The sequence below is a fragment of the Platalea leucorodia genome (assembly GCF_965183815.1).
Source record: "Platalea leucorodia genome assembly, chromosome: 18".
NCBI classification, from domain to species: domain Eukaryota; kingdom Metazoa; phylum Chordata; class Aves; order Pelecaniformes; family Threskiornithidae; genus Platalea; species Platalea leucorodia.
In genome coordinates, this window is record NC_138840.1 from 8,973,101 (window position 1) to 9,042,926 (window position 69,826).

The 69,826-nt window shown below is 57.3% G+C and overlaps 1 protein-coding gene across 1 annotated transcript; it reads right to left on the reverse strand.

Moving 5' to 3' along the window:
• Nucleotides 1–7,879: 7,879 nt before the first annotated feature.
• Nucleotides 7,880–45,659, reverse strand: RUNX3 (RUNX family transcription factor 3). The gene is made up of 5 exons (XM_082329870.1): nucleotides 45,375–45,659; nucleotides 44,301–44,457; nucleotides 39,641–39,745; nucleotides 21,107–21,271; nucleotides 7,880–8,531 (listed from the first exon to the last, which is right to left on the reverse strand). The coding sequence occupies exons 1-5, from the start codon at nucleotides 45,633–45,635 to the stop codon at nucleotides 8,008–8,010; spliced, it is 1,212 nt and encodes a 403-aa protein (XP_082185996.1). The 5' UTR covers nucleotides 45,636–45,659; the 3' UTR covers nucleotides 7,880–8,007.
• Between the last annotated feature and the right edge of the window lie 24,167 nt (nucleotides 45,660–69,826).

Here is a 69,826-nt window from a genome sequence, read left to right on the forward strand (position 1 = left end):
CAGGCAGCACTGTGCCGTGGGCAGGAGTTTCGGGCAGCACCCCGGTGCTTTCAGCGCTCTCCGCCTGACCGCTTTGCTGGCCCCGATGCCATCCCAGGGTCGGTTTGGTTGCTCACCCAAGAAACCGGTGGGATTTCCAGCCCTGTGCTCCCTGGAGCGCAGGGTCGGGCTGGAGGCGAGCAGCACGCTGTCTGCCAGCAGCCCGGGGTACATTAAAAATGTTTAAAAGCAGCACCCGTTTAAGCACCCCGCCTGAACCGCAGCGGGACGCGGGGCTGGGGCAGCAGTGGGGTGATGCTGCTGACCCGCTCCCAAGGCCGGATCCTGCCCCGCAGGGGCAGAGCATCCCCGGGGCAGCGGCACATCCCCGGGGGGATCCGGCCGGCTGGAGGTGCCCGAGCGGGGCTGGCGGGAGGTGGCGGGTGCCGCTGGGTGCTGCTGGGCGCCGCCGGGCACGCGTCCCCCCGCCACGCGGACATGCCCCGTCACGCGTGTGCGCCCTGCCCACGCAGGCAGGTGCACGCCCGGGGGTGCTCACCTGGGGGGCGCGCCGAAACGGCACCGCGCGCGCACACACACACGCTCCCGCCGGGACGCAGCCTCCTCTCCCCTGCCCGCCTCGGCTGCCCTAATTAAAGCCCGCTATCGCCCCATCTAACGCGATTCCAAGGTTAATGAGTCCTCGCTCTCCATCCTCCCCTGCCCCGGCCCTTTGAAGTCGAGCTGCTTTCATTGCCCGGTGTCTGACGGCAGCAGGAGGTGCTCGGTGCAGCGAGCCGGGATCCCAGCACCGTGTCCCTAACATCATTTTTAGCCTCTGTGGGTTAAGCCAAGAATAAAAGCTCACAGGGCATGAGCCTATTTTAATTTAAACTCTTCTGATCTCCTGGCCCAGCCCAACCTCTGCACAAGAAAACACCTTCCCTCATCTCAGCCTGCCGCTGTCAGGGAATTAACAGTTACACAGGTGACTTGGTTTGCATGGCTTAGATGAAAAATAGTATATGTTATTAAGTTACAGGCCTCGTGCAGAATGGCACATAGGTGCTTCGGGGGGACTTCGAGGTGTGGCTGCTGTTCTTGGTGCAGCCAGCACCGGCGGGCGGGTGCGGGTGCCATCAGGATGCGTGCCCTGGTGACATGGCCCCGCGGGGCGGGAGGGAGTCGAGGAGGCTGATGGGGATCCAGGGAACTGGGTTTAAATCTGGCACTGGGAAAGACTCCTGAGCTGGGCAAAAGTATTTGGGTGCTTAATTCCCACTGGCTTTTTTGCTTTTGGCTTTGCTTTTTTGCCCCAAGTGCAGCCTCAATCCCGAACTGGCTTTAGGGAGAGATTTCCATGGTGGAAATTTAGGGAGAGCTTTCCAAGGGATGGTGTTGTAGAAGTGCCCCAGACCTGCTAAAAATGAACCCAGACTGCTCCAGCTGGACCATTCCCCACCCGGGAGAGCCACGGTGCACCCCGGGGAGGGGATTGGCCCTCGGAGCCCCGGCTGCCCCGCGATCCGGTGTCCAAAGCCCCGCCGTGCCGCGGGGACGGCGCTTGCACGCAGCCGTGCCTCAGCCTGATTCCCTGCAGGTGGCCGGGAGCAAGCAGGCGCCGGGGCAAACGGGCGTCCTGGCACGGGCTGAGCAGCGAGGATTTGTTGTTGGAGTCCTATTTGTGGGCAAACAAAGACTGCCTTTTTTTTTTTTTGAATCAGAGAGTCTCCTCTGCAATACATGGAAGGATTTGGGGGTGATTTGGGGGTGGTTCAGGGCTGGACGGTGGCGTTGGGACTGGCCGAAGCCGGGGAGAAAGAGGTCAGCAGAGGAGCTACAGCGGACCTGAAAAACGAAACATCCTGACTGCAGCTGAACAAAACGGCTCTTGGGACCCCGGAACAATGTTTTTATTGGGTGGTTTTTGTATCGCACCAAACTTGAGAAATCGGAGTGATCAGGAATGAAGGATTGGGTTTTTTCGGGTTTTACAGTTTGGGCACTGATGCAGCCCTCCACCCCCCTCGCTCTTCTCCCAGCTCCCGTCCTCGCCAAGCCTCTTGCCAGCCAGCACCGAAGAGCGAGCCCGCCGGGGCTCCTTGCCAGCGGGTCCTGGCGTGGCTGCGGATTTGCCCTTTACGGGCCCTGGTTTAACAGCTCCTGCCTTCTCCAAGCGGGTGGGAACGGCACCGGTCGCCTCCCAGGGATGCTGAGCACCGGGGCTGGCCCGGCGCGGTGGGAAGGGGCAGAGCCCCGGCGAGGCCGGGCGAAGGGGGTGAGTTTTGAAGAGCCTGTGAGAAGCGAAAGGGCTCATTTTTGTGCCTGTCTGGGAACTGAATGGAGAGGAAAAAAAACCCCACCAACCCATATATAAAAATATATATATATAAATATATATCTCCCCCAAGGCGCGAGGTCCCGCTGAGTAAGTAGATGTGAATGACGTGTAACCTAACACTTTCCCAGACACCCTAATGAATTTTCCATGTTTTCCACCATTTAGCTTCTAAATAGGCAGTATTCAAAAAAAAACAACCCCCAACCTCAACAAACCACCCATCCTTTCCAGCAGGACGGCCCTGCAGCAGGATTAACCCCCCGTGGATGCGCACGGAGGTGATGCCGAAGCGGGAGGCGGTGGCTCCGTCTGACGCGGGTCCGGGCGATGGGCATCGGCGGGGGTTGTTGTTTGCAGGTTCGGGGGTCCCCGGGGGTGCGGGAAGGGTGCTGGGCACCTCACGGGGCCATTTGGCCCCGCTGTTTCAGAGGAACAGGATTGTGCCTTAATGCTGCCGATTGCTCATTTGGGCAGGGTTCGTTCAGGGCCTGCCGAGGGAAAGGGATGGCGTGGGCAAGGCGGGACCCCGCGGCAGCAAGGCAGGCTCCTTCCCCATGTCCTGCGAAGCCTAGAAACGTTTTTGCAAGTTAAAAGTTTATTTACTAAAAGACAGGCAGTTTGGAGACAACATAGTCATTAAAACAGAGGCTGGGGTTGAGAGTTTGGTCTGGAAAGAGAATATAATAGGATTTTTGCTGAGACTTTTGTTAGCTTTGTTCTCCAAGGAAATACTCTTCATTTTTTTCTAGGAGATTTTTTAGCCCAAACTCCACTCAATTTAATATCTGAATGATCAAAAAAAGTCATCCAAGGTCCAGTGCTTTTTTTTTCCTTTCAGTTTTCTTTTGCAAAAGAAAAAGCAACCGTTTCTGCTCTGGCTGCCCCACCGTATCGCTTGCTGCCCTGTTTTTCGGAGTCCCCCGGAGCAGCCGGAGCCCCTGGGTGCCCGGCTCTGCTCTCCGGCAGCCTGGGCCGGCAGCTGCAGCCGCTCTCGGCTCTCGAAGGGCCCCTGGGAGAGGCCGATGCACCCCACGGCCCACGCTGCCGTACTGCGCTCCAGCTTTCCCATTTAATTCGTTAAATTAGTGCAAAGCCTGTGCACAAGCAAGATGCAGCCCCAGCAGCCGCAGCACGCTGCGCCCTGTGCTTGGTAGGTGGCCTGTATAAAAATAACGCCCATATAAAAATAACGCCCATACAAAAATAACGCCCATCTGGCCCCGAGGTGTCGGGGACATTCCCCACCACCGGCTCGCTGAGCTGCCTGGGCCTCCCAGCTCTGTTTCAGCTGCTGCCGTGCCCTCCCCGCACCGGCCTGGTCCAGCACCGCCTCGAACGGCAGCGCCTGAGCCCGCCACAGCCTCGCCCCCGACGGCATCGCCCCGTCGGCACCAGCACCAAAACCACTTTGCAGAGGGGCTGCGCCCCTCGAAAGCTCCTTTCTGCGGGTGACGCAGCGCACGTCGGTACAACAAAGCCCTTTTTATTTGTCCTCTTTTTCTTTTCCCTTTCCTTCTTCTCTCTTTTCATTGCAGCTTTAAACGAGGCTGCGCGTAAAGCGTGGATCAATTTGGGATGGAAAGTTCCTGGAAATAATAGCTACACCTCGGGGTGTTTCCTCTCCCAGCAGCTGTGAAGAAAAGGCGGGTATGTCTAGGGTTTGACTTGAAACATATTTCCGCTGGCCAGGGCTGCGGAGCCGGCTTCTCACCCGTATTAGCATCTATTGTGGTTTTGTTCGGGCTTTTCCTTTTTTTTTTTCTCTCTTTCTTTTTTTCTCTTTCCGTGCAAACGCCACTATGGGTTACGCTTACAGAGATGCTGCAAAGGAGAGGCAGAACATCGGCTCCAGCCCGTCCGCCCCGAGCCCTGCTCGACGGGAAGGCGCTGGCATCGCCCCGGCACGCCGCGGCCGTTGCCTTTGCCGGGCTGATGAATAACGCTTGCGTTGAGTGGCTTGGCTCCTCGGGAGCCCCCAGCCTACAGCGCATTGGCATCAGACGCTATTGTAGGCTGGGATTTTTTTTATTTTTGCTTTTCAGCTGTCATTTGGGTTCTGGAGGCGAGTGGTGAGTGCTAAGGGGTTTGGGCTCGGACCGCCTGGGAATTCGGGTCCTGTTTAGGATTTGTGCCGGAGCTTTTGTGTCTCGGGAAGCGGCGCGGCGATGACAGGCGGCGGTCGGGGCGTGCGATGCCTGGCCGGGGACGCAGGCGTCACCTGCCAGGTCCAGCTTGGCTCGGCCTGAGTGGCCCAGCCCCACCTCGGGGAAGCCCAGAGGGGTTTTCTCAGGGCTCGCAGCCCGGGGTCGTCCCCCCGCCATCGCCTCCCCGCATCCCTGGGAGGGCACCTGCCCGCCCTCCTCCCCGGACACCCTCGCCGCGCCTGCTCGGGCCAAACTGCGGTCAAGGGCAGCCGCGACCCCCCCGACACCGGCTCCAGGCACCGGGGGGCCTGGGGAGGTGCCAAAATTGGACCCCGGAGAAGGAGCAGCGCGAAGAACCCTCCTCCGTGCTGGGGCACCGATCTGCTCCCCCGGCGAGAAGTGAGCAGGCAGAAGGCACCGGGGAGACTTGTAACCGTACATTTATTATTCCACATGGGAAGTCATCAAAATGCTTACACGGAGGCCTGACGACATAATCACGTACATTGGACAAGAACATCGGCGCCGATAACAGAAAAGCAGAGCTGACCGCTTTGCTACGGCTTCGTACCAGCGCGGTTTCCACCCGCTCACGAAGGATTTCCACCCGACTCCCGTCTCACCGAAGCCAGCGCAGCAGCGACGTCTCCAGCGAGAGCTTCTTCCAATGACTTCGCCAGGAGCAGACCCTCCTCTTCCTCCCCCTCCCTCCCCGCCTCCCCCCTCCCCGGTGCCAAGTGCTACAGGTTAAAAAGACGGGCTACATATTAAATATAGGGCATTACCTTCAAGTAGGGCCGGTATATTACACAAACCACCACATCATTTGGTATCGCTAGCATTTTTTTGTTTTTTAATGTCCATCGTAAGACACCATTAAAAAAACCAACAACTTTCGCCTTCTTTATCTGCAAAGAAAGATCTTCGTTCTCATCTCCTTAGTTGTTTTTTGTTATTTTACCCTGCACATACAAGTATTAGAAGCATTATTAAGAATTGGATCCTTCAACACATTTAAGAATTATATTATTATAACAAATAAGACCAAAAATTAGATTTTATAGTTAAATATTCTGTGAGCCAGACAAAGGGGTTTTACTGTACAAGCAATTGTGCATTTTTTTAAAAAAGCAAATTATAGTGCAAAGCAAAAAACATTGGCCTGTCTTGTGACCATTTGCATACAATAGAGGTGCATATATTTACACCTTCACATGACAATATGTCATAAAAATTACATTGTTGCCATTCTTTTTATTATTTTCTTTTTTAAATTCACTACGAACAGTCTTAAATTAACCTACTACTACGAATGCCTTGTCGTCTTTGTGCTTTCAATCAGTGGCGCGATTGGATGATTAACATAAATGCATCAAAACACAGGCTGCCGTGGTCCAGTTTCTGCAGCTGGCAAGCACCGGAGAGGTGCTCGCCGTCGCTGAGGCAAGTAAAGGTTGCAGTTTTGCTGGGGTAGAGCTTTTTTTTAATCATTGTTTAAAAGAGTTGTTCTTCTCGTTGCTTATTTAACTCGTGAGTGGTCATCGCAGCTTTCCAACGAAGCCAGGATGGCTTGCTCCAGTCTTGACGTGGTAGTGCAATTACAGCGCTCCGTACCTCAACCGAGTGCTGACAAGCTGCCAACTGAGATTTGGGGATAGGCGCGTCACGGTGTCACTCGGATGGGGGGCTGGGAGGGCAGCTGGGGGGTTTCCATTTTCTTATGCTCATGCGAAAAAAAAAAAGGTTTGGTTACCGGTGGCACTGGGGGCTGGAGACGGTCCCCGTCCCCTTGCCACAGGGCAGGCTCCGAAGGGCAGCGGGTACCGCAGTTACGTGCTCCCCGGAGCCTGCCCTCGCACCCTCAGCCCTGTCGGCGTGAGGAATCCCGAATCCAGCCCGAATTCCCACGCCAGCAGAAAGCACGGCCGGCTTGCGGGAGGCGGCGTAACCCTGCAGCGTGCGTCCCAGCCAGCCCACTAACCCGGCCCTGGGGGAGCCCCTGCCACCTCTCCGGCTGCCTGCCACCTCCCGTCGCCGTCCCGTTCGGGTTTCAAATCCTTTGGTATCAGCTACGAGGGTGCGTGGTGCCCAGGAGAGCTGGTGCCTCCAAATGCCACGTGATGCCACCAGCTACCGACAGGCCGGCGGCACCTTTAGTGCCCCTTCTTCACCTTACTCATCTACAGCAAGACACCCGTGCTCTGGGTCACTGGGGGGAAGGAACGGAGGGTGACGGGATGGAAAATGCTAATAACGTTGCTTCGCAATTTTCCCACCACCAAGGGACTGGGCAGAAATTGCTCCTTTCTCCAAATCTCAGTTAGAGCTTTCAGTATGAACTGACAAGTGTAAGTCGTTTCCTAATAAAAAAAGTCATCGTGTGTCGATCCGCTCTGGGTGAAAACATGGGAAAGAATCATAAGAGAAATATGATGCTTTGCCACCAGCTGCATGTGTTGCCACTCAGAGAGGAGGAAAGGAAGACCCAGAGCCCGGTGGCAGGGTCACGCCAAAGGCTCCCGAGTCCCTTTTGCAGCTAAGGCGCTTGGAAGTGCATCTCATACATCTTGGATTGTCCTGAACGCCGCCTTCGCTTCAGCCACCATCACTGAGATTTGCTAAGAGGAGCAAAGAACTGAATGGTGAGGTCAGGACAAAAGAGCAAACAAAACAAAACACGTCTCGTAAAAAGTACATCTCATATGTAAACATACAGGAAAGAGGGGTCTGTCAGGCGCGGGATCAACCACGTTACTGTTTTAAAAATGACGACAATGATAAAAATGAACAATACAGCCTCTGCCGTCACCAACAAATAATAATAATCACATCACAGCTCTCGTTCACATGGCTGATGCCGGCCAGTCCGCGAGGAGCGCGCAGCCCCCACGCGTGCCCAAGTCCCCGCGGTTGTGCTGTAAACCAGACTCTCACGTGCCGCGTGTGGCTCCGGCGGCGTCCCGGAGCTCTTTGGTCGTCAGGGGCCCTACACTGGCGGGGAGGGAAGGAGAGGAGACAACGGAGGGGGGGTGTTTCTTTTTTTTTTTTTCCTTTTTTTTTTTTTTCAGTTCAGTCTTCCTGCACTGGCAGAGATGGCTTGGACGGCTCCCTGGTCTTTTCTCTTCTCTGAAACATTCTGCAGAAGAAGGGTGAGCTTTTTGTAACTTTTGAATGCTTTGTGTGGGGAAGAGGGTGCGAGTGAGATGACTGAGAAGTGTTCTGCAAGAAACAAACATCTGGTGCCACACGTCCTTTTTTTTTTTTTCCTATGTACAATCCACATACTTAAAACATACGAAAGGAACCACTTCGAGTGACAAATTCAAGCCTCGTGGACGTTCATCTTGAAATGTAACGTAGGTCGTGGTCCATCTTCGCTTGATGTTTGCCCATGCTTGCATGCAGAGGATCCTGGTTTGCTTTTGGTTTGGGAGACTTTGGTTTACCTTTTCCCTAGGCATCATTTTGCTCTATTCACTACCAAAGGAGTAACGTAACGGTGGCTGATTAAGTCAAAGCTATCGGTGCCCAGTTGAGGTCCTCCTAGTAGGGTCTCCAGACCGACTCATCCATCCTGCCAGTAGTTGTCATGGTCGTCGGCGAGTTACTGTGGCTCCCGTCCGCGTCCACCCCGTCGTTCTGATTGCCCAGGTTGGGATTCATTAAGTTGTTCCCCGCTGAGGCACTTGTACAAGAAGAGAGCATCCGGGTGGGGGAGCGCTCGCCGCCCGCCACCATGGAGAACTGGTAGGAGCCCGAGGACGTGCCGTAGTACAAATGGTAGGGAGAGGGGTTGGCCTGGAAGGGTCCACTTTGGTTTTGCGTGGAGCCGGGGTAGGGGGGCGGCAGGTAAGTGTGGTGGAAACGCGTCGTGGTGGGCATGCTGGTCATGCTGATGCCCCCGATGCCCGTGGCGGAGGGCGTCGCGGTGTAAGGGAAGGCAGCGGACATGGCGCCGGGGTAATGCATCCGTGGGTCGGAGAACCTGGTCTCGGTGAGAGCCGGCAGCGTTGGGAAGGAGCGATCGAACTGCCGGGGGTCAGAGAAGGGGCTCAGATCGGACGTGCCTGTTGGGGTACAAGAAGAAAGTGGGCGGTTAGAGCACTATCCTTGAGGCTTGGAGAGTCTGTCCTATAGCCCGGGCCATCCCCTGCCCAAGGAATTAAAGTCAGAGGGAAAAGCATCGCTTGGATCTGCCAGGGAAGAGAGCTGGGGAACTTAAATACAAAAATCCTAAACCCATTTGTTTAAGTTGTTCTCATTTCCTGTCCTAAAATTTGTTGTTTCCTATCCAAGAAGGGACACAACCAAGCTGACTTCTCTAGGGGTCTATTCATCTCTAGCAGATTAAAAAAACCCACCCCATAAACACAGAAAAAAGATGTTTAGCCATTACATCAGCCGTGTAGTAAATAAATGGATGCAGGCCCCAGACGGCCGGTCCCTGAGATAGTTGGTGGTGTATACACAGACCCAGGGAGACAGAGAGGAAAAGCTGGAGCCCAGAGCAGCCTGCTAAGCCTTCTTGTGGGTGGCCTGTTCGTGCTGATACCATCAGGGGATGGAGCTGATAAACACACAGCTGAAAACTCCCAAGCTAGGAGCCACAATATCCCTCTGCTTGATTTCTCTGTGTATTTTTCTCCTTCCAAGAGGATAAAGAGAGTGAGAAATTTAGGCTTTCTGCTGCTGGGGGAAGGGAGACTTGAGTCAGCATGGTGGGGACATTACCCAGCTCCCTCGGGTGCCGGAGCCCCCCATGCCTTTTCTTGGGGGGTATAAACCCAAAGGGGGTCGTAGCCAGCCAGCCGGGAGAGGGACCTCTGCCCGGTGCTGCCGGGTCCCATCCTCCTGTGGGAAGCCCAGGTTAGAGCGGGGAATCCAGGCCAGCAGATCCTTTGAGGACCTCAAGGCTTTTCTGTGGCTACCTCAGCTGTCCGGAGGCTGGTGGCATTTCCTTACGGAGCCCAGCACACCTCTGGCCTTGGCGCACCTGCGACAGGGAGAAACAAGGTTTGCTCGCCAAGGAGAGACGCGAAACCCCTGTCCTCGAGACCACAGCGGCCCACGCTGAGCTGCGACACTGGTTATGCAGGAGGACATGGCTAGAAACGCTGCGATTGTGCCTTTCTCAGCCTTTTGACACCCCTCATGAGACGACAATCTCTAGGAAGAGCAGTTCTAGCCCAAAGTGCTTGGCTGGTGCACCGAGCTCAAAGCCTTGGCCAGCTGGAGGTGGCTCTTCATCCCTGCCCTTTGCTCCCACGGCCCCTGTTCCTCCCTTGTTAAAAGCCGGGGCACCGCGCCTTTCTGCTTTGGTACTGGGTGTCACCTGGCCTCCGTGACTTTCTTTGTCACATCGGCTGGATTTTGGATCGACTCAGAGCAAGCAAATGCGTGAAATGAGTGTGATAAACATGCTTGTTGGTTTTAGATAGGCATATGTATACAGACACACACATTCATATGATTGTATATTTGCTATGCATGCATAGGGATGTGTGCCTTATATATATTCAATTACGATGAAGCATTTTTAACTTCTCAGGGCTGGTGTTCCAGGCCCAGCAGCATTTCCCCAGGGAAAAAACCACTCGAGCTAATCCCTTCCAGCTAACGAGTGGCAAGGGCATGCTCTGGAGGAGCACACAGGGAGGGGATTTGAGCTGAACCCTCGTTCTCATCCCAGGTGAGTCCTTCAGCCATCGGCTGGAAGAAGGGGAGGAGAGGTTCCTCCCTCCCCTCCAGCCATTTTGCGGGCGATCGGCAGTGCCTGCCTTCCCACGCAGGCTCCACGAAGGAGAAAGGCGGGGGAGCACCTGGTTTGTGAACGTGGCTGCGGCTTTGGTGTGAGATAAGAGAGGAGCAGCTCAAAGCTGTCACGAACCGCACCGCTCTGCACACACCCGGGGCTGGATGCAGCCGAGCCGAGCATGGCAGCGGCTGCCCGGCCGCAGGGCCGACCCTCTCGCACGCTACGTGGAGGGGTAGCGTGCTTGGGCTGGCTAGAAAAGCACAATGCTGCGAAAAATGCTCACAACTGGCCAAACCAACCTGATTCCACATCTCAGCCTGCCAGCAGGATGCTCTGTCCCATCCCAAAGCCGTGCTACTGCAAAAGCAGCACCAAAACCGCTGCCAGGCACTGTGAGCTGAGGTTTGGAGACCAGCTCTGCAAGAAGCAGCTTGACCAGAGCCCGTAGCTTTAGCAATCCAGCAGCATCACAGGATAAGGTAGGACCACGGGACAAAAATCCTGGCTGAACTTGGACTGGAGAGAAAAAGTGCTGTTTTCTGAATGCTTCCTCCTTACACGCACACAGCCCTGCCACTGCGGTCCAAGTAGCTGGGCTGCTTTGCCATACACCGAGAGAAAGCGGTCTCTAAATCCCCCCCAGCCCCCCGAAAACCCAGACTGCTGCTCGCTACCTTCCCCAGAGCAGATGACAATCTCCAGCGATCAGACCACGCTCCTTCGTTAGCCTTCACATGCCTATAAATAATATTCCATAAAATGCAAATCGAAATAAAACGTAAGTGCTCAGGGCACATTTCCCTCTTCCTCTATAACACACTCAAAGGGTTTTTTTTAAAAGGCTATGGTTTATTGGCCTGAACTTGCAACGTTTGGCAATGGGTCCTTGCTACTAATTTAGACGCAAGCATGTCAGCGTGTTAATTACAGGCTGTGCGTGCGACGAGCAAAGCACAGCGATACCGCCGGCTCGAGAGACACTCCAGCTACTGCCTGCAACACACCGGCGGGCAGCGGGCGAGCTCTCCAGGCGCCAGGCTTTGAACCCCCGGGTCTCCGACAGCGCTCCGCAGGGCTGGGCCCCCGCAGCCTCAGCGTGTGGGGCTGCGAATCCCTTACGACGCAAATCCCTTACGATGCGAATCCCTTACAACGCGAATCCCTTACAACGCGAGCCCCTCGGCGGTGCCGGCCCCGGCCCCGGCCAGCGAAATCCGCAGCCCCGCGGAGCCAGCGGGGCATCCAAGCAACCATGACCGACGCGCTTTCATCTTCGCTGGGCCTTGGGCTTAAAGTCTGGCCTAAAATAAAGCCCCAGCTTTCCCCGACCAGTCTGAGGCTACAGAAAAAAAAAACAAACCGACACAACCCCAGAAAAGAAAACCCACTTGTGTATTTTGTCTCTGTGTTATCTGGGGGCGGTTCGGCCTCCCCAGGCTGTGGCAACCAGACACCGGGCTGCCCCGCTGCATCATGTCGGCCTCTCTTTTCCCGTGGCCCCCAGCAGCCCCCGGGGAGACGAAGCCCCTCCATCCCCGCTCCCCGCACGGGGCCGAGGCGGCCGCCGCCGGGCTGAGGCACGGAGCTGCCTGCCCGGGTGCGGTTCCCGCCGGGGCCTCCTCCTTAACCACCGCCGCGTTGTCCACGGCCCGGCCCGCCGCGGGGCTCGGCGGCGACCCCGGCTCCCCGCAGGGCCCAGGGCAGCGGCCCCGGAGGCGCCTCCGCGGCCGCCGGCTGAGGGGAAGCCCGGGCCGGGGCCCGTCCCGCCACCGGCAGCGGGCGAGGGCCGGCGGGCCCGCGGCGGGAGGAGGCCGCTAGAGGGAGCCGCGGCCTCGCTGCCGCCCGCGCTCGGCGGGGGGAGCCGCCAGGCGGGGACCGGCTCCCGGCGCGGCGGCAGCGGGCCCGGGCCGCCAGCGCGGCGGGGAGCCCTGCGCCGTCCCAGCGCCCTCCCGGCGGGGTCCCTCCTCAGCGCCATCACCGCAGGGCTGCCCCTCCATCTCGGTCCTCACCTCAGGGCTGCCCCTCCATCTCACCTTCACCTCAGGGCTGCCCCTCCATCTCGGTCCTCGCCTCCGGGCTGCCCCTCCATCCAACCTTCACCTCAGGGCTGCCCCTCCATCTCATCTTCACCGCAGGGCTGCCCCTCCATCTCGGTCCTCACCTCAGGGCTGCCCCTCCATCTCACCTTCACCTCAGGGCTGCCCCTCCATCTCGGTCCTCGCCTCAGGGCTGCCCCTCCATCCAACCTTCACCTCAGGGCTGCCCCTCCATCCAACCTTCACCTCAGGCCTGCCCCTCCATCTCACCTTCACCTCAGGGCTGCCCCTCCATCTCGGTCCTCGCCTCAGGGCTGCCCCTCCATCCAACCTTCACCTCAGGGCTGCCCCTCCATCTCGGTCCTCACCTCAGGGCTGCCCCTCCATCCAACCTTCACTGCAGGGCTGCCTCTCCATCCTATCTCCCTCACCACAGGGCTGCCCCGCTATCTTAGCCCTCATCTCACGACTTCCCCTCCATCTCATCTTCACCTCAGGGCTGCCCCTCCACCTCAGGGATCCATGCGAGCTGGAGCCACACAGCCCCAGGGCCGCCAGCCCGTCCGGGGGCATCGGCCCTCCTGCCCTGCGTCCGAGGAGATCCCCGCTGAAATAGCCCCGGCAAGGTCCAAATAAAACATCGCCGTTAATACCCTCCATAACCACCTAACTCAGCAGCAAAGCAGCCCTCCGTCACGCTCAGCCAGCCATCAAACGGCAACCCGGAGCAAGCAACGTGCTAAGCAAATGCCAGGGAAATCGGAGCAGGTGAAGCTGCACCCTCAGGCCCCGTGCTGCCTTCGCAACCCCAGCCGAGAGCGGGCTTTAAAAATCCCATCTCGTGTCGCCCAGCACAGAGCCCAGCGCATCTCACACACATCTGCCTGGGAGGATTTACTACGGTTTGCCTCGCTTACTCGCCGTCCAGCCCCCATTCGCTTTTTTGGACCCTGGCAATCTGAGCTTGAGTATTTCAGTTGTCCAGTTGCCAATCAAAATATTTGAAGGAAATGTTTATTTTCTTCTCGAAATCACACCAGCTGCTGCACTAACTGAATAAGCCCATTTAGCTGTAAGAATTTAACCATTGTAAGAGTGAATTGAGTCCCCCAACTACTCCAAAATCTGACCCAATCTATCAGCGGAAATGTCAATGTTTTGGATGGGAGTTTGGGGAAGTGTGGAATGCGTATTAAATAAAAGCCATGTAAAGGTCAAAGCCCTGATTAGTAATGCCACTGTCTCCTCATTAGGGCTGTGCTGCCCAGGGGACCGCGGAGGCCGGGACACACCCTGTTATTTAATTGTGCAGCTGCAATTTGCACCTTTTGAGGACCCCCAAGTCCCCCCGCATGCGGAGCCGGATAGAAACAGGCTTTCAAAGCCGCTCAGCCCCTTTCCAGATAAAACAACCGCGCTCAAGTGACACAGCAGCTTTCTTTTCGCCTCGGAGACAACATGGGTCTTTTCTTGGGTGGATGGCAAGGAGATAAACGCAAAGAGCTGCCTTTGAGCGCCCGCGCGGCGGTGGGCGCTAAACCTCGGCTGGTTCGCGGCAGAGCCGGGCAGGGCGGCGAGGGCTGGTCGCACGCATGGAGGTGGGGAGGCTGGTTCGTGAGGCTGCCGACCACAGAGGTTTCTCTGGGTGTGTTCAGCCGCCTCCCTTGAGACCATGCCGCGTTTGGGAGCTGCCTTGGATGGAGTGAAACTGGTCCCTGCGCCCTTGCTGGGTCAGGACTGGTGGATCTGCTCCGAGTTCCCTGGAAGCCTTCGTGGAGCCGAGGCAATGGATCCTGCAAGAGGTTTTTAAGGACTAACGGCACTGATGTGCAGCCATCCCAGTGAAGCAGTGGGGGCTTCCACTGCCTCCTAACCCAGGAAAATATCTATTCCGCCTGGAGAGAGGAAAGGGCAGCAAAAGCAACGCCAGGCCCTCTGCAGCGCTGCAGCATGGAAAGAGCTTTGAGGGCCAGCTAAACAACAAGCTCACCCAGGGCATGTGCGCAGAGCACTGGGGCTCGACGTACGGCAGCAGCAGGAGATCATCAGATCATCCGGGGCCGCGCAGTGACGTACGGAACCGGAGCGACTCCACAGCACCCAAGATATCCCTCCCTGGTCCCCCTTTTAGAGATGTGGGGAACATGCAGAGGCTTACTGAATAAAGCCAGCAATAAACCTGCGTGTACATTACACAACACACACAAATACACCAAGTGTGTGGTACACACGGAGAGAATAAGGGAAATTTAAAGGGAACTTGATAGCGTGGAACTCTCCAAGTGTATAGAGTGTATAAATATCTTCAGCTTGGCCATATATCACCGATTTATTTATATGCATATATGTGCCTTGCAAAATTGTCATGAAAAATCTAGCCCCGGGGAAAAAAAAAACTCCTTTCCTGTCTTACGCGATGACGATTGACGACAACGTAAACACTAATGATACTTTATGCTTCTGTATATAATACGCATGCATGTGCGAGATGGAGCGTGGACAGAAATTCTCTCTCTGTATGTACCTTTGGCTAGTTTTTCTCCACTAGTTTCTGCGATGCTTGGACCTCCAAGTTGTCCTTCAGCATTTTCCTGACCTCTCTTCCTCTCTGCTTCCTTCCCCCGATCATGACGGCTCCATCTGGGAGCACGGAGAGGCAGGTGGCCAAAGATGGGGAGAACCTGCTCGGTACGGGAAGGTGCACGGGATGCATGTGATCTCTGAAGACCCAGCTCATCTCTAGAGAAGGCGCCGTTCTCCTCCCCACCCACGCCTGCAGGCACGCTCTCACACCTCTGTCACATATGTGAACAAGTTCACTTGTTTCCAAGTCAGAGCCAACTAAAAAAGAAAATGGCCCTTTCCTCCCACCCCACGAAAAATAGAGCAAAATTTATTTTGGGGGAGGAGGGGAGGTGTTGAAAAAAAATGAGGGTGTGAACAGCATCCGTTGTTACACGCCCATGGAGCAATTGTTCTGTATCTGATATAACCAGCTCACGAACTGGGTGCAAGTACTTCCTCTGCAGAGTTTGAAAAAAAAAAAACCCAAACCCCAAACCAAAACACAACAACACACACGTCGCTTATCACAGTATCACCAGGCACCACCTCAAGGCTGCCGAGCACGTCTGCTGCTCAGTTTTCTAATTCTCTCCAAATACCGTGTGCTGCCGTGCAGGCACGCACTCAGCCCCCAACCCTACCCCGGTGAGCATCGCAAACCTGAACTCCGCTCTCCTGGGTCCTCTCCCAGCGCTTTCAGCCCCCAGATATGCTGGGCGATGGCCTCCCGGTCTATGCAGGCGGGCAGGGCAGGCAGGCAGGGAAATTCCCAGGTATTCCCAGCTCAGTGAACCACGCACCACATCTTACCCTCCTCTGCAAACCCTTCAAGGTCCATCGGGATGCTCCCAGCCATTCGTTGGACCCATCCTGCCCTTCTGGGGAAGACCCTGCTTCTAACCTCCAGCCCGGATGTATTCAGGGCCGCTTCAGCCCCATCGCCTGTGCCAGCACTGTCCTTCATAGCTTACATTAGCTCCTCTCCCTCCCTATGTTTACCCCCTGGATGTATTTATACAGCGCAATCAGCTCGCTCCCAGCCTGCCTTTTGCTAGACTAAACACGCCGGGCTCTCCCAGCGTCCCCTCCCGCACAGCCTCCCTCTTCCCTCGCCATCCCCAGCGCCCTCGGCTGCCCGCAGCCCCCGCCCGGCACCGCATCAGGCTCAATCCCCGCCGCTCCGTCCCGCAGCGCTAATGACCGAGCTAACGGTGCTAACTGGAGCGGGTGGGTGGGCTGGAAGGGAAATGCTGCCTTGATTGCAGGCACTCCCTCTGGCCTGCCTGCGCTTTGCTCTTTACCTGTATTCAAAGGGTATTAAAAAAAATTAACAAGCCCTGACTACATAAAAGGAAGTTGCTGAATTTACAACCCAGCCTGCAGCTAGACCACCTTGCCTGCCGAGCAGGTTTGGACCAGGCCAAGTCTGCCATGGGAAACCCACTGCGGAGCGGCAGGCTGATCGGGGAGGCTGATGGGGCGATAGGAGACAGGGCTCCAGCCCTGCTCTGCCGCTCCTGCGCTGCGCCGCGGCCACGCAGCCCGGCAATGCGGGCAGTGCCCTCCTGCAGTGGGACCCCGGGCGGGAGCCTCCCCGTCGGCGCTCTGAACCTGGCATTGAGAATCCCAGCACAGTGAGAATCCCGCGTCAAAGGCAGGATGGCATCCCTGGAGCCTGAGGCAAATCCAGCCAGGCTCGTTGCAAGCTCGTCTGCTATTTCGCTCATCTGCTCTTTGGTAGGAACGGCAGCGCTTCGGCACCCTGAGCAGTGGCTGGGAGACGGAGGCGGCTGCACATCAGCGGCAAAAGCAGCGGTCGCGGGTGCTTGGACTCTCTCGCGGGGGATGCTCCCGGCCAGCACTGGCCTGCGGTTCAGCTTTGACTGTCACACGCCAAATTCATTTAAGGGACATCCACCGCGCAGCGGGCAGATGTAATTGAGGGGAGCAGCAAAGCAGTTTAAAGATAGGCACAGAAGCCTGCGGAGCCTGAAAGCAGGCAGGAAACCCATCTTAAGCGTGTTCCTTCCTTTGAGGCTGAAGCTGAATCCCACAATATGTTTTCTTCCCACTAATGCTTGCCTAGCTTCCTTTGGAAACAATTTCGTCTCTGCCCATGCTAGAATGTTTTTATCCATTAAGAAACGGATATTTTAAAGAAACCATAAGTCGATCTGGACAGGGATTAGGAAGCAGCAATTCAGTGTATTTGCTGGGCCCATAATTCAGGACTTAACCTCAGAGCAGCCACGTTGCATTTCGGAAACAATAGGGCACTCGCTGCCTATGCCAAGAGGCTTCTTAAAAGTAATGTAATACTTTAAAAATGTATATTTAAAAAGAAAAAGAGAGAGAGATTTTACTTTAAATGCATATGGTGAAGCATTCTGCTGATGGCTGGCCTATGTTAAAAACGTTGCACTGGCTTTAAGTAATGAATTGGAAATCGAGCTGGTTAAAGCTGAGCAGTTTCCCCGTCAGGAGATCTGAAAGCTCTTCACCAGCAAAGACAACGTCTCCCAGACCGTTCAGCAGACACTGAGGCTGGGAGAGGCCAGGATGGAGTTTGCAAAAGGATCCAGCGTTTACTGTTCTCCCTGTGAAGTCAAGGGGATTTGATTTCGCTGGAGCAATATGAAGAGTGTGCAAGGGGATGCTAAGTGCATTCATCAGAACAGCTTGCTCTGTTGCTGAGTAGATCAAATTTAAAATCACTTTGCAATTGTCCTCGTGTACACAAGGCCCCTACATGTTGCCGGACAATGCACACAATTGCTTTTGAGTGGTTGAAGATGTTTCCACCACAAAGCTAGAACACAGGAGCCGGCTGCGTGGGCGGTCCTCCTCTGTTGCAATGGGAATAAAATGGTTCAGCATGAACCACTGCTGAAACACGGGCAAGGGCAAAGCGTCACGCGGAGAACTGGGGGCTGCTGGGACCATCCCCGTTCTCCCCAGGAGGACGTGCGTCTGTCACCATCCCACCTCCCCGGAGCAAGGGGGCCCCGAGAAGCAGCCGAAGGCGGGCAGAGGCAAGTTCCTTTAACATCTTGCTTCACTTTTGAGAGCTACTTCGTTTTTTTTTAAGCTAGAAGACAAAACTCGAAATGAAGCAAGCACGCAAGGCTCTGGCTTCGCGTGCCCCGTAATAAGGAACCATTTCAAGCCATCCTAATGACAGCTTGGTGTCTCGCTGTGGAGACGGGAGAGCCGGGATTTCAAAACCTCAGATTTTCCAGACCTCACTGGAGAAGTATTGGGCCAAATCCTCAACGGAGGCAAACGGCTCTGCTCTGCTGAGGCCAGGAAAGCAGCACTGGCTGACGCTAGGTGAAGGTCTGCCTGTCCTACCTGCCCGGCTACCGGGTCAGATTCTCATCACAGCTACACTGGGGTGAACCCAGAATTACCCTATTTTCCCCCCAAAGTAGTGGAAATGGGAATGAAATCTGGTGCATGAAGGGCTGCAAAAGTCTGTCCCGCTGGCAGACAGGCATGGGAAGGGATTGATTCTCTGCCCATCTGCACGGGGTAAGGCCAGACTGAAGCCACTGAAATACGCTGACACTGGGCAGTGGGAAACCAGCACGAGAGCAGGATCTGACCCGCTCGGCCACGGTGCTGAGCACGCTCTCCTCCCATGTTTCCTGGCATGCCCTTCAGAAACGATCGGTTTTCTCTTACCGGGAGGTTTTTGGTTTGAGACCATTTAACCTCAGGATGATCGTTTTACGTGGGGGCTATTTATAACCTCCAGGGGCTGCTTTACTGAAAGTCTTCTGCAAATGGCTGAGGGCCAGATTCCTCCCCCGTTTACACCAGCGTCCTTGCTGTGATCTCCACCGCGGCCGCAGCCTTCGCTCCCAAGGAGGAAAGGCTGGAGTGGGCCAGAGCAAACACACCTCCAAAGGACCTCCATTCCTCCCAAAGATAACCGCTGTCTCCTACGCGCCCGCCTGCGTCAAAGCCCAAACTCCACGTGCTGCGTTGGGGGATCCGAGGTGCCTGAATCCCCCCTCGGTGGCCGAGGCTGTTTCTGAGCATCTCAGCTCCCCAGCCTGGTTTTGCCAGAAGCGGATTAGGAAGCGCTTGTGCAAACTGCTTGGTCAGCAGAACCGGGAGGCCAACCACCTCCGGCACACGAGCGGAGGGCTGCCGGGCGTAGGTGCTCGCAGAGGGAAAACCTGCCTCCCCCGGCCCCCTTTAATCCCTGCACAGAGTTGCAAAGATGCTAAAAGGCTGGGCAGCACCCAGGTAAAGGCCAGCAGGGGCCGGATGGACTCCAGCCTGCCCCCTTCGTCCCGCCTAACCAATATCTCGTTATGCTTTTTGCTAATCGCCTTCTCGTGTGTGTTACCTAAGAACGTGCCAAGTCGCGAGAATTACAGGCCTGTTAACTCCTGTATTATTCTTGGCACAGGCCAGGCTCCACTTGCTTGGGTAAAAATTATGATCTTTGTGAATAAGCTGTGTGTGTGAGAGAGAAAGAGGGGTTTTTTTACTATTATTATGATTGGTTATACTCAGCGTTGTGTCAAAAGGACGGGGCTGAGATTAAAATTACTGAGCTGATTCTGCTCCCAGTTACGCGGGTAAGAACCCACAGTAATTTTAAGACAGTTCCTCCAACTTGGGAACAAGGGAGCCAAGAGCAGAGCGCGCACGAACTGCCTTTTGCAGCATTCCTGATACTTTGGATCCACTCCGCAGGAATGATTTTAGATGGCTAATTTTGTGTGTCTCCACTCCTGCTGTCACTTGACATTTGGGAATTTGGCACGGACGGCAGCTTGTGGCCAGTTTCATTTTTTTCTTGTTGAATTTGTGTCATCACCTGATTCTTTGCTCCAAACGACGCTCTTTGGGTTTCTGGCACTACAGGGGACTGTGCTAATTTAAAATACGCATCTTTTTTTCTTCCCCCAAGAATCTCTTTCTTTATTAAGCAGCCAATGGGACGAGCCTATAAAACTCTTTCTCTCTCTCCCTCTTGCTTTTTTTAACAAAAATCAAATGATAATCCTACACAAAATGCCCGGGTTCTTCTCATAAACCGTGCTAATATCAATGAAAATTCCAAGCATAAAGATTTGCATTTCAATGAGAAATAAATTAAATTTTCACTGTAATTTTGGGTTGGGAGGAGCGGGGCAGCTTTTACAGTTCGGGTAACGTTTTCAAACATGTTTTTGCGCCCGAGACACCCTCTTTGCCAATGACACTGAGGTTTTCAAACGTCTGCGTCACTTCTGAAAATGCAACACAAAGGCTTTTGGAACTTTTCATATGATGCCTTCCAAGAAGGGCCACTTTTCACCAAAACTCAAAATGCAAACAGCTTAAGTACTATCCCTTAAATGCTCGTTAGCATTTCTGCTGATTTTCAAAGGAAGATACCACCGAGATTAAAAATGCATGGAAAAGGAGCACGTCTCCGGTGTGGACAGGAGAACGGTCCCTCTCCATACGTCCTGGTGGCGCCTGGCTGCGCTGAGAAGCGCAGAAAGCCGGGAGCAGCAAAGCAGCTGGGTACTTTCCAATGCAATGCTTAGTCTGGGGCTGAAATTCAGGTGCACGGGAACGAGCAGACTGACCTCTCTTGGGTAACTCCGGTGGCAATTCCTACCTCTTTCCTGGCAAGAAGCTACGATGCAGATTCACAGGGAACGCCCCGGGGCTCAGCTACGCCGATGGCAAATATGGGAAGAGCAAAGCCTCTGTGTGTGTGTGTGTGTGTGTGTGCGCACGCGTGCGCCCATGCAGGTGTGCATACGTGTGGGGAATTATGCTGGAGCTGGGTGATGGATCACCAGACTTGGCATAAACACAATGCAACAAGATAAGAAACCATTTGGATTAGCATGTAAAGTATAATACACCCTTTCTAGTTGATGCTAAACCGTCTACGCGGGTGCCTTCATGTCAAAGAAGCTACTGGAGTCAAAGTATGTTGCTCTGATCTCCCTCGCTTTCCTGCTGAAACTCAGTTTTTCCTAAGACCCCGTATCTGATGGCACACAGAGTGAAATCGCCTGGGTTTATGACTTGGCAGCTGTCTGCTGATTTAATGGGTGCAAAAAGGCTTCCAGGGTCAAGAACCCAACCAAACCCCTCCCTGGCTTGTCCCCCGGCAGGGCTCCGTACCCAGGGGAGAGCTGGACTCCAGCCCTGAGACCCCATCCAGCGGGAGGCTCGCTCAGCCGGGACGGCTCCGCTCCCTGCCCAGCCGTGTCGGGAGCACGAGGGTTGGGGGTGCGACGCCAGGCTGGGGCACCCACCCAGTTACCTTGTATTGGAGTCTGAGCCTGGGACCCAAAGTGGCTTGGGGTGCTGAGGGATCCGCGGGGGTTGGGTGTTGTTGGGGTGACTCTCATGGACTGGCGCAGCCGTTCCAGCTCCCCGTAGCGGTCGGTGAAGGGTTTGGCTTGGTCTTCTAGCTTTTGTCTGTGCCCTGGAACATGATAAGAGAGTCTGATATCTAATCAGTTACCCTTTGGCTAGAGCGCCCTGGTTAAACACAAAGTCAGCGCAGCCTCCATCTTCGCGGTTTGCTGTTATTCGCACGGGGAGTGCGTGGCGGCCCCGGCGGAGATCGGCTCCCCGGGGGCTTTGCATGGCACACGCACGCGGGAAGAGCTCGCGGTTCAGACAGACGAAGCCTGCTGAAGAGGGGACACAGACTGACCCATGCGGGAGCCCCAGATCGCCCGGCAAGTCAGCGTTCATCAAGGAGCGGGACGTGGGTGCCAGGGTCAGGATGCCCTGTGCCGTGCCCGAGCGACCAGCCTGTACCAGCCCTCACTCGCTCCCAACAAGGAGGGGAGACACGTGCAAGGCAGGAGAAACCCCATCTCCTGGCAGGGTGGTGACTGAGGAACCAGCAAAGGAAACATTGAATTTTAAGTATTTTCTACCGAGTTTGCTCGGTGCACAAAGAATAAACTCTCGCCTTACTCCAGCCCCCTCCCCAGCTCTGCCCACCCAGCGGGGCCGGAGCCAAGCAGGGCTGGAGAGGGTGCAGGAGGAGGGAAGGGAGCAGCCTGCCACGGCACCGCACCTTGGCCATCTCACTTTGCTGCTTTCTGTTCCTCTTTTCCTACCCGTAAAATGGGGAGACTATTCACCTACCTGCCCCAGGCAGGGCAGCAACTAATGAGCGTTTGTAAAGCACTCCCAGCTCCTTAGGTAGCAGCTGCTGGAACAGGGCAATAATTATTAAATTTATGCTAATTGTCCCGAGGCAAGAGGCGCATGAAATACACTTGATACATAACTTTCGCATTTTACTATATTAATCATCGCCGAACAGCTTCACTCTCTCTGGGCCGGATTCCAGTCTCAGTTACACCCGCACAAAGCTGGAGGGACTCCAGAGAAGCCGAAGCTACTTCAGTTTTACATCAGTGCCGGGTTCAGACCTCGGATTCTCCTCGCTCTTTACCTGCCGCAGCAGACGGCCATGCAGCAGCCCCAGCTCTCTGCACCTGTCAGGCAAGGACCTTCCCCAGGTGGCAAACGCCTTACCCCAGCGTAATCGGGAGCAGAGCTCGGGGGCACTGGAGGTGTGCAGGCACGCCGGGGAGGTAGGAGAGGAGCTGGGAAGAAACCCTTCTGCAGCTCTTCTGAGAGCTGAGCCTTATCAGATCCAGCCCTATGGCCAACATCCACCAAGCCAAGCTCAGTTCTCGGTGGCTTTTAAGAAAAGCGATGCACTTGCAACGTGAAAAACGCAGCCACCTCTTGTTCGCACCCCCCTTCCCTCCCCCCTTCACATCTGCGTGGCGTGAGCTCGGTGTCAATTTATAGCCAAGTCACAGAAAGTCCCCAGACTTCCCCCTCTTTAAATCTGATGTCTGATATCTTCTGATCTTGCATTTGCTTGGCTCGTCGCGCTCAGGCTGCACTTGCCAGGCTGTCTGCAGAGACGCCGGACGGCTTGGACGGGAGGGGAGAGCATCGACTCCGGAGGGGACCTCGCGCTCCCAGCTGAGCTCCCTGCCACGGCAGCGCTCCGCGGGGGTCCCGACAGCAAACCGCCCCAGCCACAGTTTTTGAGGGGCTTTCACCCTCCTCTGGGAGCTCCGCATCCAGGCCAGCCCCACCGCCCCCCCCCGCTATAATCCCAGGTTCCCGCCTGTGTAAAAGTCCAAACTGCACAAAAATGTGCTGACGCCAGAGAGCGAAACTCGGTAAGGACGAACTCCCAGCAGAAAGCAAAACCCAGCGGTATTTTGAAAATGTATTTTCCCTGCTGTGTGAAGTAAACCAAGGAAACCTCAAATCAACACCATAAACGATCTCTTCTAATCTCTGTCCGTCCCTAGACCTCGGGCATCTCTGCGTTATCTGAGGGCCTTCGGGGACGTGAGCAGCATCCGTCACACGGTATTGGTGCTTGCCCCAAGGGGCAAAGCGTGTGCAGTGAGGTGTCTTGTTTTGGTCCACATTTTATTATATCAGTATACATTTGAGCACAGAAGAAGAAAAATAGGTTTACGTTTTTCCCTTCAGCAGTTTTCTCAGGCAGCGCTTAGCAGAGAAGCCAAAAGAACTTCAAAGATCAAAAGTTCCACAGAAATTTAATGGAAATTAAATTCTCTGCCTCTATCTCAGCTGAAACCCTATCCTGCGGTAGTATCTGGCATGTGACGGAGAAAATCCTGAAAAATAAATCAAGTGACCTCTATGCTGATAATGTGTTTGAAGATTATTCAGCCGTACGACTTAAGCGAGGGCTTCATGTGGCTGCATCATGCTGCGCTGTGGTCGCCCCGGTCCCCATGCTGTCTGAGCGCGGGCACCGCCCCGTGGGGTTTTTAAGCCTCAAGTAAATAGCAGTGCTGTACTTACACCCTCTAAAAGGGGCTGGTTTGTGGGGAGACCCAGCGATTACCAGCGCAACCCCCAAAAGCCTAAAACTGTCCCGATAAAAAGAAAGTAGAAAACGTGAGGCAAGTATAAGGCAAGGCAAACACAGGGGCTCATTTAGGAGTGAAAGCCCAGAGCTGCGGTGGGATCAGGACCCTTCCCGGCTCTCCTAGACCCTCTCCGGTTCGTATCCCACCCCGTCGACACGGGTGGGACCGGGCAGCACTAAACTGTAGGAAACAAGGCAGTGCACGAGTTAAACCCCGCAGCTGGGGCCGCCAGCCCTGCTGGGTGCAGGCTGTCTCCCCAGGACTTCCTGCCACTTGTCACTTAGAGCTGGGGACGTCAGACTTTGTCACGCAAGAGAGAATCGCTATTAATGGGTTTCTTTCATCAGAACAACCTGAGCTTTTTAATTTCTGCAGCGGTTGGCTTCATTAAAAGCCCTTCCCCATCTACCCACAGCTGTCATGGAGAGGAAACCAATGCCGTCAAGCGAACAATAGCTCATACCTTAGAGAAGAGGAAGGTGGTTTCTAGCTTAACCCAAGGGCTGACTCAAAGCCTCCTGAAGCCAGTGGGTGGATTTTCAATCGACTTCAAACAGCTCCAGACCTCATCCCAAGAAATCTGTCTGAGAAGTCTTAATCACCCCGACCTGTGAATTTTTGGGGCACGAAACCTGCTGTTGGGTTGGAGGTTTTGCACGGCGTTTCCAGCTGTGCTAGCACTGGCTTGCAGGTCAATATTTATGGAAACAACAGTCCTTAGTACTAGAAAATGATGGCAGCTACTGACCTTAGGCACTTCTTGTCAACAGCGCGAGGGTTTTAACGCTGGATCGGGTTTCCGAATCAGTTAACTCCAATATTGAACATGACATGATGTAAACATTGACAGATCACCTACGATCCTGATGTAATAACAAGATCTGTATCAGCATATCAAACAAACGATCCCATTGAACACTTCCCAGCTGGAAGAGCCGATGTGAATTTGACACTTTAGGCCAGTAATAAGAAGCATACTGGAAGTTTTGGGTGTTTTCTTGGAATGCAGACAGCGAAACAGTGTGTGCCGCACTGGAGCTCAGGCCCTCAAAGCTATGATTTAACGACATGCTTTCTGCATTAAAACATTTCAAAGACCAAACAGACGCTGCTCTTCCTTCTAGGAGTGTGCAACCTGACGTGGCTTCCAAAGCTGGGACCTGGAGGGGGTTTCCAGGCTGGGGGGGTGTCCATGGTGTTCACCAAAAGCAGCTTATTTCCACAGATTACTGAGATGCAGAATATAAAGTTGATCAAAGGTAGAAAGGGGCTCCAGGAATTTCATGGCTTGAGTGATACCAAAATCTCAGAGCTGGCAGATTTGACTTGAACAAACACCCTCCGGGGTGCCTGGGGGTCACGGTCCCCTGATTTAGCTGTGTTTAGATGCATATGGGGTTGCTGTCGGGAGAGGCAAGGAGCTGCACAGCCGGCTCTCTGCCCTCGGCGGGTTGGAGTTTGGGTGTCACGTCCATCCCCGTCCCCCGCCGTAGCCTCATGCTACCAACGGCCGGGAGAGCAGATGGTGGGAAGTGGCTTGGCCCTCCCCAGGCGCCTTGCTGCGAAACACTGGCGGCAAGCTGGAGCGAAGGAAACGCGCAGCGTTTCAGCTCGGAGGGGGGATGTTCATTAACACACGCATTTGCAGATCATTTCCTTAGCTCCACTGAGGAGGAGACATGAACCAGGAGACGGTAGTGTGGGCTGGGGCAGCAGCTCGAGCCGAGCCGTCAGTGGCCGCAGAGGCCCCCGCTCGTCCACCACGAAAGCAAGGCTCCAAGCATCCCACCGGCAAGCTCCCCCCATCCTTCACCCAAGGCTCTGCTCAAATACGACCAGCCAAACTCCACGGCTTAGCCGAGAAGGAGCTCACCAGGAGCAGCCTGTGCAGCCATGCCGCACACAGCCCAGTGGCTTAGTCTCTACACGTCCGTGAGAATGGACCACAAAAAAGCGATCAGCAGTGGATAAAACTCCGGCTCAATGCGCAAAACACCTTTCAAATCCCTCTTATAGCCCTCAAAATAGGTACTTCAGAGAGACACGCCAATCCTCTACAGAGGGTTGAATTTTTTCCCAGTCTGAGTCTCGGCTAGACTATCAAGTCCCAGCATGTGCTCCAGAAACAAGCCACATGTGAAACGCCTGTGTTATGGGAACAGCAGGCCTGTCCCTTACAGCAGATGTTGGGGTGGTTTCATCTTTGCACACCTATAACGCAAGACGTGAACGCCCCTCAGGTCTTCCCTGGAAACCCACCTGCGGCTCGAGACTCGCCATGGGAAATTCCTGGCCAAGAAGAATTTGGTGGAGCCCCATGGCCAGCGAAGGAGGGAGGGGAGGACAGCGTGGAGACGGGAACCAGGCTGCCCGCGGTGCCGGCAGCTGGACGGGACTCAAACATGACGTCTCCACGGAGGAGGATGGAGATCTCCGCTGAGCTCCGGTGAGCAGCAGCAGCCGGCAAGTGCCAGCGCTGCTTCAGCCCACTTCTAAAGCTGAAGCCCAGAAGTTCACAGGAGGGAGCGGGAGGAAAATGTTAGAAGGAACTGTCTCTTCTGCTGCCGAACAAAGTCAAGCACAGATAACTCATTATTCACATGTTTGAAGTTGGCCTGCTTACGCCATTTGGAAAGAGAATCAGTCACGGCGAGGCTTTGCTTTGGTTTCCTCTGGCTTTCGTGAGACACTACCGCTACTGTCTTTCTCCAGCTTGGAGAGAAAGGGGAGTGTGTCGCAATGCGCCTCGGCTCGCATGTCCTGGCAGAGGATTTACACCGACTTGAACAACGAAAGGAAAATAATATTTAAGGGGGTGGGGGAGAGAATTAAAAAAAAAAAAAAAAAAGGGGCTGCTAATTTATAAAGCTTTTTTAGCTGGTGGTGGTCTGAGATGAATTGGCTGCCTCTAAAAGGATGAAAATAAATATCCCTCTTTTTGAAGGAAATAGGCTGGCTCCCGGCCAGCTGGCAGGAAGCACAGAGATATGTTGCATTTACAGTAGGTTTTTTACTGTCTGAAGCTCCAGCAGCGGGAGAGATGCTCGTTTTAGGCAGCCTGGTATTGATTAGCTGGCTTCGCAAGCCCCTCATCTCCTCTCACTTACGGCTTAGTCCCTCGGCTTTGCCTCTGCCTCCCTCCCTGCCCGCCCTGCGACGGGAGGCCTTCCAAGCAGGGCAGCTTCTGATAAATCCTGTCGTGGCCTTTTATTACACTGGGAGACCCCAAAACTAAGCCCTCTGGAAGGAAAACAAAGCAGGGCATTAATTCAGATATTCAAAGAGAAATCTAGGGTAGCACTTCCCAAAGCTCCTGAGATGCGAGAGCCGTGGCCCACGTTCAAATCAAAAGGAACATCACACCCAAATTTCCACGCAACTTCAGCACAAACCCCTGAAGGACACGGGCTTCCCGTTCCCAGGGTTTCAGCAGGGAGACTGAGCCTTTCTGGATTTGCGAAAGTATTTAAAGCACTTTACAGCGCAGGTAAAGCTGGGGGCATTCTCAGCAGCAGACTGGGTAAAATCCCTCGGGTTTAAGCATTTAGCCCACTCGTGCCTTGCTGAAAATGCCCGCAAGTGCTTTCCCGCATCCTCCATCCTTAAAGACCTCTGAAAATCTGGCTCTGAGACTGCAGAGTGAATTAGGTGGTTTTTAAAAGTTTTGATTTGCAGATCTGAGAATTTCACCCTGTGTGTCACAAACTATCAGATCGGTGCACATCCGCGGGAAATACAGCACCTTTCGTAACAGGGTGCAAACCCACCAGCCTCGCTGACTTCTCTGCAGTTGCTCCCATTTCCAGGAAGGCAAAATTCATTTATGGGCTGCGATCCAGTTCTCAGGGAATTAGGCAAAACCCCCGATTCAAAACTTTCCAAGCTGGGCACTTGGGAGGAAGCAGACAGATCTCAAGTACATCCAGCTGGTATTGCCTCAGCCACGTCTGAGATCAGATTTTCAGCTGCATATATTAGCTGTCACTGCGTAGATCAGTGGAACGATGCCAGTTTACAGTGAGTTAATGCCTGCTATCTAGCAACTTGAAATGGGACCTGCGTGGTACCAGTATAGCTGGTTTTTCCCAGTTAATAACCTGTTCCATTAGGGCAAGCACATCAAATTCCTTTGGGTGACACTGGTTAAGGATTCTCTGCCCAGGATGGGGAGGACCATCTGCCGGGTTCAGACCTGTGCAAGGAATGTGCCGTGGTACAGCTAAGGGATACGAGATGCATCTGGCGCTGTGGGGCCGCGCGGCAGCCGACTGCACGCAGCAGCGTTTTGCCAGCCGGTCCCGTGCTCTCGGTAACACGGCGCAACCCAGATCAGACCCAAACTTTCCCAAGGTTTGAGGATGCTGAGCGCTGGGTTTCCCCTTTGCCCTAGGACAGAGCTGGAGCCGAGCCCTGACATTTGAATGTTAATATCCCCCGATCCCAGCACTGAGCTCCAAGCTCCGTCTCCAGAGACCGGCTGGTATGTCGGGTAATTACAGCTCCCGCCGCGCTTTGCCAGCACGCACAGCGCAACGCTGTAAGCAAGAGCCCCAGAGCAACGCTACCTGCACGGCACCCTTAATCCTCTCTGCAACGCTGCTCCTCCAAAGCCGAGCTGTGCACGGGCTGTGAGCAGGCAGGGGAGCTGCACCGGGCCCGTGGCTGCCTGCTCCCGCGTGTGGTTTTGGGATGTGCTCGGCTGGGAAGCCCCACGCGGGGAGGCACGGCGGCACGGGGCTTGGCCGCTCAGCGTTTCCCGCTGCCGTCATCCTCGGTGCAGGGGCTCGGAGGCTGAGATGGGCACCGGGGCCACTCACCACTTGCTGGGTCCCTCTTCTTCCTTCCCCTCTCTCCCCCCCTCTCCCACTACAGTGCGTAAATTCACTGGAAAGAGTAAGATAAAATAATGCAAAATCATGTCTAAGCACCTTCCGCTGCAGGATATGATTTATCTCTGGCTGATTGCAGAACAGGTGACTGGTCGCCAGCAGCGGAAGAGAAGGGTCTTAGGAACTAAATTTCATCTCGCTCTGAGTCAAATCCCCTTCCTCCCTCCGCCACATCATTAAAGTGATTGGTTGCGCTGATAAGCCCTTTCGAGAGGGAGAAACGAGACGTGTCCTGCCCTGACATCTGATGTGATCTTGCGGTTTTGTTTGATAGTTCTGGTCCTTTAGCTGTTGTCTTCCCTGAAATGAAACTTGCCTTTTAGCATTGACTTTTTTTTTTTCCCTCTTTTCCAGTCCCTGACCCTTCGCACTGTCCTCCTGAGCTCGCAATCCCACCCGAGGGAAGCGGGGCCGTGTTGCATTAATAACCCTGCAACATGCAGTCCCAGCTACAGCTCAATAAATCCTCACCGACAACAACCTCCACATACGTGCAGTGCTCCTGCGTCACCTGCTGCCCAGCGGGTCATTAGATCCACTTTACAAACGGGTAAACTGAGGCACGGGGCGAAGCACTGCCCCTTTGCGAAGGAGCGAAGCTCACCAACAGCCTCGCTGCAACGCTCCCGAATACCCCGGTTTAGTGGCGACGTGGCCGTCACCTGCACCCCGCCCCAGCCCGCTCGTCCCTTTGCACAGCTCCCTTCGGGCCGCGCCGCTGGACCCCGCAGGAATGTCTTTGGCTCCTTGTACAGCACCTGGCGCAACTCGCCCCCGCGCACGGCATCGGAACACCGCCGACGTCCTTCTGCCAGAAGCCGTCAATGAAACGCCATTCTCCAAACATCCCCATCCACCAGAGGCTCCTTCTGCTCCGGTTTAATCTTCTCCAAATACACCATCAATGCCCACTTCTCCAAATGCCCACTTCTCCAGTTCTGATTTATTTCCAAAGCAAGGGCAGGTACGCCTCTTCTACCCCAGCTGAGAATCGTGCCCTGGGGTTTTCACAAAGTTTTCAAAAGCAGGAGGCGTTGCAACCAATTTCAACAAAGATTTCTTTGTACAATGCGCACAAAAATAATTTCCCTGTTCCGACTCCCAATACTGCTTTGCTTAGAAAACATTGGTCATTTTTAAGTGAAATGATTTTGAAGTTATTATGCACGAGGTGATTATAAAAGGAGAAGTGGAATTTACTATATGTGGCAAATAAAATAATTAGAGGAGTGAATTTACTGGAGCCCATGTAATTTTGGTTGCTCGATTAATACTTCTTTAGAGGCCGGGATTACAGCCTCGAGCTGTAGCACCAAAGGCCCAGGCGATGCAAACCCATTGCTTTGAGCGCGGCTGGGCAACCCTTGTCCCCGCTCGGCTCTGCAAGCCCCCGGGCGTCCCTCGGGATGTCCCCGTGCCCTGCCGAGGGCTGAGCGGGTCCCACGTGGGGCCGGGGGTCTCGCACAGCCTGACCCACCGAAACCCACTGCCGGGCTGCTCCTCTCCCCCAGGGATTTTTATCCAGCCCGCCCAGAGCTGAGCCCCGACTCCCCGTTGCCTCGTCTCTGCAGGATCGGACCCCGAAGGGGTTAACTGGATAGCAATGCCTATAAGAAATTAAAGGAGGAGGTAGTTTAACATAATTGCTTGCGATGCATGTATCAACAGCGGTCCCGAACTGCCTCTGCAAGAAAACAATGCCCTGGACGGTCTCGGCAGATACCAAAGGGTGCAAATCTCCCCTCTGGGATCAAAACACATTAGCGATGGGAATACAAACAGAGAAACCCTCCTGCGCAGCAAGTACCGATCTGCAAGGGCTCCTGCGTGAACTCGGGAGCCGGCGTCTCCTCATCCCTCCCCAAGCCGGGGGCCGGCTGCTGCCCCACCGCCCGCGGGCCTCCTCCGTGCTCCCAGAGATGCGGGTTCAACCGCATCCTTTGCCTCCCGCCCGGCCGCTCGCTGCCAAGGCCCCAGGTAACGGGGCCTTAGGGAGATCTGTAAGGGCTCCGGCAGCGGGAGGGCGAGAGCGGGCGGCACGCAGTGCCCCACGCGAGCTGCTGCTGGGGTGAGCAGTGATGGCACCCGTGCCACGCCGTCCTCCCAGCCCCTCGCCCCAGCTGGCGTTTGCTTTTCATTTGCCTCCATCCAAAGAGCAAACGGGACAGGGAAGGGTGGGATGGAGCCGGACGCCCTCCACGCAGGAGGCATGGGGTGGTCTGGGCTCTCGGGCACCGTCCATGCAAGTGCCCCATCCCAGGCACCAGCCCCAACAGCAGCCAGGGGACAGCAGAGAAAACACCAATAAAACTAGCAGATTAAAATACGTTTCATTCCCACCGAGGATTTCTCATGCCTGCCTTGTTTCAGGACACCCCAAAAAGCCTACAGCCCATCCAAAGCCCTTTCGCTCCCCCGGGTAGGACCCTCTGCGGGGCTGGATCAGTGCGGGGAGAAGCAGAGACCAGAGACCCGCCAGCTCTGCACAGGCTCCGTCCTCCAAAACCGGAGGCGGGAGCACGGCCGGGATTAGCCTGATGCCCCCGGCCAGCATCACCCGCTCCGTGCCCAGGGGCCACCGCAGGGAGCACCGTGGCGGGTCCCCTGCCAGCGACAGCGATGCCAGAGCTCCCGGGCGGCCGTACGGAGCCCGCAGCATTGCTGCAAACGTTCATCTCGGACGGCTGCAGCACGTCCAGAGCTGAGAGTTCATAGGGAAGCGGGAAAGTGTCACTCAGGATTTCCTCCTCTTCCTCCCCAGGGAAGGGGACAGGTCTCAAGAAGTGGGAAATCCGCATATTTTAAGCACCGCGTTTTAAATTAGAACAGATTATAGCAACTTTACATTGACAAATAACTGTCCAGGAAGTGGTGAGGTCATTTATTTATTTAAATGATCTTGTTGGTTTGATTGATTGAGTAGTCTTTTTTTTTTTCCGTATTTTTCCTTTTTCTTCACCATTTCTCTTTTTTTTTCCCCCCAATTCCCGGACAAACTGGGAAATGTCTGTGTATTTATATCTAGCTAAGGACAAGTAGGGGAATAAAACAAAAGACCCTAATAATACCCAAAACTATCACCCCACGGGAGCACATCAGCAATGAGCCTGCTTTTAATTATGGAAACATCTCAAGTTCAAGTTCTGCGCATCCCCACGAGGAAGCCTTTTTGCCAAGATAAAGATCTGCAATCGTACAATACTGGCACGACGCAGCCCCCGTCCTGGGTCTCCATTCGAGCTTCTGAGACGCGCAAGACCCTGTAATAATTTATTATCTCTTCTCCAAGCACTCGCCAAGCCCGTATCGAATCTCCGAGGGTAAAAGGCGCAGCAAACACGGGGCGTCACCGCCCTGGGCACGCTGCAGACCGTGGGGTCCCAAAACTGCCCGTCGCGATACGGCAATAGGGGAGCATTTTGCCCTCGCTCCTCTTTGGCTCCCATCCCGCAACCCCGTCCAACTGCCCCTCTTCCTCATCCACAGCTATTTCAGGCTGTCCCTCGCTGACCTCTGCCACTCTGTAGATCCCAGTTTCCCTGTGTCCCAGGAATGGGAAAGCTACAGATTTTATTTCACCATCCAGAGTCACGGAGCTGGCATCCCGGTGGGCCACGCTGCATCGCCCCAAGCCTCCCCGCAGCGCACCCGGCCCTGCCAGGTCCCTGTCTCTTCTCAAAGTTGCTTTGAATCATAAGAACACCATGAGAAAAACCTTTTTTTCCCCGTGTGGAGGAAGGACGGTGTGGATTTACACAAATCCCCCCGCTCCAAGTGACAAAGCATCCCGAGACCGGCTGGCCAAAATCCCCACCGGGCTGGGGGGCAAGCGACAGCTTTGCCGTGGGGCTCCCGGCATCGGCCCCGCTCCCCGAGAGCGGCTCTGCCTTCCCCAAAGTGCCGGCAACGTCCCCTCCACGAAGCACCGTGTCCGGCGGGGCCGGGATGGGTGAATTTAGGGACCATTGAGGTTAATTGCGCAAGCCCCATGCAGCCACTTTTCTCGAAGGAAATGGGAACATTTCTGCTTCATCTCTCTCTCCCTTTTTCCCCCAAAATGGTGTGAATGAGGGAAGCCCTAAAGAGATGCTCGTTGTTACAAGCAATTACCAAGGAGCCCAAAATCCTGCCAGAAACCATCAATGCTTTTAAAGACATTACAACCCAAAAGTTAGCAAGGAAATAACCAACTCTGCAATATATTAAACACATAATTTTGTACTTTTGATGGCATTTAAGCCATTAAGCCATGAAAATTCAATACTGCTAAAGGAGTCAAGTTTGCACAGGGCTGCTGTACCCCAGGAAAAACAAACAGGAGCCTGGAAGCGCCACGGGGAAGCTCCCACCGCCGAAACCCCCAAATCCGAGCCCTGCTGCCAGCGAGCGCGGAGGGGCTGACTCAGCTCTTCGGCCTCACCCAGCCACGGCACGGCCCCGGCTCTGGGCAAGCCGCCTTCGCCTCCGAACAACCCATCCCCGCCGCGCTCGGGGGCTGCGGGGCAGCGGCGCTGGTCTGGGGGTCGAGCCCAGCGCCGCGCAGAGAGGGCGGCGGGGGGGGACCGGCTCCACGCATGCAACCGTCCAAATTAAAGCACTGAAGCTCCCTAACGCAGCCCAAGGTGAACGCAAATCCCAAGGTGAATGCAAATCCCGGGTATTCGGCCTCCCACCCCCCTGCCCAAAATCTGCGGGTCAAACTGGGCGGGATGGGAGGCTCGAATTAGGGCAGCACCATCTCCTAGGGGATGCCTAGCGATTTCTAGTTGTTAGCATCACGTTGGGGCCTCTACAGAGGTTATTCTGATTAACAGGGTGGAATATTGCACCTCCTTTCCCTTCCCTGAGTAAAACAGGTTTCAGTTTTGCTATTTCTGGTGGTAAATCTCAGACTCATCTGCAGCCACGAGGGATGGGAAAAGCGGCAGGGGGATCGCTTGCCTTGCTAGCACGGCCCTGCGCATCCTTTGTCTCCCTAGCCTCAAACTAGAGCATCCCTAGGAATAAAAGGAAAAAAAAGAAGTCCACAGCACAGACTCCTCTGAACTCAAGAAAAATGGATTCAGATGCACCTTAAATTAAAAAAAAAAAATAGTGAGAAAGGCTTTTTCAGGGTGGTTTGCGGACACGCCGGGGTTGGGGGAGCCGGGCCGGCGAGGCGCTGGGCGTGGGATGAGAAGCGAGATGGAGGCGGCGAGATAGGGGGTGTGGGCAGCGGTGCCGAGGTGTGTCCAGGCTGGCGGGTCCGACCAGCACGGGGTGGTTCAGGGCGCTGCTTTTATCAGTGCGGCTTCGAGATGGAGAGGGAAGCCACGGCGAGGTGTGTGTCATCCCGGTAAGTGCTGATACAACCCTTTCTGCTCCCCGGCTGCCACCTGGGCAGCACAAGTGCTTGCTGGAAGAAATGCCCTTCCAGCGGGGCTGGGGGCACCCGGGGCACGGGCACCCTCCTCCCGCAGCCCCCCCAGCACCCCGCTGTTAACAGCGGCAAAGCCCTCTTCAGGCTGGATTTACAGATGGGATTTTTCCCCTTTACAGTCAATCTTTCTCCCACTTTTTTTGCTTTTCTGCCCCGTATTGAAGCCAAGGGCCCCCAGCGCACGGGGTGCTCAAGGGCAAGCAGCACCCAAGCCGCAGCCTTGCACCCACTGGCCGCCAGCACCCCGGGGACACAGATGCCACTAACACCTTGCACAGGCACGGACAAGGGGGTTTCCACCCTCTGCAGATCCCAAACTCTTCATTTCCCATCTGAGAGCGCGGGGCTGGGCTGCGGCTGCGGCTGACGTCGTGCACGGGGGGCAGGTGGGGAGGGAAACCCTCACCCAGCTGAGGCTCTCGAAAATATGAAAGCAAAAAGCAGCGGTTCTTGGAAACGACTCAGAGCCGTGGGAGGTGAGAAGCCTTTCCACCCGCCGGCTACGTGCCGCGCGAGGGGGGAGCGAGTGCTCGCAGGGAGCCGGGCTGGCGGCCGCCGGGCTGTCCCCTCCGGGGTGGCACCGCTCCCGGCACGGCCCCATCGCTCCCTCCCCAGGGACATGGCGGGGAAGAAGCCTTTTGGGGAGGAAAAGTGGCCACGGAGGGGATTTGTGCCTGTGCAGGATGGGGCCCAGTTAGAAAAACCCTGCGGGACAAGATGGTGGGAGAGGGGATATGAAATGGTCTTGCCTGGCCGGGGGGAGCCCAGCCACAAGCCCCCTCCTCCTCCCGGTCCGAGCCTGCGGACGCTGCAGCATGGGGACGCGCTCCTGGCACTTACTGTGGTCACACCAAGCGGGGACACGACCGAAAGCACCGCATCTCTGACGTGCACACCCCAAACAAGCAGGGCGGGGGACACCAACAACCAGCACCAGCCCCTCCGCCAGCACTCGCGCTGCCGTGTGCCCGAGGGGGCAGCGAGGGGGGACACGGGGACCCTCCTGCCCTCGCTCTTCAGGTGTGGAAACCCAAGCTACAGCCCTCCCTGCCTCACCCTCCATTTCATCATTCATCGAATTGTTTAGGTTGGAAAAGACCTTTAAGATCATCAAGTCCAACTGCAATTCAGCCCAGGACAGGAGAAAATTAAACTGCAATGTAAGAGCAGGGAGGTCTGCGCTGCCGGGCGAGGGCTGCAGCCCCCAGCACCCCGCTCCAGCACCCCGCTCCCTCCTCTCCTCGCCTTCTTTGCTGAGGGGGGCAAGAAAAACAGCTCCATTCACCCAAACCTACGCAGCATTAAACCTCAGAAAGCAACTTTACCCTCAAAGCGGTCCAAGCCCTCGCCATGCAAGCGGCGAGGGCCCCGCGCATCCCGGCGCGGCTGCCTTGCACCCCTTCCCGCCTCCCCGGCACATGGGGCTCGGGCACGCTCGCAGCCGGGGGGTGGTCTGTACCCCAGGCGAGCACAGCTGGCTGTGGATGCGCTTCTCCCCAGGGGCTGATGAAGTCCTCTTGGTCTCCCTTTCCTCCTCGACACAGTGACCGGGACAGCAGGGATGGGGTGGAATCAGAAACAAGGGGTTAAGGGCAAAGGGGGTTTAGAGAGCGGGGAGAGAGGTTAAGGAAGACTGAATGGCAGCAAGAAAAAAGTCAAGGGGGGGGGAAGACATTTAAAGGCAAAAAAAGGCTTTGCACAAGAGCTCCCAGGAGATGGGCAGAAAGGGGCCGGCGCGAGCAGAAGTGCCAGCAGCGGAGGTGCGAGCGGAGGGAAGGGAAGGGCGAGGGAGGGCGGCCAGCAGGTGGGTGTGATGGGGGAGGCCCTGGAGATGCTCCCATTTACCCAGGAACAGACTGAACAGCCCTGTATAGCTTCCAGCTATTCATTTTTCCACGTTCTGCCTCTTGTGGATTATTTTGCAAGCAGCTGTGGATGCGAGAGGGCTTTGCAGCAGGGCTGCAGCTCGGCCGAGTCGGGCTCTTGCTAAAGAGCTGCAGAGAAGGGGGGAAAAAAAGAAGGAAATTCCACAGGAAGTTAAAATATTTTATTACTTCCTGTTTGTACAAAGTATGTCAACACTTGGCACCCGCTGCGCCATTTGTTTAGAGCTAAGGTGTCAACTTGAAAAAATGCCCTTTTTTGCTCCAGATCTAACCCAGAAAGAGCCTGAGCACAAGAAAAAAATATCTCGGAGCGAGCGGGGCACTCGGCCGGAGCCTGCGGGATGCTCGGGGACCGCAGCAGAGCAGCCGGGACGGTGGTCCGGCGGTCCGGCCAAAGCCACCGCCGTCGGCAGCCCCACGCCGGCCCCGGCGCTTGGCTGTGGGTCCTTCAAACGAGCAGGAGCCTCCGGCCCCGCGGGCCAGCTCTCCCGGTCCCCCCGGCCAGGCTCCGGCCCCACGAGGGGCTCTGGCCGTCACCCGCTTCCCTGCGATTTCTCGCCCAACTCGCCTCGATTTCAGCCTCCTCAGAAGTTTTTCTGGGCGCAGCTCTAGTTAAAAGCCTTGCTCAAGGGCTGAGATGAAGCGATGGGGCAGGGGTGGAAGATGAATGGGATGCTCAGAGGTGGGGCATGGAGCCCAGCCGCGTTTCTGACCCAAAAACCCCACGAGAACGTTTGCTGGAGGAATTTCGCCGCATCTGAGAAGACGATGCCCAGGGCTTTCCCAGGATACCAAGACAAATGGGCAATTCTTTCCACATTAAGGGTGCTTTTCTGCCTGCTCACACCAGCCCCTCCCCGGCCCCACATCCCGCCTCCAGCCCCGGCCACCGCGGATCCTGCGCAACAGGAGCCAGCACACACCGCGTCCCTCGCGTTTGCACCGCTGCGGCCAAGAAGGGGAAAAACCCACATTTTTTTGTGGACACACATATATATATGCACATATATACACACATATATGTATTTACATATATATATGTAAAAAAGTATATATAATAAATACACACACACAAAAATTGCAATTCCTGCTGGCAGCTCTCACCTCCCGAAGCCAAGCAGGGAAGGCAGCGTGAGGCGGCGCGTTGGGCCGAAGGCGGTTATTACCGGGGCCGTACCGGCTCGGACGGACGGACGGCCAGCCCGGCGGGTGCCGGCGCACCGAAGGGTGCTATGCCGGAGAGCCACCCAGTGGCAGGCTAACCGGGAAAACCACGCCGGCTTTCCACGAGCAAGCTGGGATCGTTTTGCAGCTGGTATTTCCACACCGAGGGTTTCTGCAGAGGACTGCAGGGAGGGAAGGGCAAAGGGCATTATTTAATTATCCTTTTTAATTTCAGGTTCATTAGAAAATGCAAACCAAAGTGTGGCAAAGAAAAGGGTTTTTTTTAAATTTTTTTCTTCCAGTGCAAGACTGGGTTTTCATCAATCCTGAATTTAAGCCCCAGGGTCAAACTGGGAAGCAAAATATGACCTTTGCTGCCAACAAATCTACGATCATCTCAAAAAATCCCCCCAAAATCACAACTTGGGTCTAAACTCCTTAGATCAGCAGTTTATGGGCTGTGGGGGTGCAGGGATGGCGGAGAGATCAGCCTTTGGGGTCCACGCAAGGCAAGGGCACGAGCAGCAAACAAACACCACACAGACCTCCCTAAGGAGCCTACACCGCCGGCACAAACGTTTTGGGGTCCGCAAATCAGGGGAAAAAGAAAAAAAGGCAGAAAACTGCTGACCTTGCAGCCCGGGCAGGCGTCCCAGGGAGGGCATCCCTCGGGCACGCCAAGCCAGGGCCAGGACAAGCCGCTCCAGCCTCCGGTTTTGCCTAATTATGCCAAACGAAGGCACGGCCCCAACCCAAACAGCGCGGGGCCAACGCGCCCACGGCTCAGCCCCCCAGCTCCCCGCCTGGCTACGAAGCCATATCAGAAAATTTAAATTAAAGATCGGGAGCGATCGGCCGAGATGCTGAAATTCAGGAGGAGCGGGTATGATTCAGCGGGGGTTTGGCAAGCGCTGGCTATCGGTGAAGTCAGAGCAAACCAAACGCCAAGAGTAGTAACTATCTCACCTTGTATTATTATTTATGTATTCCTGATTATTATTATTATTATTAGAAAGGTGATCTGATGCAGAAGATAAGGGGCTGAGCCAGGAGTCAGGAGACCTGGTTTCTATTCCTGACCTGGAAGAGTTGTGAAATTCCCTGCCCAAGCCCTGCCTGCCTTCCCCTCCCAGCCGCGGGCTCAGCCCGTTCCTGGTGTCTGCAGCACCCACCATGACCCACGTTTGCTCGCCGCCGCTGCCGCAGCCCCACAACAGGGACCTGCCTTGTGTTTCTGGCTTAAAAGGAAAAAAAAAAACCAAAAAAACCCCACCAAACCAATGGACGCCGGCTTTGCAAATCCAGCCCGCCAGCTTGACAGGCTCCGTAAAGCCTCTCGCGCTCCAAAATAAAAATCAAGGGGGAAGAAAATCCAGCAAACCCCAATGCAAACAAAACCCCCTCGCCGAGGTAACAGCCTCCACCTGGCCTGACATCAAAGGGCACCGATGGCCCAACGACAGCATCAACAGAAAATATTTTCTGAAGCATATTTAGAAGGATCAAACCGCTTCCCTTCAATCTGGGCACTGACAGCTTTACACGCAAAGGGAACAAACTCTGCCTTATGGTCCCCGCGGCGGTGCTGAGCGAGCAGGAAGGTGAAGCCGGGGCAAAAAGCCGGAGACGGAGGCCCCGGGGACGAGGTCCCGCCGCAGAGGGGGTCCCGCAGAGCAAATAATACTCATGGCAGAAGGAAACTCCTCCAGCCAACGGCACCGGAGCATTTCCCCGCGCTCCTCGCATCACGGGAGATGCCAAGGTGAGCTGAAAGCAGCCCGACGCCGAAAACCAGCCCAGCGAGGACGATTCGCAGCCGCCTTTGCAAAGAGTCACCCTCAACCGAGAGGCACCGTCCTGCATCCCGGAGAGCCTACTCGATCAAAACAGAAAGACATTTCTGCGGTTGAATCGTCTCTTTGGTTTTCTCAAGCAACGCAGCCCCCGGCCGTGGGCGCTGCCAGCCGGAGCCTTTGACAACCCGAAAGCGAAACCACCGCTAACCAAAAGGGGAAGGTGCTCTCCGAGCTCTCCTGGGCCCGTGCGGACAGACAGGCAAATACAAGCACGGCGCGGAGGAAACCTGCAAACGTTTTTAGTTTAAAAATCAGCAAGTCGGCCTCCGAAGCCGGGCACAGCATCTCTGGCTGCGTCACCCCCTCAGAAATGCCCTGCGCGCCGCCAGATTCGAGTCCTGTGGATTTTTGCTGACGAAGACCAAAGCATTTTCCCTACATCCCAACCACCCCGAGGACGGGGGCTGTAAAACCACCCCTCCACGATGGGATGCAAGCAGCAGGCAGGGCCGCACGCCTGCGTGCGGAGAGAATAAAAGCAGCCAAGCCGTGCCCGCCGCAGCGCGCGCTCTCGGGCTCGCTCGGCCACGCCAACGCCGTCTCGTTACCTCTGCGCGCTGCGAACGCCGCCCGCCCCGGCTGGCTTTGCCCGGCCGCAGAGGCATCCTGCGCCCTTCGGCCCCGGCGAGCTCGGCCCCCCGCGCCCCCCGCGCTCCTCGGTGCATGCCAAATAACACCCATCACTTACTGCGTGGCTCCCGGGGTCCGTCTACGGTGACTTTAATGGCTCGGTGATAGGTAGCGACTTGGGTGGGGTTGGTGAAGACGGTGATCGTCAGGGTAAAGCTTTTTCCTAAGGAGGGTGGGAGGAAAAAAAAAAAAAAAAGCCATGAAAAATGAGGATATTCACATGGGTTCAGCTCTTATGGGAGCAAAAGGCTCCTGCTGGAGCAAGCTCAGACACAAATATCCACATCCACCGAACTCCAACACACACATCATTTAATTTTATGAGACATTATTGCCGAGACACAAAGCTCGGCTGGCTCCCGCTGGGGTTCGGCTGGCTGCAGCAGAGAGAGGCCTGGACCCGGTTCAGAGCGGGAGCCAGGACCTTCCTGGATGGAAAAGTCACTTGTCCCCCCCTCCCCTGCCCTGTCCCCCCATCGACCCCTCCACCCACAGCCGCTTCCTGGTGCCTTCCCGCTCGGGTGCCTCCCCTTTTCCCATGGGAATCCAGCCCCGAAATGTGGCGCTGGATGCAGGACCCCCTCCGCAAGGGATGGATTTGGGTCCTGGCGCCCATGGGATGCTCCTGCGGGAGCAAGCTGGTGAGATGGCATCAGCCTGCAGGCAATGGGTGCTGGTGGTTGCGGGGGAAGCCCGCCGGCTTTGGCCCCGTGGATGCCCGCACGACGGGCGTCTGGAGGGGAGCTGCCCAGGGCTCCCGGCCGTACGGGCACCCGCAGCCCGCGCACGGGGGCCAGAGCCAGGAACTGGAAACTGCAAAATGGGAACTGAATCCCTCCAGCTTTGGCCACCAGAAGTGGCCATCAGAGAGCTGGCCCTGCCGGCTGCGGGGACTGTCCCCCTCTCCCAGCCCTGGCCAGGGAGCGGGAACCCGCTGCTGGGAAAGCGTTCGGGTACCATCATGGGGGCTGTCAGGGATGCTTTTGTAGCACTGAGCTTGGCACCGTTCTTAAAAAAAACAAAGAAAAGGGGCAAAGCAGCGAAAAGCTCTTGGGAGCCCAATTTTGCAAGAAGACAACAGTCATGCCTCGCCCCAGCAGAACAGGTTTCCATCCGCAGCCCGAAAACGCTTTTGGCTTCATGGAGGGTGTTACACACCTGCACCCCAGTACCACCCCGCTCTCCCCTCCCAGCACCCACCCTGACCCCAGACCCGTTCACCTCCTGCAGCCCTGGCAGCTTCATCCCAGCCCCTCTGCCCTCTCCTTGCCCGATCCCGGCTGCCATCGCCATCACCCCCAGCCGATGGGGAGGCGGTGGGAGAGCGGAGGCCTTTCCCGCGGACGGGGGGCACCCGCCACGCACCGGTCTCCACGGGGAAGGGCCTCCGCTCTCCCGCCGCCTCCCCAGATTCGGGAATCCCTTGGGTAAAGGGGGGAGTTTGCACAGGCAAGGGAACAAACCGCTCTAACCAACCTCCCCCGAGAGCAATCGCCGTCCGATTTCAAAGGTATCGAGTATTTCGGAGGTATAAACCCCAGCAGGAATCAGGCTGGAAATGCCCGTGTAATAGCCCTTAGCTCCTCCAGCCTTCATTTCACAAAGAAATGCAGTAAGAAACCACCTCCTTTCCCTTTTCCCCTAAAGGGATTAGGGGTTTTCAGATCCCGACCATCATCTATCTGCAGGGTTGGACCTGAGAACATCTATAGCAAAACAAAACAGTATTTATACAGCTAGAAGGAAAAAAGAATAAACGGAAAAATGAAATTATCTCCTCCGGAGAACATCCTGCAATTATCCCAGGTGGGAGAGTTTCTCTCCGGGAACGGCAGGGAGGGGGGAAACGCTGGCTTTAAAGCAGACAGCAAACATCAATCCATGCCCTACCTCAGCTTTCAGAACAGGACTAAACACTGTGCAAGCCTTCAGCTCATTTTCTGCACAAAAAGGATTTTTATTTTTTTTTTTTACCCTCCCAAATACAATTTGAATCCTCGGTGAAACGGTCGCGCTGAGAACCTGCGCAGCAGAGCCGCAGCCTGCGAAGCGCGGAGGCTGCCGGCGCGGCCGCGGAGAGCACAGCCAACGCCGAGCTCTCGTTGGCAAAAGGGTTACGGAACCGGGGTGCGGGGATGAGGATTATTGTGAGCAATTATTTAGGAAATGTCACGGGCGGGGAGCAGGGGGAGGGAGCCCTGGGGCTGCGTGCGAGGGAGCAGGCGGCGTGCAGGCGAGCCGGGCTTGCGAGCCACAAAACCCTCCCGCACGCCCAGGGAGCTGAGCCCAGCGGCTCCATGCCCGGCTCCCCCACTTACTACTGCATCTGGGGTTTGGTTTTTTTTTTTTTTTTTTTGTATTTTAGTTTTATTTTTTTATTCTCCATGTGCAATAACTTCCCTGCATTTCGGTTCCCCCCTCTGCTCGCTGCAGACACGAACACCTCTCCGGGGAGGACGGCCGCAGCGCGGAGCCGGCCGGGCCATTTTTACTTCTCTTAACAGCTCTCAAAAATCCTCCCATGAATCGAAAATGACAATTATTACTCAGCATCATTTTTACTCATTTCCCGCCTTCTCGGGAAGCCGGGCTGAGGTTACTCATTCCCACCGTGCCCCAGCCCCGATTTGCCGGCTGCGGGGGGCTGGATCCCAGCTCCCGGGTGGGTTTGGCAGCACCCACGGCTCCGTGGGCGCTCCGGGGATATTCCGGCCGGGAGGCGCAGCAGGCATCGCAGCACCCCGTTGGCCTTGGCTTTCATTTTATACGGTGCCATCTGAGCAGAAAAGGGGTTTGGTTTTGTGGTTGTTTTTTTTTTTAGACTGAAGCAGAGGGGAGCTGGTCCTTCTCCCCTCCCTTTGTCCTGCACACGGGGGGTAGTGGGGGGGTAAGGACCGGCTCTTCCCAGCTCACAGTGCCGGGGAGTGACCCCAGACACGTTAATACTAAAAATACCCAATTCTGAGCCATTTCAAGTCGTTTTGAAAACGAGAGCCTCGCTGCTTCTGATTTTAGCGGGCTCCCGCAGCCCGGCACAGGCAGGGGCCGTCGGCGGAGGCCGATGGGGCGCGTTTACGGCGGCCGCGTCCCCGCATCCCATCGCCGCAAGCATCGCCGCACACGCAGAGCTCCGCTCCGCCGAGCTGTTCCGTAGCAAACCCAGATTTCTGCCGGAATAAACAAAACCAGCACCGGGCTCTCAGAGATTACGCCAAAGAAGGGAAAGCAAGCGCGGCACCCAGAATAAAAATTCAATAGCAACGATTTTTCACGCTAAAGAGGTCTGAAAGAGCCCCTTGCCGGGAAAGCCCGGCCGTACCCGGGGAACGAAGCACAGGCTTCACGCTGGGAGAAAACCCCCCTGTGCCGCCCTCACGCCAGCCCGGGGGGGTTATTCCTGGGCAAACGTTACAAAGCCTCATCCCACAAGATTATATTAAAAAAAAATAAATAAAATAAATCAGCACTTGAGTTACGCTCCTCGCGCCGAAGCCTGTTAGAGGCAGCGAAGGTGTTTCCACTGCTGCAATGAGTATTTGCCAGGACTCTGCCCGAGGAAGGAGACCATGAACTACTGTTAATTCTGGGCTCGGGACTGCAGAGGAGGAAAGTTAATAATGAATTCAACAGTCAAGCTGAGATTGGGTTGCATTCAGCTTGGAAATTTGTGTAAGGAGGATGAAAAAAAAAAAACAGAAAGAGCCTAAGAGAATAATTGATTACAGAAATGAAAGCTTAATTCATAAAAGAAAAACATTTTCCATCCATCAACCTGCAACCAGTTAAGTGGAGAGTTTTAAAGAAACTGCAACATGGAGAAGGAGCCAACAGGAAAAAGGAAATGTATGAAAGAATGTAAACTATTCAAGTTTCATAAAGAGGAACAAGTAAACAGTTATTACATGCAAATAATTCCTAACATCACTGCTTTTAATTAATGCAGAGAAGTCAAAATATATCTGACACTGCGTGGATACATTCGAAGCCTTTGAGAAAATGCTGCCGTATGGCCATTAAAATACGGTATTCTTATTTTTGTTTAAGTGAACAATTAAGGCTTCGCTCCGCAGTGTTACTGGCGACGAAAAGCTGAATTTCTGTTCGCCCGGAGCTCAGGTGCCGGGGGCGGGGGGGAGCCCCGTTCCCGTCCCGATTCGTTTTGAAAAAGCCAGCAGCGGGATCCCTTTAGAGCTACAGGACAGAGCCAGCCTCGACGGGCAGAAAATAACATTTCTGCCCCGCTCTTCCATGCGACAACCGTGGAGAAAACGAGGCAACCTCCCCCCGAAAGCAGCCGCGGCTCCGCGCCCGCCTCCCGCATCTCCCGGCCGCAAGGAGCCGCTCGGCGCCGCGCCGGGCCCCGTTTTCCCCTGCACGCCCCATGTTCCCCGTTTCGAAAGGGGCCGCCGGCGGGGTCACCGCCCTGAGCGCCCCCGCCGCGGGCACCGGGGCGGCGGGGGCTGCGGGGCCGAGCGGGGCCGCCTCCTGCGCCGCCCTGTCCCGACATATCGGCGCCCCGGGACGAGCGGGGCCGAGCCGCTCCCGCACCCCTCCGGGGCCGGGGGGCTCCCCCCTGCCCGCAAGCCCGCGGCGACGAAACCACCGGCCCACGAGAAATGCGCCGTTAAACATAAAAGAAAACTAAAGCTTTTTTTTTTTTTCCTATCTTAAAAAAAAAGCGAAATAAAAAGGCCAACCATTTCCTAGCCGGTACCTACCCCTGCCGCTTCTCCCAACAAATCTGAGGTCGTTAAACCTTGCTACTTGGTTTTTCATCACGGCGGAGGCGTTGCGGAGCTCCGCCGAGTAGTTTTCGTCGTTCCCCGCCATCACCGTGACCACCGTCCCATCGGGGACATCGCCGAGGGCTACGACCTAGGGCAGGACGAGAGGGTTTTAGGCTAAAATTATCTGCGACGGGAGCTAACCTGCCCTGCGGTTTCCCCCCTAAACCCCCCAAAACCCAAAGCAAAACCAAAAGCAACCCGTGCCCCCGAGGAAGGCTGGAAAACCGGAGGGGGAAGGGGAAAATGGGCTAAAAAAGGGGTTAAAAGGGGTTCCGCGGGGCGGGGGGGGCCGGGCCGCCCCGGCCCCGCCGGGGGGAATCGCGCTTTTATTTTGTTTGATTCGGGGGAAACAAAAACCCAAAAAGCGCTGCCGAGCGCGGGGCGGCCGCTGCCCGGGCCCCGGAGCTCCGCGCCCGGCCCGGGGGAGGCGGCGAGCTCCCGGCGCCGGGCCGAGCGGGGCAACCCGGTCTGCAGCCCCCCGGCCTCCGCCGCCTCCTGCCCGGCTCCCCCGCCTCTCCTCCCGCCGGGCTTTGGCTTCGCTCGCTGCCCAAGCCCCGGGCCCCGGCCCGGGGGGCCCCGGCCGATCGCCCCGGCCCGGGGGAGCGGAGCCGGGCGGCCGCGGGGAGCCGGGGCAGCGCAGCCCGGTGCCGGTGCTTCAGCTCTGCGCCTTCTTTTTGCAGATTACATCTCCCTTCCCTGCCTCTCTCTCTCCCTCTCCCAGGAAGGTAATTAACCTCCACTCTCATTAAACTTCAAAGTTGCCTGAGAGCTCCTAACTGTACGGAATATCTAAGATGCTGTGACCGCGGGGCAATGCGGAGACTTGATTAAAAATAATAAACCGCGCTCCCGTGGAGGTGATGTCAGGAGCGAGTTACAGCGAAAGGGGCGGAGGGAAAGAGGCGAGTGGGTCGGGGCGGAGGGCGAGCCCGGGGCCGAGCCGGTCCCTCCGAGCCGCCGGGGCTACCTGCCCGGCCGCAGCGCGCCCCGCAGCCCCCGGCTTACCTTGAAGGCGACGGGCAGCGTCTTGTTGCACCTCCAGTGGGACGGCAGCACCGAGCACAAGAAGTTGGGGCTGTCGGTGCGCACCAGCTCGCCGGCGTGGTCGGCCAGTACATCCACGACGGAGCGGACCTCGGGGCGAGCCCGGGCGCCCGGTGCGGGGGCCCCCAGCGCCCCGCTGTTCTCGCCCATCTTACCGCAGGGGAAGGCCGTGGAGGGGGGTGTGAAGCGCCTGCTGGTGCTCGGGTCTACGGGAATACGCATCACAACGGCGGGCGTCAGGGAGCCGCCGCGGCCGGGGGGGACGAGGAGGGGCCCGGCGGGGCCCGGCGCCCACCGCTCGGCTGCGGCGGGGCTCGGCGGCGGCAGGCGGCGGGGGCAGCAGCGGCGGCCGGGCCCCGCGCTGCCTCGCTCCGTCCCGGCAGACCGCCGTCCTCGGCGGGGCGGCGCGGGGAACGCGGTACGGGTCGGTCTCTCCCGCCCGGTTCCGGGGCTCGTTCCCGGCGGTTTCGCTGCGGTCCCCTCCGCCCCGCCCGGGGAAAGGCGGCGCGGAGCCCCGGCAGAGCCACGTCGCGGCCGGGCGCCCTGGGCTGCAGGCGGGTCCCCTCCGCCGGGCGGCCCCGAATCCGGCTCCAAGTGTCAGCCGCGCCGCCCGGTACCGTATTTACTGCCGGCCCCGGGGGGGGCGGGCCGCGCCCTGACGGACGGGGCGCCGCGCCAATGGGGAGCCCGCGGGGGCCCTTGTCCCCGCCCACCCCCCCGGCTCCCGCGGGGCGAGGGGGCGTGGCCGCCAACGAGGGGGCGTGGCGTTCGCGAAGGAGGCGTGGCCTCTGGTGAATGGGCGTGGCCTCGGGAGCCGGGCGGGGCGGGCGCACGTCGGGGCCCCGGTGGCTTCTCGCCGCCGCCGCCGCCGCCGCCGCCGGGTTTTGGGGTGAGATGGGGCCGGTTTGGGGCCGGAGCCACCGCCGTGCAGCGCGGCTGCGAGCACAGCACGGCCCCCGCCGCCTCCCCGCCGCCCGCGGAGGCTCGGCCGCGGGGCAGCCGCTGGGGCCGGCCGGCACCCGCGGCCCCGGCGGGGCGGCTCGCCCCGCGGCCCGCGCTGACAACCGCCGCTCCCCGCCCTCCGCCTTCTGCCTCCCCCCCCAGAAAACTGAAAACCGCCTCGATCTCCGGCGGTCCCGGCAGCTCCCCCGGGGCTGCGGCTGCGGGCAGGGCCGGCGGCTCCGGCCGGAATCGTTGGAGAGAAAATTGGTGGCGAAGCCACCGGTGCTGCGGGAACACAACGAAGGCGGCGGTGCGGTTCGGTCCGCTCCGCTCCGCGGCTGCCCGCGGGGCCCCGGCCGCGGAACCGCCGCACCGCGGGGCGGGCGGGGGCCGGGGCCGAGCCGGGGCCGAGGCGGAGGCTGCTCCGCCCGCTGCTGCCCGGCGCTGCCCGGCGCTGCCCCGGGAGCGGGCCCGGCCGTCGGAGCGGGGCCGGCCGGGCCGCAGCGTTCCCAGCTCGGCGCTGGGCGATGGGAAACGCGATTTTCCTTAAAACAAACACAAATAAACCCCAACAGACAAAAAAATTCTCTTTTTCCTGAACTCCTTCCACAAACTAATGAAACGTTTTCCTCCGCAAGCCGCAGCGCCCGGAGGGGCGAGCCCGGGCCGGGCTCCGCATCCCGCTGCTCGCAAGACCCAGAAAAACCCCGCGTTTGCCCAAAAGAAAAAAAAAAAAAGATTTTTGTTTTTAACGGGAGGGAGCGGGGGGTCCCTCGCCGGCCGAGGCAGCGCGGGTGGCCGCGCCGGGCCCCGGGGGAGCCGCGCCGGGCGACCGCCGCCGTCGGGCCGGTGCCGGGGGCAGCTCCGAGCCCGACCGGCCCCGGGGGGCGGCGGTGCCGGGGGGGAGCGGCCGCCAGCCCCCCGTGTCGCCCCGTCTCCCGCAGTCACCGGCGCTGAAATCCTGCCCTTTTTAGGTGAAAGCGGCCGCCGGGTTCAGTTCTATTTTCCGTCCCCCGTTCAGCAGCGGGGGGGACCCACACAAAGCCCGGAGCAGGGCGGGGAGGACCCGCCGGGCCGGGCTGCCGCGGCCCCGGGCCGGGCCTTGCCGGGGGCTGGGCACGTCCCCATCCCGGTACCCCCCCCCCCCCCCAGCCCCGGTACCTCCGGGGGGGCACGGGGGGGCCGGGGGGCTCACACCACGCATGCGCTGCAGTGCGGCGGCGCGGCCGCCAGTTGGCGCCGAGGCTCCGCCGTGGCGGCTCCGCGACGGGGCGGGCGCGACGGGGCGGCCCCGGCCCCCGACCCCCCCCATCCCCGGCCCCCGACCCCCCCCATCCCGGCCGGGGCGGCCCCGGCCCCCGACCCCCCCCATCCCCGGCCAGGGCCGCCTCGGCCCCCCGACCCCCCCCCATCCCCGGCCGGGGCCGCCCCGGCCCCCCGACCCCCCCCATCCCCGGCCGGGGCGGCCCCGGCCCCTGACCCCCCCCCCCCCATCCCCGGCCGTGCCTCTCCTGCCTCTGCCCGCTGCCGAGCCGCCCCCCCGAGCCGCCCCGCCTTTGGCCCAGCCGCCCCGCGCAGCGCTGGAGGTGCCGCCGGTGCCCCCCGGCCCGGCGCCCTGCAGGGCGGGTGGCCCCGCACCGGCGGGCAGAGCCCCGCACCGGCGGGCAGGGCCCCGCCGTGCTGCCCGCCCCGTCCCGCAGGCCCCCACGGGGTGACTGCGGGCCCGGCAGGGCAGAGCTGCCTCCCGGCGGCACCGTGCCCGTTGCCAGCTCCTGCCGTTCCCGGTTGCTTGCTTCATCCGCGCAGGGCCGCTCACAGCCCTGCGTCCGCTCACAGCCCTGCGTCCGCGCAGCTCTGGAATCCCCCGTTATACTGGGAGCAACCTGTTAGAAAGGGCCCCTAATACCTCCCCCGCTGCCCTCGAGGTAACACAGCGGCTCCCCAGGAGCACCCTGAGCCGATCCCTGGGCGTTCCCGGTGTGCGGGGTACCGCGTCCTGCTCCTGCCCCAGAAGCCGCCCTCTCGGGCACCCGCTGCCCGCCCACCCGGGCCTGCTCTTGGCTGCAGGGCAGGGGGACGCAGGCGCACCCCCACAACCCGTGCGCGGCCCTGCTCTTCGCTGCGCGGGGGCAAAGCCGGTCGCCGACTGGCGGCAATAGAAGACGAGACCCGAAACGCAGAGCGGTGGCACCCCAGGCTGCCCCCAGCCCCAAACCGGCCGGTGACCCCGGAGGTGCAGAGCCCACAGAGCAACCCGGCGGCTGCTTTGCAAAGAGGCGTTCAAGCGAGCAAAGGCACCCCGGAGCTGTGCGACCTGCGGCACCGTGCCCTCGCGGGAATTATCCTTCATTTGAATTATCCTTTCCAGCCCAGCAGGATTCCGAGTCTCAAATGGGGCAAACCTCACGCTGCTCCGTCCTCCGCAAACCAGGAGGCATCAACACGTGGCGATTATTCCTCCGCCACCCTCCCTGCGCTCCCGAGGAGGTTAATAGAGTATAAGACCCAGGATTTGCATGGGCCTCTTTTCAAATACTTAAAAGCTACTGTTCACATCGCAGGGAGGTCAGCGGCTCTTTAAATCATTACTCGCTGGGATTGCTTCCCTTACAGGCTCCTCTGTAGTTTTTAATTCGTTTGAGCTGCTATTTAGCAGCAGAGCCACTCATTTCGACGGCAAGGAAGCGAGTGCCGAGGCTTATAGGAAGTTTTCTATTAAAAATTCATCGCAAAATCTGCCTCAGACCTCTCAGGAGCACGGCGCTCAGTAGGGCCATGCGGGTGTCTGGATCTGTTTTGTAGTTAAGGGAAGGGGATCTGAGAGCAGCATGCAGGGAGGGAGCGTGCTATTCATTCATAAATCAAACAACAGATGCTGGGTCCAATGGGGTGCACGATGGTGACAATTTTTAACCCCTGAGTGTCACCGCTAAAAGGGGCTCCCACGGGGCAATTCCGGGCGCCGCAGGCGGAGGCTCCTGCGGGAGGAAGCTGCGGGGCTCAGGGGAAGAAATAGGGGGAAAGCGGGGGGAGCAAGGCAGCGGCTGCCCCAGGCAGCGATCGGGGGAAGCCTGCGCTGGGGCCAGGGTCCCGCTGCGAGAGCGGCCTGCTGACGGCTGCAGCGGGGCTCTGCTCGGCGGCCGCTGCGGCCCGGGGCTGGGCGATGCCGGCAGCGGGGGAGACCCGGCTCAGCACCCGCTGCCAGGGCCGGGGCTGCAGCCCGACGTCGGATCCTGAGCCGGGACACGCGTTAACCCCACGGGAGCCGCGGCTGCCCAGATTCGCCTCGCTGTCTGCAAACGCAGCCCTGGCACCGGGCGTCCAGGGTCCTTGCTGGGGGCAGCAAGAGGAGGAGGAGGAGGAGGAGGAAGACTTGAGTAAGAGTTTCAGATCCTGGCATGAAATGCTGTTCCCTGGGAAGATCAACACGAGATTCCCGCCCGGTTGCCTGGGACCAGGTTTCATTCACCATCATTTGAAGGACTGGAAACGGCCACGACCAGAGAAGTGGTTGCTGACTCTCCCTACAGTTTTGGGGCTTGCCTGTCCTCCCAGTTCTCCCCATTTTACACCAGTGCATTTAATTACCAAAATCAGCACCCCCGGGGAGACGCTCCACGCGTGCCGGCGCCCACACGTGTGTCCTCGGCCGCTCGGGGACAGCGCGGCGAGCCCCCCGCGCACGCACGGGGTGAGTCAGGAGCGATGCCGCTGCCGGCGGGGGATCCGTCGTCTCCCTAAGGAGCGCGAGGGGAGCCAGGACCCGCCGCTCCCCCGGCACCGGCCTCGGGCGGCCGCCCTGCACCCCGGGCGTAGCAGAAATACTCGAGCGTGCGCAGCGCCGACGGGATGAGATGAGGTTTTCAAAAGCTGCGAAGCGACTTAGGAGCACGAGCGCGGCTGACGTGAATCCTGCGGTTCTGAAGTCACGAAAGCGCCGTTCTTCATTGCCCGGGACCGCGATTCTCCTGTCCCCACAACGCCCGACAATGAGGAGCATGTTCAGGGCTCACATCCTCTGTGCTATTGATAGCACGGCCGAGCTTTTTGGAGCGTGGGTCCCATCTGCCACTTCCACTCCTTTTTAAAAGATCCTAATGACTGTCAGATCCTTTTAGTTCTTAATTAATTTCAGAGTTCGACTGCAAATAGGAAACAAGGCAGCTTTTGCCCTTACGCATATGAATATTACTGTTCCATTTAATGTGGTTACTGGTGGAATGCTGTTATTCATTCCTGCCTGCAATAAAAGCCACATGTTTTTAAAACTTTGCACTTGAAAAAACTTTTAGGAAAGAAATCAAGTATGTTTTGTATGCATGGCATGAGATAAAAACTAGTCATAAATATTCAAAGAACAGTTAGAGCTTTATGCTTGATTTAAACAAGTGAACAGAGAAGTACAACGGTTGAAGTAAGTGGAGAACGAAAGCCCAACGCTCCTTTAAGAATGTGCTTATGCAGAGAAAAGGAACTATTCATGCAAAGGTTATGGAGCACCTAAGGACATCCCAGCCCCTCCAAGAATGCCCAAAGGTGGATAGCACGACTGGAAACATTGGGCTTTGTTCAGAGCTGTTCAAGTTCACGGGAATTTCTCTCTCTTCGGGGCTTTCGGAGGAGTTTTAGGGGGGTGCGACGCCTCCTGCCAGACCCTATGGGGAAGGAGGGCTCTTCTTGCACGGAGGCATCGCCAACGGGTCCGTTCCCCACGTTGGAAGGCAGATGGCTGAGGTCGTGGCGAGTGTTTCATGGGGCACCTGGGACCCCTGGACAGACCTTCCCCAGAGCCGCCGGCGCCCGGCACGGCCGAAACCACGAGGGAAGGGACTGAGCGCCGGGGCCGCGGGCAGCGCCCGTCCCGCGGCCGTGCTGCCGGAGCCTGGGGTGGTGCCAAGCCCTTCAAAACCCAAAACGCGACAGAGGGAGAAATAAAAAAAAATTCCAAAGGAAAGAAAAAGGGGAAACGTCTGGATGGTGGAAAGAGGAACCGAAAGGCACATGACGACGAGAAAAGTACAACGGGGTGGACGCAGAAAAGCACGATATGATTTCGAATTGCAAGGAGAGGTGCTCGGAGGAGTTGCTGTCACGGAAGGGCTCCCGGGCAGAGCGCCGAGGGCCGGGGCGCAGGGAAATCCTCCTGCACGTGCTGAGCAAAGCACTCTTGCGACACGAAAAGGCTGCAGAAAGCCGTTTCTTGCCTGGGAAAATAGCCGTGCATTGGCAAAACTGCCCCATCGCTTGTCCCCGTCCCCGCCGGGGTGGGAAAATCGACCTCCTGTCCCTCTACGGTGACTGAATGTGCAATGCGGTTCCAAAAGAGCATTTTTCACCGCTGTTCCCTACAGCCTGGCCCAAAATGTTGGGGTGATGCTGGGTATCAAATGGGTGCTCAGTGCTCCCCTGCTACGCTGAGGTTTGCAGGGACCCTTGGGGAAGGGTCTCGCACCCGCACACCCAAACGGCGGCCGGGGTACGTGCTGGAGCCGTGGCGGGGCGAAGCGAAGATGTGCTGGGCTCCGGCTGCCGGGCGATCCCCTCGGGGAGGTCAAATGCGAAGAGAGAGAAAGTGAACCTTGGGAACCGCTCACATTCCCCTACCTCCCTGCGAAGGGCACCCGGCTGGCAGCAAACCTCGCCAAAGCTTTAGCTGCTGTGATGTCTGCAAATACCCCTGGGATGTGGGGACAGAAACGGGTGCTCATCCCCCCCGGAGGGCGCTGGCAGCTGCCTGCGACGGGCGCTGGCGTCAGACAGGGAACTCCAATTTCCCTTTTGGTTCAGGTCTGGTAGAGCATCTGAGGGTCACGTCTCAGCAAAAGCAGCTTTACAGGCAAGTGCAAGCACGCTATCCATTGACCCTCCCTGTGGGACGTGGGCATCGCAAAGGGAACCCAGCCCGGTCACCCCGAGGGCACCCCACTGATTTGAGAGCCCCGGGCACCCCTCTAAGCAGGCAGCCCACAGATCTGCTTCCCACAGCGGCCTCGTGCATTGCTTGCATCTTGCTCCGAAGGGGAGGACGAGGCTGTGCCACCTCATGCTGGCTGACCGCAGGGCAGCGGAGATGCCTCGCGGCGGCTTTGCTAAATTTCCAAGGCCCTTCCTGGAATATCCTCTTGCTGGAGGCGCCGAGTTTCCCCCCCAAACCTCAGCCTGCGACGCCTCGCCGGGAGAGCCACCGGCCCGCTGCGGTGGCCGGCGGTGACACCGGCATGGGCATCTCCGCCCCTGCTGCCTCAGCCCCAGTGCTTGCCCCATCTCCCCCCCGAGGTGGCTACCCCATTTCTCTTGCCTGGGCTGAGCCCTGGCAGAGGCAGAGCCGGCGGGTTGGGAGGGAGGCAGATCACAGGAGGTGCTTTATACATGCGTGGTTTATAAATGTGCCTAATCCTCCAGCTTTCATCCACGCAAGGTTTTTTCCCCACCTGTCTGCAGGCAGATGAGCTTTGCGGAGCGGTGCCAGCACAGGGTGGCTGATAGCTGTTCTCCAGCAAGAGAACGGGTTGGAAACCCCCCCAAAACTGATATTTAAAGGCAGAGGTCAGGGACGGGAAGAACGGGACTGACTGCAGCAACGGAGCCCCACGAAGCTGCAAGGTCTGCACCAAGCAGCACCGCATACAGCTGCAGAAATGCAAACAGGCGGCTGGCAGCGCGTTTCTCCGGCCCATTGCGATGCTGCTTGGTGTGGAGCATGAGCAAACGGCCGGCAGCGCGCAGGTCGCCTGCAGGCAGCTGCCTGCGCAGCCCCGCGGGCAGATCCTGCATCTCTGCCTTCGGTCGTCGCCCCGGGCCCGCCGCGGGTTGCTCCTCAGGCAGCTTGCCCATGAAACCACCAGCACACACGGCTCATTAACTCGACCTTATTGCTCAAGGCAGAAGATACAGATGGGGTTCGGGCTGGAACCTGGTTCGAGCCCTTTTGCAATGCCAGTGCCACGATTGCACCCCAAACATTTCTGTCAATGTATCGGCCATTTTCCACAAAAAATACGGTCCTGGGCAAGGACCAGCTCTTCCCACGCGAGGTGTTTATCCTCCCTATGTGATCAATCCCTGATTTCTGCCATCTCTGCCAGAATTTGTGGCAACCCGCAGGAGAAACGGTGAAGATCCTCCAGCAGCGACATGGAGCAACCTCAAACTGCCGTCAACGACTCGCCCACAGCAAAGTCATTCTGAGAAAACTGGCCTCTGGTTCCCGGTGCAAATTGTCCTGCAGGCCCGCGCCATTTTTTCCAGGTTCATTTGCTTTTTGCAATTATTCACTACTTTCACTTCTATGAATAAGTCCGGGTGATGCTATTTCGCAGCAGGGCTGTGGTCGGACCACTTTGACTAGATGGGCTCTGGGTTGCGTTGCTTCTGCTCCTTCCTCGGATTATTTTTTCCGGTGCAAACATTTGCTTTCGTATTTGCCCTTCCGTAAAGACTCCCATCGGTGTGAGTTTGCCCGACATCCCCCACCCGTAAGTCTGCTGGTTGTAGAGTAGCTCCAGCAAACAAGCCCCCGCGAGGCTTCAGCCTGCGAAGTCACCCAGCCCTTAGGCATCCCTTCGGGCACAGAACGAATCCCCGACTCGGAGGAATTAGTCAGAGGCTCAGAACGACGCAGAAGGTGCTTTTCTGGTTTCTGGCTATGAATTCAGACAAATCAAACACGATGTTATTTAGGAACCGCTGTTAAGTCACTGGTTGCTCCTCACCCATCTCCAGCAGCTCGGAGATGGAACCATGCCTGCTCGCCTCCATCAACCCCTGGCCCCGCGCTCATCAGCATGAGCTCATTTGGTTTTTTTGCAGAAGTTTCTTATAAAAGTTGGTATGCAAGCAGGAGGTGCCCGTCCGCCTGGGTCCGCTGGCTGCCACCACGAGCGGGCTCCTCGCCCCAGCCCAGACAGCAGCCCGGGAAGTCGGGGCGGTTCAGCAGCAGGTTGGGGCTGGAGAGGACAGAAATGGAGAACTTGTCCAGACAAAACGGTAGCGGCTTTTGGTCTTGCACGAGCAGCCAGCTCTGTGGGGAGAGAGGGGATCTTATCTGCGAAACGCAACCTCAGCCGTGTCCTGGGGTCTGAGCCGCTCCCTGCCTGACCCTCCAAAACTGGTGGTTTCCGAGCACGTTTTTACATTTTCTCCTCCAGCCGAGTGGCAGCCCCTCGCTGGGAGGAAGCACGGGCTCCGGGAGAAGGCGTTGGCAAGGGAAGCAAGGTGTCCGGGTCCAACGCGCAGCTTCGCCGCAGCCTTCCCCAAGGATCCCGGCCGCGCTGCGCAGGGGCTCCCCGGCAAGTGCTTCGGTTCCCCCGTCTCCCACCCCTTGGCCACGGCAAACCCCCTGCACCAGACCCCGCCACACAACACGGTCCCGGCACCACGCGTGCATCCCACCTCCGGCAGCGAGGAGCCCCTGATTTCAGCCAGCCCCCGAGACGCGACGTTAACCCGAGCAAAGCCCCGCCAGCCCCGGCAGGCTCGCACTCGCATTCTTGGCATTTCAAGGCGCAACGGGGACGAGCCCATCCTGCCGCCAGCGAGCGCTCCCCGCTTCCACGGACGTCAGTGGGATGCAAGCGGGCTGGATTTCGGCAGGATCGGCATCTTTTCATCTCCCAGCGGCGAGGGTCGGCTTTGCTCACCCACTGAATGGCGGCAGTGGAACCGCAGAGGTGGTTGGGGACAGGAGGTGGGATGTCTCCGGTGAAAGTTTGGGGAGACAAACTATGAATTCCCCATCTCGGGAGCATATCCCAGTGCCCCAGCTCTCGTCGGATGTGGTGAGGGCATTTCATCTCCTCCGACATGGGATGGGATGGTGAGAGCGACCGCCCGAGCAATGATTTCTGCAGGGCATTGGGTTAAATGGTGTCTGCTGGCTGTCGAGGTAGAAAGAGGTTTGAAACTACTAAAAGATGCCACCTTAAGGGCTTGGCTAATCCACCGCCTGCACCAAAGCGTGTGTTGGCTTCCCAGGCTGCGCAGGAGGGATCCCAGCACTGCCCGTCCCGTTGAACCCCTCCTGCCAAGGGCGTCCGGCTCTGGGCGCAGCCGGGATGGAGGCGCTGGGAGCCGGCATCGTAGGCGTCCCGCTTGTTCCACCACGGACCCAAAGCTTTGACTCTGGGGGTCCCAATCCCTCCCACCATCACAGATTCAACATTTTTTGTGGGCTCCTTTCATCGCTGTTAACCAACCCCATTTGTCTTCCACCCGGCTGGATCCCACCACAGCGTGCAGGGCCACGTTTCTCAAGGAGAACGTCCCCTCTGGCCGGGGCTACCTGGGCAAAACAAACCCTGGAGGATGGACAGGCACATATTTCTAGTAAATAGGAGTAATGGTTTTGCATTTTAATAATATCCTATACTGCTGTCTCAGAGTAAATGAAGATGAACTCTGGCATCACAGCGGGATCGAGCCCCTGCGAGCGACAGGAGAAAAACGTGTGTTGGTGGTGCCAGCTAGCGCAGTTCGGGCCCAAAGGAGTTAAGCAAGGCAGGGGCTGAGCAGGAGCTCTCTCATCTGCGTCTGTTCTCCCACTGACCTCCAGCTGCGGCAGGGAGGTGATGGGGAGAGTTGCAGGATGGAGGACTCAGGACTGAACTGCCCAGCTCCGGCTCCCGGCAGCACCCGGATGCGCACCGAGGTCCCACCAGCACCCGCTCCCCCACGGAACATCTCCGGAATCCCGACCCAAACTCAGCCCTTCCTACAACAGACCAGAAGTCCCCACATCGACACGGGAGAGCAAGCGGGGATGGATTTCAGCAGCCCCCAGGCTTGCAAGAGCGGGTCAAGCCCCTGCTTAGGATGGCAGGGCTGCTGCGCTTGCTGAAACAGAGCTCACAGGGAGCAGAAACGTGATATTTTGGGAAAAACCAAGTGAAGTGAAGCTCTGTGCCCAGCTCGGGATGCAAAAGCAAATGCATGACACTAACGTGGAGTAAATTCAGGTCTGAAAGGCTTTGCCGCTGCTAGCTGCAGAGCTAAGGGAGGTTTAGAGCACGTGCAAGGGATGGAAGCCCCATGGGAACGGGGCCGAGATGCTGGTGGGTGTCCCCCCACCCCGCTCCGGGACGAGGCGTCGGGGCGGGGGCTGCTCCTCCCAGCCTGCCAGTTTTGCTGACTTTTATGGAAAAAAAGTGGTAGGCTCACTCATTCGGTGAGATTTTCCAAACCGACCCAGGGCTAATAAAAAAAGGTGTTTAATTACAGGGTTCAAGGTAATTGGGCACAAAAGTGGCCAGTAAAATGCAGCGCGGTGCAAAGGAGCTGCAGAACAAGGGCTTAATTTTGGAACAGCACATCTGATTTAGTCTTTACATTTTCTGGCCGGCACTTTCTCTCTCCTAATGAGGGAAAACGGCACGGCCTTTCACAAATCCCCGCTAAGTAGTTTATTCCTGACTTCAAGTCACTGAAATCACGGCACTGTGCTCTGTCCTTAAATTATCTGCATGCATATGCTTCCAGTTTAAAGGGAAACAGCGCAGCCCATGTCTGGCATTTAATGTCTGCCAGGCTGGGAAGACACAGCCTCCCCGGCTTTTCCGTGCACCCCATCGACGCGTGGCCCCGCTCCCAGCTCCAGCATCTTCTTGCCACTCGCTTGCAGCCACCATCGCTGAGCGTGGGGCGCAGGGAGCAATACTCCTTTAAATATTTTGTAAGCAATATGAGCAGGAAGAGAAATAGGCAATTTTCTCGGGAGTTTTTAGTATTTGTAATTGAGTGTAGCTTCCTCCCCGGCTTTTTGGCTTCTCCTTGGGAGAGAAATTGAGCTACAGCTGGGGATATTCCTGTAACAGCCCCGCTAGCGGCAGCGGCTGGCCGGGAGGCGCGCGCGGGCTGCGTTGCTGGTTAGGAAATGTGCCGCTCCTGGGAATAACCCACGTGCTCGCTCCAGCGATCAGAAACCAACCGCTCCAGCCACTTGCTGAGGTTTTCCTCCAAGAAAACTCCCTTCCAGCTGCAAGAGCAGCACTATTTAACCAACCCGCGTCTAACGGACACACGGACCCCGTGCTGTCGGCTCCGTCCTGGGATGCTGGTGCTGCACCCGGAGCCATGCGGGAAACCTCTTGCAAAGCCCCGACCAGGGCTCGTTAACACAATAAATATCTTTTAAGGACCAGCTCACCCTGTCCCGCAATCACGGGCACTGGCGCGCTCCCCATCGGCACACAGAGAGTTTGCGACACCCTTTGTCTGTCTGTCTGTTCCCGTGCCAGACTGAGCCCTGGCTGGGACCCAGGAGGCGCAGAGGGTGCGAGAAGCCAGGGCAGACTTTGGTCCAGGGTTGTGCCGCTAACATCATTCCTACCATTTTGTTTTGATTTTTTTTAGAAGCTATTTTAACACAAACCATGCTGCCTTGTGAAATCACATCCCAATATAGCTGCCATAAACACACACACAGAGCAACTGGAAAAAAAAAAACCAAAAAAAGCAGCCCCAGAGCTCTAAATCCCATCATTGCCAGGGGAAAAGACCCTTGGAAGGTGCCTCCTCCCGGCCGGGCCCCCGCGGGCACGCGGCTTCCCCGCGCCGACAGCTCGTGGTTACGAGGTCAAACCCCGCCACGGTGCCAAAGCACCGGTGAAACCTCAGCGAGGGCGGTCGGTGCCCCGGGCGCCGGCGGGGCGGGCTGGGGGACGCGTGGCCGGCGCTGGCGGTGATTCGGGGCACCGCTAGCACATCCCGCGCCACCAGCTGCCCCGAATCGTGGCCGTGAAACTGGTGGCGCCTCGGGGACGCGAATCCCTGATGGGATGCTCCTTGCTGGGGTGACGGGACCCTCCAGGGTGGCAGGAGGTCCCTTCCCAGCCGTCACGGGGGGGCTGCATCCCCCCCAAGGGGAAACACGAGCCCAGGCGCCTCTTATCCCTCCATCCAGGATCTGTCCCTCCCGGGGGCAAGGGTCAGGCCTCTACAGGGCCCCCTGCACGGCAGAGATGATTATTGAAAAAAAGCCCATTTTTCAGTGTCTCCCTTCCCAACTGAGGCTTTTTTTTTTCTTTTTAAATCTCTCCCTTCTCCTCCTATTTTGGTTGTTTTTATATTTTATTTTACAATAGCTTGAGTAATACGTTCCTCATGTTCCAAACGCACTCGCTGCTTCCAGTGGGAATGGAAAATCATTGTTTCTTTTTATTTTCCCTTTTTCTTTTTAATATGTTTATGTTATGGAAAATACCCCCAGATTGCAGACGCGTCGGCTGTCCCACTTTCTTGAAAAAAATAATAACAATAATAAAAAAAAATATTAAAGCATTTTTAGAAAGACAAGCGCTGAGGAGGAGGAGGATAATGCTGTGGCCGAAGGCTGTGCCCGGCGCCCCGCAGACCGCTGTCGTGGCCCGCTCGGGTGCTGCTTTAGGCTGTCAGTGCATCGCGGCGTCACGACGGTCCGCACCGCACCCGGTGCCCTGGGGCCGCATCCTGCCCCCTCGGAGGCGGCCGAGGGGGGATGCTGGTGCCCTGCGTGGGAGGGGGGTGCTCTCTGCTCCCCCCTTTCCCACGTGCCCTTCTCTGCTGGGGGGTGCCCAGGAGGGAGCTGCCCCCCGGGGATGCTTCTGCGAAGGCCCTCACCCTCCCCACCAGCCGGGAAACCGCATCCACTGCTGGCACGGCAGCTGCCGCGGCGAGGCCAGGGCGGCAAAGGGAAGCAAAGGGAAGAGGCAGAAACAGATGGAAACGGAAAGAAATTTTTCCGGACAAGGCAGGGAGCGGCAGCAGGTCCAGAGGGTGGAGGAGGATTTGTGTTTGCAACCAAAAGGGCTGAAGCATCATCGGTTTCAGCCAGCGCTAACGCCGGGGATGCTTCCCCGTGCTCCAGCAAATGCCGATAGCCTGCATGTAACCGGCAGCACCGTACCAGATTTGCTGCGCGTCTTCACTCATTTCTCTTTCCCACCCAGCGCCGCCACCCCAGGGTGCTGCCGTCGGCACCCCCAGCCTGGTGCACCCGAACATCTCCCCTCTCGCAGCACAGGGCACATCCCCCCCGAAAAGCAGCTCTTCCGTCGGCTCCCGCCCCCTCCGCCTTCCCCTGCAGCGGGGCATCGCCAATCCCCGGTCAGCGAGACCGGCGGCCTTGGGTTTGGAGCGGTGTCAGCAGACGCCGGCCAGCGGCGCGGGGTCTCACCTCGCCCACGCTCACCGCAGGGTCTGCAGAGGTTGTGCCAGCGACAGGGCAAGGCTGATGTTTTTTGGCCAAGAAGTGAAGTTAAAGGCTGCTGGGATCTATGGGTGAAGGCGCCGGGAGGCGGATTCAGCCCCAGCCGTTGCGCCTGCTCCATCCCCGGCACGTCAGGGGTGAAGCACCGGAGCCAAGGAAAAGGAAAGTGTGATGGGAAGCCCTGGGGAGAGCTCAGCCCTCTGGATCCTGCATCGCTTGCGCAGCTGATGGACGTCACCCCCGCAGCGACATTTTCTTCCCACCCAGGAGATACCCAGGAGAAAAACCGTGCGCGAAGGCACCCTGCGGCAGGAGGGAGAGGGGACGCGCACCCTCAGGGCTGAGCCCCGTGCCCCCAGCGCCCCTGGAGACCTCCTGGCAGGTTTTTCAATGTTCTCCCCTCCATTCCACCCCGGTCGGGGAGTATTTACGGCGTGGCCCGTGGCTCGGGCTCGTCGCTTCAGATGGGAAGTCACATTCTTACTCCTAATGCCGACCATGTGTGGATCCGAGCCTGCAAACATACAGCTCATTCTTTGTTTCCCAAACCGTACGCGGCCAAAACAGTGGACCGCAAATACTGATGACATATCGGAGGAGATCAAGTCTAAGAAATCATCATGAATTAAAGTGCTCAGCAAAGGGGAACGCCACTGTCTCTCTACCCCTATTAGATCATAACAAGGTGATGAGAGACAATGGATTTATACTCGTCCCCCCCCTCCCCAAATATATTTAAAAAAAAAAAAAAAAAAAAAAGACATGCCACCAGTCAGCGGGGTTCCCTTGGAAAACGCAAAGCCACTGACAGTCAATCAGGAGCCGGCGAGCTCGGAGCGCAGAAGCCTTCCCCGGGAGGGGAGGATGAATGGAGGCAAACCAGATTTCGTGGCCGCGTGGTGCTGCGCGCCAGGCCCCCGGCACGTGGGCGAGCGCGTGGGGCCAGGGTGGCACCGGGGCTCCCTGCGCCCCCGGGGAGCTGGGGGGCCAGAGGGGGGGTTGTGCAGGGGTACGGGGGTGAAGGGACCCAGGGTGCTGGGTGAGAGCAGGTGCCGGCTGAGCCGTGACTGTAGGGGAGCTCCTGGGTGTGCAATGCTCATGGCCATGCAAACATCCATGAGGAGTGCAATACTCATGGGCGTGCAAACATCCATGGGGAGTGCAATGCCCATGGGCGTGCAAACATCCATGGGGAGTGCAATGCTCATGGCCATGCAAACATCCCTGGGGAGTGCAATGCCCATGGGCGTGCAAACGTCCATGGGGAGTGCAATGCTCATGGGCGTGCAAACGTCCATGGGGAGTGCAATGCTCATGGCCGTGCAAACGTCCATGGGGAGTGCAATGCTCATGGCCATGCAAACGTCCATGGGGAGTGCAATGCCCTTGGGCGTGCAAACGTCCATGGGGAGTGCAATGCTCATGGCCATGCAAACGTCCATGGGGAGTGCAATGCCCTTGGGCGTGCAAACGTCCATGGGGAGTGCAATGCTCACGGGCGTGCAGGCATCCACGGGGGCATGCCTCCTCTCCCCAGCACGCAGGCTCTGCCTTGCTTCTCCCACCGGCGGACCCAGACAAGGTGTCTGGCTGCGGGCAGGCATGGTCCATGTGCTCGTGTCTTCCACCCCAGCACCCGATCACCGCAGAGCCCCGGTGAGATGCACTGCTACCGTGCTGGTGGGAGCTTAGCTACCCGTATTTAAAAAAAAAAAAAGAAAAGCACCTTGGGTGGTAGCGGACGAGACAAAACACCTGCCGTGAGGGAAAGCCGCCGGCAAGGCTCAGGGAGACCATTACACGTGCACGGTGTTACTCGGTGCCTGCTCACCCAGCCTCCACCGGAGGCATTGCCCAGAGCGTGGCCTGGCAGGAGGAGGAAAAAACAACTCTAAATACTGTCAGGGTTACAGTTTTCTGCGGTTAGGAAGAAACACAGAAATCCATTAAAAGGAAGTTTGCCAAGCGGGAATCCTGCGGTGGCTGGTTACGGGAAAGGTGGAAAAAGAAACCTCTGCTTGGGGCGAGCCGGGGCCATCACCTCCGCCCCGGCGGGCGAGGAAAGCCGCTGGTGCCTTGGGGGTGCAGCGAGGAGAGGCACGGTGCCGGGGCACGGCCGGAGCACCGGGGCGGCCTCCCCGCACCCCGGGATGTGCCAGCCCCGGTACGCGGGGGCAGCCCAAGATCGCAGCCCCCAGCGCAGCAATTGCGAAACTCTGACTAATCCACGCTTGTGGCAAATGGGGGGAAGGCACAGACACAGCGGCCTTCCAGAGAAGAAATGACGGCTGCCTGCCGCACCAGGGCGGCTGCCATCGCCCGCTTTCAGAAGCCAAAGGCGACCAGCACCGGCTCTGCCACCACAGGGTTCCCTCCTGCTGGGGCAGGGCCAGGAGAGGTCAGTTCGTCCATCCAAGCTGCCACCTTTTGGGAATGGGGTGGGTCCCCCATAGGGTCATGGCTCCTTTCTTCCCCTGCGAGGTGGATGATGTTCTCGGGGGGATTTCAGACCCCCTGGCGAGGCTGCCCTGCGCAGGGCCATGGCCCCACTGCCTTCCCAGCTCCGCAGGGACCCTCTGAGCCCCCACGCTCCCTGCTTTAGGCAGAACCCTGCCTGTTCGTTAGGCTAACGAGGCTGTGCAGGGCCCGCAGGGCCCCTCAGGCTCCCCGCACCCCCAAGGACTGCCCGCTCCCTTTAGCGAAGAAGGTGCAGTGCCACCATCAGCCAGGGGTGAGGACCCCAAGAGCCCAGGAGAAGCAGCAAAGCAGGGACTAAACCCCAGGCTCAGCTCCTTCCGAGCAGCACCGAGCACTGCGTCACGGCCAAACAGGGCTGAGAGCATGCCTACGTTCGCACGTTTGCAAAATCAACAGTGAAATTCCCTCCTCGGAGGCCAGGACCGAGGCTCAGCGCCCTGTGCATCCTGTGCGAGGGCATGAAGCCACCTGGGGGAGGCGGTGGGGCGAGGGCAGCTGCCCACGAAGACACCAACATGGTGGAGAAAGAGGCAAAAAGAGTGATATAACACCGTTTCGTTTTCACTGGGGAGCGCGGACGGACGGTGATGTTCCTGTGTGCTTTTAGATTTACAAAGGTCAAGGAAAAAAACATCAAACATCGGCGACCTGAGCTAGGGAGAGGTGAACAAGCCTGGCATGGACATCCCAAGCAGAGGAGCCAGCTTGTGCCACCAGCAAGCCTTCGTAGGGCTCACCCCGAGGCAAAACAACTCCCAACCCTCAGCTGAACGGTCTGAGAGCATCCGAGCCACCGGCACCTCGCTCCTCCCTCGGTGGCCCCATGGAGCCTCGCACCCCGCGGCCGTCCCCGCCGACCATCGCACCCTGTGACCGTCCCTGCAGCTTTCCACTGAAAATGCAGCGGTGGCTGTTGAGAAAGCAGCCCCTGGGGCTGAGGCCTCCCCGTCCCGATAGCCATCGGTAGCGAAGAACTGACTCATGGATGTGACATTTGTGGTTTGATGACTTAGAGGCAACTGGCTGCCACCAGGGTGGCAGCTCCGGAGGTCCCAGGAGGGCACGGCCGGACCCAGGAGCTGAGCTGCAGGGGGCTCGGATGGAGCAGAAAAAGACGCAGTTATTTTTTTTCCTTGGAAAAAAAAAAAAAAAGAATAGAAAAGTGTTCGGCAGCCCTGCGGAGGAGCACGGCCGCGGCTCGGTCCGGTCGCACGTGCTGCGCCGGGAGCTCAGGCAGGCACCGACCGCGGGGTTCGGCCATCGGGAGCAGCAGGGGGGAGTCTCCCCCAGTTCATCTTACAACTTCTGGCTGGTCTCCCAGAGAAGTGAGGAGACATAAAGGCAGCCCCCAGGCCAAGCTGGCGCTGGCCGCCAAAAAGGGGGTTTAGATCCCCAAACTCGTCAACTGGAGGCAAATTTGTTTCACTCCCCGCCAGATATTTTCCTCGGTTGTGAATCCAGCGCACGCGAGCGGGGATTGGTGCCGCTCTCCCACGTGGGGCTCCTTCGCCCGCCCCATCGCAAAGCCGAAAAATCCCTTTTCGATAAAAAAAAAAAGTTTCCAGACTAACTAGTGAATACCTTTGGGATTTTTCGTTTCATTCCTTAAATATTTGTGCAAACAAACACCCATTTTCATGGATGTGCCCAGAAAAGCAAACAAAAACTATGAATGCGGTTGAATCCCCCAAAGCCATAAGGAATTTAAATGAACGTTCGTGAATGTTTTGCAGTACTCACCCAAATCTAGCCGGGCAGGAGAAGACACACTGAGCTCCTTAAAGAAAACAAGGATTTCTTGTCCTAATACTAAACAAATGTTTCACCATTTGGCCATATTCCATCCTTGGTGCAATCATTTAATTCTCCCCCATTTAATAAAAAATTATGTCTGAAACAAAGATGTTTATTGCTTTTATGAGTTCCTATTTGTATGGAAATTGCATACAAGACGTGATATTTCTGTTGCTCGCTCTCTTTTTATTTTTAAATGAGCAAGCCCAGTTAAACCCTGGCATTTCTTCATCTGGCTTGCGGAGGGAGAAGTATAGATTAAAAAGAACCATGCAAATGTTTTTTATAAACTTCTCTTATTTCCTTGCCATGGGACTGCCTTTAATTAGCTGCCTGAAGTACAAAGGACACATTTATAATGCCACCATCTCTGAGCGGAGGGCATTAAGATGAACGTGGCTATTGCCTATTCGCCCTGCGCTCCGGCGTGGCGGATCCGTGCTGGGGCTGGGGAGCCGCTCCGGATTCACCCCCGTCCCTGGCTCTTTCTGCTGCCTCTCCAACGCTTCTGCTCAGAAGACTCAAAGCCACGGAGGTGCGGCGACGGAGTGACCCCACCGATCCGCCTCAAAAGGACACGTAACCTCCTGTGTTCTCAAAAACGGGCCAAAATCTGGTCTGGAGCAACCTGTTTCTGGAGGACGTGCTGCATTCTGCTCTTTGGGCAGGGGTTGATGATTACCCTCCCTCACCTGCTCGGGTTCAGCGCGACGTGCCGAGCCATCGCTCAGGACCTGCGTCCTCGCAGCCGTGACCAGCTCAAGCTTTGGCTCCTGAGCCGCTTCAGGAAGGGAAAAGGCAGAGGTTTGCAGAGCTCTGCCCGATGCATTAGCAAGCCCCCAGCTTCTTCCCCAAAAGCTCTTGGCACACGCCTGGGAGCCGTGGTCCCAGCAGCTCCAGCCCACGCCAGCCCGCCCGGTTCACCCGAGCGGCAGAGGAGTCACGACAAGAGGACGGCAGCTGTGAAACGAAGGCGGGTTCAGTTCTGGGGACGTGGGACCCTGCTGGGAGCTGGGATCGGGCAGAGGAGAAATTTGGGGAGAAGCGACCCCCTCTCGCGGGCAGCTTGCCCGTCCCGAGGCAGCCGGGAGGGACGAGAGCATCGTGGCCTGGGGTGTGCAGAGAGGCCGGGAAGAGCAGGTTGAACACATTCCTCGCCCAGCGGAGTTATATGTTTAGTAAAGCACTATATACAGTTGCCGTGTGTTTTCATATTTAGAGTATTATATACAAATAAACATATAAAATTGTAACCGTGAATGCAGCCCTGGTCTCCCCCAGCTCTTCTCTCCTTGCAAACCGGTTTCTCTTTAGAAGCAATTTACATTTCTGCAGATTTCTGCTCCCCCCGTGCGGCACCTCTGGCTGCACCCGCCCAGTACCCAGTAACGACTGGGACTGCAGCAAGCACATCAAATCAATCCCAGCACCGCTCAGCCCCAACCCTTCCCAGTGCTGTGATTGCATGGGAAAAGGAGAAGGAAAAAAACAGGGGAGCAAACCACCCACCAGACCCCGACAAACACAGCGGCGGCCTGGAGCATCGCAGAGCTGGCAGAAAACCCCAGCGGGCAGTGGCGAGGAGTGAGGTGCCAGCCAAGCCGCATCAGAGCCCGTTGCCAGTTTGCTTCTTTGCAAAAAAATAAATAAAATAAATGCAAAACCCGACGACGTTTCCTGCCGCCGAGGAACGAAAGAGCCCGGTCTGTACTCACCGCGCAGGAAAGCGGAGGAGTAGGTGGCGAAGGAGTCGAAGATGCTGTTGGAAGCCATCGCCCTCGTCCCGTATCCCAGCTCGCCTGGAGGAACCGCTGGACGGCGGAAGGAGGAAGAGGAGGGATGGGAGAGGTGGCAGCGAGGGAGAGGAAGAGGAAAACCCTGCCGGCGGTGCAGGTAGCCTCCGGCTGGCTGGTGGTTCTGTGGTCGGCACGGCAGAGCCGCCGGCTCGGCATCCGCTGGGTGGGAGAGCGGCGTCACCTGATCCGTGGCGTCAACGGGCCGGCGATATCGCTGCGGCTTCGGGGTGCTGGGCTTGGGGTTTTTTCCCCCCCCCCCGTGCTTTTTTTTTTTTTTTTTTTTTTTAACTAACAACTTTATGGTTTGTAGCTGGTGGTTCATGGGAGGCTCGCTCGGACTCGCGGCTGAGTGACAGACGGGAGCGGAGAAGACATTTCTCTTTAATTAATTATATTGCTGCCTTAGAAGAAACGAAGAAGAGAGCCCGTAGATTCCTAATTGGGTGATTGAAGTAATAACCCATTTACATGCCGTGGTTTTCTCCTTTTAACTGCCTTTTCTCCCACATTCACCACTTGTCTGTATCCTAATGTTGGGCTGTACACGGCTTCCCGACTCCCAGCTGGGGATGGGGACTGCGTGCCGAGACTGTTTCCATATGTGTAGATGGGTGGTTCTTCTTCACAGGGATTTTATGTGAATTAGTATTAAGCAAAAATATGAAGCACATGCGGCAGAATAAACAGCGCTGGCTGCGGAGGGGCGACTGGGGAAGGTGAAGAGGGCTGGCAAGGAAGAGGAAGGCAGTGGGTATGGCTGGCCTCCTGCTTTGCCCAAATACCAGCAGAAAATTTTTGTGTACTTTTTTAAGTAATAAAGCCGATCCTGTAACGCAGGCACAGCAAATTTCCAGAAGCGCCTAAAGATGCTGTTTCTGCTGGACCGCAGCAACGCCAGCGCCTGGAATTGCAGCTCACACCTGGAAGAAGAGCCGCTGTCGGACGCTGCCTGGCCGGGGCCTGGCGGGTTTCTCATAGAAAATCGCCATTATCGCCCTCGGAGATGAATTTTCCCTAAACGGGAAGAAATGTTGAATTGAAACATGAGATTATATTTGTCCTTTTCTTTTTTCTCCTCATAAGAAAGAGCAAAGGGAGCTCTCTGATGGAGTAAAACAAACGCAAACTAAGCCTGAGTGACCAAAATCCGCAGGCAAATAGGACCCAGGGCAGGAGACGCTGGCCGTCGGGGCACACAAGCACGGCTTCAAGGTACTTGGAGAGTTTGGTGTTCGTCACGCCTCGCTGCTCACCGCTGTCATTCTCCATTGAGTTTTTCATCCAATGGATGTTGGCGGTCGGACGTACCGAGATGTTATCAGCCGAGGCGTTACAGATTCCTGCAGCGCTATGAGAGGCTGGGAAAAAAAAAAAAAAAAGAGCTGCTTGTATTTACTGCGGCTGAAAACTGCTTGTTTGCCGCTTTTAAGCAAAGAGTGGGGGGAAAAAAAGTGGTTTCAGAGCGGTGAAGGGGGCAGAGGTTGTGCAAACGCTGGCACAAAAGGAAAGGGAAAAGCAACGCAGTCTGGAAAACACCCGCCGCTGCACAGAGCGGGGTCTGTGGCACTGAACAGCATCGCCTTGTCTCGCTTGCCAGACACCCACCGCAACCACAGCTCCAGCCCTGGGATGCGAGGCTGCGGGCAGCGAAGGCATTTCTACCGGAGCGGTGGCATCGCTCCCCTCCGGCTCCCCAGCAGCGGGGGGACGTGGCCCCCTGACCCCCCCGTGGTCCAGAGGAGAGCAGGGTGGCTCAGCCCAGCAGCATCCCGCTCGCCACCCCTGCCTGCTTCGGCCTTGCGAACCTCTTGGACAACAATCAGGTTTTTTGGGCTAATTTTAGGTTTCATGGCTCCTTCCCTGCAAAAAAGGGGTGGGAGTCTCAGCCCTTACCTGGCTTGGGTCCTAGGGGGGTTGGTGGGGGGAAAAGTCAGGATGAAGAGGAGGAGGAAGGAGGGGGGAAGGTGCTTTTAAGGTATCTTCCCACTCCCCACATCGTTAGGTGCCAGATGGGAGCTCTGATTCAGCTGTGCTGATTTACACGCCGACCAAACATCCCTCAGCAGCACTAATTGAGGGAGGTTCTGGATGGGGCTTTTCTTCTCCATTGCCCTCCCACCACCCCCTTTTCCCTAAATCATGGCTGTACCACCCCACGGACGTGGTCCTGAGCCCCTTCGGCACAGCCAGGGCTTCTGGTCCTGGTCATCATCCCCATGGGATCCACAAAATCAACCTTTGTCATAAAATTTCTCCTCCTGCCCCTTCAAATCATGTTTTTTGCCTCCTGTGGGGCTTTAAATGAAATGTTCCCAATTGCTCCTGCAGTCAGATGTCAGGGGCGTTACGGGGCTGCACCCTGCTGGGTATCGCGTGCGGTGCCTAGGCACGGGCGTCAGGGAGCTAACGCCCAGCCCAGGCATCGCGCTTCATTACGCACATTTATTTGCATCTGCGCGAGAGTCACGGACATCCCCAACGATTTTGTGTTCACCGAGACTCGTGGAGATCCAAAATTCTTCCCCAAAGCCCCACGAGGCTCCAGAGTGATTTGAGGACCAAAGCCACATTAAATTCCTGTGCTTTTATATCCATTTACAAAAATGGGTCCTTTTTCGTTAGCGGTGTTACCACGGGAGCTGCGAAATGGAGCCAGGAGGAGGTGAAACACCTACCCCATCGAAAGCACAAGGGAATATAACCTGATCGGGGGAGCTGCTGGGATTAAAGACGCTGTTCTGTTTGTGCTTGCAAAGCATGGCTCGAGAATGGGCAGGTTTTAAAAATAACTGATTAGCAGCTCTTGTGCAATTAATCCACCTCTGGGATGGTCCCCCCGGTCGGAGCCTGGTGCACAGCTCTCCCCCGCCGCCGTGGCCTGGGGTCAGCTTTCAGCTGGGTTTTTCCCCTGCGTGGCCGGGGAGAGCTCCGTGCTGGCTCAAGGCAAGCGGGCAGGTTGCAGAGGATGAATATTTCCTGCTAATAATAATATTGATAGAAAAAAAATATCAGAGACCCCAGCCCCAAACCTTTCCCCTTGCTCTCACCACCCTGAAGCTCGGGATTCACTTTGTGGGCATTGCTGCGGGTGAAAGGCAAACCCAAAAACCCACCGAGCCTTGATGCTCCCCTGCAAACACAGCCCCGGCCTCGAGCCAGCCCGGCTGCAGCTGCACGCTCCCAACCAAAGCACAGGTACAGCAACAGCACTTGTGCCCTCGCTGCCTGCACCCCAGCTGCCTGCACCCTGCTGCCTGCACCCTCACTGCCTGCGAGCCGCAGAACCACTCAGGCATTTCTGGTTTAGCAAACCCACTGGTTTTACCCCCAGCAAAGAGCTGCTTCTAAGAAAGACGTGACGGTCCCTGCAGCAAGCAGGTCGCTGTACGCGCAGCCGGCGCCGGGTGCTGGCGTGGCAGAGGGGCTCCGCAGCTCAGCCGCTTCCTCCACCTCTCAGCCAAAACCGCGGCTGGGTGCAGCCTCTCGCTTCGCCCTGTGCTGCCAGCTCTCACCTCCAGGAATGGGGTGGCCAAATTCACCTCCCAGTGGTGCAGGCAGCGGGTCTGGCAGCGCCGTACGCGCACACGCGTGCACACTGCATACCTCCCCATGCAGCCCAAGCGCCGGCACCCAGACACCAGGGAAATGCAAGAATTCGGCACCCGCAGGTCTGCTCCGTAGGGAAAGCTGCTGCAGTGCTCGGTGCTTCCCAGGCAGCATCACTATGTGCAAGGCAGGGAGGTGGGATGGGGCTTCCACTTTGTACATGGGAAACTGAGGCACAGGGCGATGGGGACTAAAGTGTCCACTCGTTTGGGGAGGTGACTGAAAGCAGAGGAGTCGTGCCCTGCACAGTGCCCAGCCCGGCACGTCTGCGACGCGCTGCATCATCTCAGCAGGCAGCATTTTAGCCAACGCAGCCGCCAGCTTCTCACCCAGCTCTCCCAAAACTGAGGGGCCGCTCGTGACCCTCTCCAGCGCCCCGGGCTGATGGCGGTGCCCAGCCGAGCCTGGCCAGGGCAGGACTCGCTTGCCTGAGCCATGAGGCCGCGATGGCACATCCCTGCTCCACCACCGGTCCCAGCGCCCAGCCCTGCGCTGGCTCTGCCCAAAGCCCTGGAAAAGGAGGCGTGATCAGCTCCATAAAAACCATCAGGACCCGGGAACACCCCACCGTTGTGTCTGAGCTTCACCCCAGCCCTTCCTCGCTGGTGCCAGGGCGC

Excerpts from the sequence above, each read along its gene's own strand:
- RUNX3 (XM_082329870.1), bottom strand. The coding sequence starts at position 45,635 with ATGCGTATTCCCGTAGACCCGAGCACCAGCAGGCGCTTCACACCCCCC. Across the intron at positions 21,272-39,640 it reads CGGACCCCGGGAGCCACGCA|GGCACAGACAAAAGCTAGAA; the intron begins GTAAGTGATGGG and ends ATCATGTTCCAG. Across the intron at positions 8,532-21,106 it reads GGCTCAGACTCCAATACAAG|GCACGTCCGATCTGAGCCCC; the intron begins GTAACTGGGTGG and ends GTACCCCAACAG.